The 71186-nt window shown below is 45.0% G+C and overlaps 2 protein-coding genes across 4 annotated transcripts; both read right to left on the bottom strand.

The window, feature by feature from the left end:
- Positions 1-21156: 21156 nt before the first annotated feature.
- FOXRED2 (FAD dependent oxidoreductase domain containing 2) lies at positions 21157-39797 on the bottom strand. Of its 3 annotated transcripts, XM_066259374.1 has the most exons (8): positions 38585-39797; positions 36156-36407; positions 35743-36006; positions 34688-34854; positions 33154-33319; positions 30972-31213; positions 29592-29762; positions 21157-25275 (listed from the first exon to the last, which is right to left on the bottom strand). In XM_066259374.1, exons 1-8 carry the CDS (start codon positions 39130-39132, stop codon positions 25028-25030), a joined length of 2058 nt encoding a protein of 685 aa, XP_066115471.1. In that variant the 5' UTR covers positions 39133-39797; the 3' UTR covers positions 21157-25027. The 3 variants fall into 3 exon arrangements, with proteins under 3 accessions (XP_066115471.1, XP_066115481.1, XP_066115490.1); XM_066259384.1 differs by lacking the exon at positions 30972-31213; XM_066259393.1 differs by lacking the exons at positions 21157-25275; positions 29592-29762 and adding an exon at positions 30363-30501.
- A 3883-nt stretch (positions 39798-43680) lies between these two features.
- On the bottom strand, positions 43681-60181 carry EIF3D (eukaryotic translation initiation factor 3 subunit D). The gene is made up of 15 exons (XM_066259276.1): positions 60036-60181; positions 55727-55859; positions 55384-55429; positions 54240-54376; positions 53546-53631; positions 52970-53042; positions 51142-51254; positions 50270-50402; positions 49603-49750; positions 48725-48855; positions 47963-48048; positions 47732-47861; positions 44837-44979; positions 44353-44636; positions 43681-43832 (listed from the first exon to the last, which is right to left on the bottom strand). Exons 2-15 carry the CDS (start codon positions 55847-55849, stop codon positions 43819-43821), a joined length of 1647 nt encoding a protein of 548 aa, XP_066115373.1. The 5' UTR covers positions 55850-55859; positions 60036-60181; the 3' UTR covers positions 43681-43818.
- Between the last annotated feature and the right edge of the window lie 11005 nt (positions 60182-71186).

Genomic DNA, 71186 nt, shown 5'->3' with positions numbered 1-71186 from the left:
GAAACAAATAAAAACGAGCATACAACAACTCAAAATCTATGGGACACAGCAAAAGCAGTCCTGAGAAGGAAGTTCATAGCATTACAGGTATACCTTAAGAAGCTAGAAAAAGCTCAAATAAACAACCCTGCAACTAAAAGAAGTAGAAAAAGAATAAAAGGAAGTAAAGCCCAAAGGAAGTAAATGGAAAGAAATAATAAAGATCAGAGCGGAAATAAATGACATAGAGACTTAAAAAACAATACAGAGGATCAATGAAACCAAAAGCTGGTTCTTTGAAAAGGTAAACAAGATTGATGAACCCTTAGCCAGACTCAGCAAGAAAAAAAGAGAGAGGACTCAAATAAATAAAATTAGAAATGAGAGTGGAGAAGTAACAACTGACACAGCAGAAATGCAAAGGATTGTAAGAAAATACTATGAAGAACTGTATGCCAAAAAATTAGACAACCTAGGTGAAATGGACAAATTCCTTGAAAAATATAATCTTTCAAAAACCAATCTGGAAGAATCAGAAAACCTAAATAGACCGATTATAACAAATGAGATCAGAACAGTTATCAAAAAACTCCCAACAAACAAAAGCCCTGGGCCAGATGGCTTCACAGGCGAATTCTACCAAACATTCAAAGAAGAACTAACTCCTATCCTTCTCAAGCTATTTCAAAAAATTCAAGAGGAGGGAAAACTTCCAAGCTTCTTTTATGAGATGAGCATAATTCTGATTCCAAAACCAGGCAAAGACAACACAAAGAAAGAAAACTATAGGCTAATATCCCGGATAAATTTAGATGCTAAAATTCTCAACAAAACTGGCACATAAACAAAAGGAAGGAGAGAGAGAAGATGGCAGCAGAGTAGGCGGATGCACAGACACCCAGCTCTCAACACCAAACTGGAATACAAATCAATTTAGAAAAAATCAGCATGAAAAACCAACACTGAACTGCAAGAACAGCTCTCAAAAACCAAGGAGCAAAGAGGAAGCCACAATAATCCTGGTAAGGAGTGCCTGAATCTCCTCTGCTTACAGGAAGGGAAGGAAGGGGGTGAGGCTGAGAGCCCAGAGAGGATTTCACAGAGGAAAAAGAGCAGAAACTACTGCTCACAGCCACTTACCTGGTGACCAGGGAGCAAGGTGGGTTGAAAAGACCAGCTTATCTCCCAAGTGGAAAAGACAGGGAGAGGGACAGACTGTGAGGGGCTAAGGTATTCAAGAAACAAAATTAAAAAGCTGACTCATTCGTGCTGGAGGCGGCCATAGCTGGGGGAGGGACTGAACCTTTCACAAAACAGAGCTGAAGTGCTTCCAGATCAGAGATCTCCGGACATCTATCCAGCTCCAATCAGCACAATAAGACACAGCTGAAAACAAGAAGTGGGGAGGAGGGGCAGTAACTCAGGTCTCCATGGAGATCTGAGATACACCTCCCCCTACTGAAGCTGAGAGAAAAAACCCTGCCCCCAGTGAGATTAGTTGGAGGAAGAGACCTTCAGCGTCTCAGATTACACCCACAGCATTCCTGGATACAGTTTCAAGGAAGCCCCCTGCTGAGATCAGTTAACAAGACTATCACCTGTTAAGAAATCAAACAAATCAAGACTTCAAAGCTGCCCAAATCCGAAAGTGGATTACAAATAATAGCTGATACCAACCCACGAAGACCTAAAAATAACACAACTGAAAACTGGAGGCAGACAACACCAAGCCTAGACTCAATCAACTCTACAAATAAAAAAAAAAAAAGAAGAAGAAGATGAGAAAACAAAGGAGTGCAATCCAAATGAAACCACAAGAGACACTTTCGAGAGATGAACTGAGTGATATGGAAATAATCAAACTTCCAGATGCGGAGTTCAAAATAATGATTGTAAGGATGCTTAGGGATCTTAGAACAACAATGGAGGGGGAGTTTGAAAACCTAAATAAAGAAATAGCAAGTATAAAAAAGAATCAGTTGGAGACGACAAATACAATATCAGAAATAAAGACCACAATGGAAGGAATTAAAAACAGGATAGACAGAGCAGAGGATCGAATCAGCGAGTTAGAAGACAACTGGAATGAAGGCATGAAAGCAGAGAAGAAAAGAGAAAAAAGACTCAAAAAGTCAGAGGAAACTCTTAGAGAGCTCTGTGACAACATGAAGAGAAATAACATCCGCATCATAGGGGTTCCTGAAGAAGAAGAAAAAGAACAAGGGATAGAGACTTTGTTCAATCATATCATAGCTGAAAACTTCCCTAAATTAATGCAAGAGAAACTCTCACAAATCCAAGAAGCACAGAGGACTCCATTAAAGAGAAACCCAAAGAAACCTACACCAAGACACATCATAATTAAAATACCAAAGCTAAGCGATAAAGAGAAAATATTAAAAGCTGCAAGAGAAAAAAAAGTTATCACCTACAAAGGAGCCCCCATAAGGATGACATCTGACTTCTCAACAGAAACACTTGAGGCCAGAAGGGAATGGCAAGAAATATTCAAAGTAATGCAGAACAAGAACCTACAACCAAGACTACTTTATCCAGCAAGGCTATCGTTTAAAATTGAAGGAGAAATAAAAAGCTTCCCAGACAAAAAACAACTCAAGGAATTCATTACAACCAAACCAATGCTGCAGGAAATATTAAGGGGCCTGGTGTAAACAGATAAAGTGGGAAAAGAATACAGAAAAAAAAAGAAAGAAAAAGGAATACACCTTTAAAGAAGAAAATGGCAATAAACAACTACATATCAATAATAACCTTAAATGTAAATGGATTAAATTATCCAATCAAAAGACATAGGGTAGCTGCGTGGATAAGAAAACAGGACCCATACATATGTTGTCTACAAGAGACACACCTTAGAACAAAAGACACACACAGATTGAAGGTAAAAGGATGGAAAAAAATGTTTCATGCAAACGGAAATGAAAAAAAAGCTGGGGTAGCAATACTTATATCAGACAAATTGGACTTTAAAACAAAGGATATAGTAAGAGATAAAGAAGGCCACTACATAATGATAAAGGGAGTAATCCAACAGGAAGATATAACTATTATAAATATCTATGCACCTAATATAGGAGCACCCAAATATATAAAACAGATTTTGATGGATTTAAAGGGCGAGATCAACAGCAATACTATAATAGTAGGGGATTTCAATACCCCACTAACATCACTAGATAGATCCTCAAGAAAGAAAATTAACAAAGAAACAGCAGACTTATTGGAAACACTAGATCAACTCGATTTAATAGATATCTTCAGAACCTTTCACCCTAAAGCAGCAGAATATACATTCTTTTCAAGTGCTCATGGTACATTCTCTAGGATAGACCACATGTTAGGGCACAAAAGTGCTCTCAACAAATTTAAGAAGACTGAAATCATATCAAGCACTTTCTCCGATCACAACGGCATGAAACTAGAAATGAATCACAGCAGAAAAGCTCAAAAATTCTCAAACACATGGAAACTAAATAGCAGGGTGTTAAATAATGAATGGATTAAGAATGAGATCAAAGAAGAAATAAAGAAATTCCTAGAAACGAATGACAATGAGCATACAACAACTCAAAATTTATGGGACACAGCGAAAGCAGTGCTGAGAGGGAAGTTCATAGCACTACAGGCACACTTTCAGAAGCTAGAAAAAGCTCAAATAAACAACTTAACCCTGCATCTAAAAGAATTAGAAAAAGAACAGCAAGTAAAGCCCAAATGTAGTAGAAGGAAGGAAATAATAAAGATCAGAGCAGAAATAAATGACATAGAGGCTAAAGAAACAATACAGAGGATCAATGAAACTAGGAGCTGGTTCTTTGAAAAGGTAAACAAGATTGATGCACCTTTAAGTAGACTCACCAAGAAAAAGAGAGAGAGGACTCAAATAAATAAAATTAGAAATGAGAGAGGAGAAATAACAACTGACACAACAGAAATACAAAATATTGTAAGAAAATACTATGAAGAACTGTATGCCAAAAAACTAGACAACCTAGATGAAATGGACAAATTCCTTGAAACGTACAATCTTCCAAAAATCAATCTGGAAGAATCAGAAAACTTAAACAGACCAATTACACCAAATGAGATCGAAACAGTTATCAAAAAACTCCCAACAAAGAAAAGTCCGGGGCCCGATGGCTTCACAACAGAATTCTACCAAATATTCAAAGAAGAACTAACTCCTATCCTTCTCAAACTATTTCAAAAAATTCAAGAGGAAGGAAGACTTCCAAACTCCTTTTATGAGGCGAGCATAATTCTGATTCCAAAACCAGGCAAAGACCACACAAAGAAAGAAAATTATAGGCCAATATCTCTGATGAATATAGATGCTAAAATCCTCAACAAAATATTAGCAAACCAGATCCAACAATATATGGAAAATATCATACACCATGATCAAGTGGGATTTATTCTGGGGAGGCAAGGCTGGTACAATATTCGTAAATCAATCAATGTGATTCATCACATAAACAAAAAGAAGGAGAAAAACCATATGATAATTTCAATAGATGCAGAAAAAGCATTTGATAAAATCCAGCACCCATTCATGATCAAAACTCTCAGCAAAGTGGGAATACAGGGAACATACCTCAACATGATAAAAGCCATCTATGAGAAACCCACAGCCAACATCATACTCAATGGGCAAAAATTAAAAGCAATACCCTTAAGATCAGGAACAAGGCAGGGGTGCCCCCTTTCACCACTCTTATTTAACATAGTCCTGGAAGTCCTAGCCACAGCAATCAGACAAGAAGAAGAAATAAAAGGCATTCAAGTTGGAAAAGAAGAAGTAAAACTATCATTATTTGCAGATGATATGATATTGTATATAGAAAACCCTAAAGTCTCAGTCAAAAAACTACTGGACCTGATAAATAAATTCAGCAAAGTGGCAGGATATAAAATCAATACTCAGAAATCAGAAGCATTTTTATACACCAACAATGAACAGTCAGAAAGAGAAATTAAGGAAACAATCCCCTTCACAATTACAACCAAAAAAATAAAGTACCTAGGAGTAAACTTAACCAAGGAGACTAAAGACTTGTACTCGGAAAATTACAAAACATTGATAAAAGAAATCAAGGAAGATACTAACAAGTGGAAGCATATACCGTGCTCATGGTTAGGAAGAATAAACATCATTAAAATGTGTATATTACCCAAAGCAATTTATAAATTCAATGCAATACCAATTAAAATACCAATGACATACTTCAAAGATATAGATCACATATTCCAAAAATTTATATGGAACCAAAAAAGGACACGAATAGCCTCAGCAATCTTAAAAAAGAAGAATAAAGTGGGAGGTATCACACTTCCTGATATCAAGTTATACTACAAGGCCATTGTACTCAAAACAGCCTGGTACTGGCATAAGAACAGGCATATAGATCAATGGAATAGAACAGAGAACCCAGAAATAAACCCACAGTTCTATGGACAACTGATATTTGACAAAGGAGGTAAGGAAATACAATGGAGTAAAGACAGCCTCTTTAACAAATGGTGTTGGGAAAATTGGACAGCTACCTGCAAAAAAATGAAACTAGATCACCAGCTTACACCACTCACAAAAATAAACTCAAAATGGATAAAAGACTTGAATGTAGGCCGTGAAACCATAAGCATCTTAGAAGAAAACATAGGCAGTAAGCTCTCCGACATCTCTCGGAGCAATATATTTGCTGATTTATCTCCACGGGGAAGTGAAATAAAAGACAGGATAAACAAATGGGACTATATCAAACTAAAAAGCTTTTGCACAGCTAAAGACAACAAGAACAGAATAAAAAGACAAACTACACAATGGGAGAACATATTTGACAATACGTCTGATAAGGGGTTAATAACCAAAATTTATAAAGAACTTGTAAAACTCAACACCAGGAAGACAAACAACCCAATCCAAAAATGGGCAAAAGAGATGAATAGACACTTCTCCAAAGAGGACATACAGATGGCCAATAGGCATATGAAAAAATGCTCAACATCACTAATCATTAGAGAAATGCAAATTAAAACCACAATGAGATATCACCTTACACCAGTCAGAATGGCGCTTATCAACAAAACAACACAGAATAAGTGCTGGCGAGGATGTGGAGAAAAGGGGACCCTCCTGCACTGCTGGTGGGGATGCAGACTGGTGCAGCCACTGTGGAAAACAGTATGGAGATTCCTCAAAAAACTGAAAATCGAACCGCCTTTTGACCCAGCTATCCCACTTTTAGGAATATACCCCAAGGACACCATAGAACGGCTCGAAAAGGAGAAATGCACCCGCATGTTTGTGGCAGCATTGTTCACAATAGCGAAGATCTGGAAACAGCCCAAGTGTCCGTCAGAGGACGAGTGGATTAAAAAACTTTGGTACATATATACTATGGAATACTACTCAGCCATAAGAAATGATGACATCGGATCATTTACAATAACATGGATAGACCTTGATAACATTATATGGAGTGAAATAAGTAAATCAGAAAAAAAAACTGAGATGAATCCATACATAGAAGGGACATAAAAATGAGACTCAGAGACATGAACAAGAATGTGATGGCAACAGGGGCGGGGGGGTTGGGGGAGGGGGGAGGCGGTGAAGAAGGAGAGAGGGGTTAGGGGAGGGGAGGGGCACAAAGAAAACCAGATAGAAGGTGACAGAAGACAATTTAACTTTGCGGGAGGGGTATACAGCACAATCAAATGTCAAAATAATCTAGAGATATTTTCTCTCAACATATGGACCCTGATTTATCAATGTCACTGCATTAAATTTAATAAAAAAATATTAATATTAAAAAAAAAACAAAAAAAAAACAAAAGGAAGGAGAAAAATCACATGATAATATCATAATAGATGCAGAAAATGCGTTTGATAAAATCCAGCACCCATTCATTATCAAACTCTCAGCAAAGTGGGAATACAGGGAACATACCTTAACATGATAAAGGCTATCTATGACAGACCCACAGCCAACATCATACTCAATGGGCAAAAATTAAAAGCAATCCCCTTAAGATTAGGAACAAGGCAGGGGTGTCCCCTTTCACCACTCTTATTCAACATAGTTATGAAATTTCTAGCCACAGTAATCAGACAAGAAGAAATAAAAAGCATCCAAATTGGAAAAGGAGAAGTAAAACTAGCATTATTTGCTGATGATATGATACTGTATATAGAAAACCCTAAAGTCTCAGTCAAAAAACTACTGGACCTGATAAATGAATTCAGCAAGGTGGCAGGATATAAAATTAATACTCAGAAATCAGAGACATTTTTATACACCAACAATGATCTGTCTGAAAGAGATATTAAGAAAACAGTTCCCTTCACTATTGCAACAAAAAAAATAAAGTACCTAGGAGTAAATTTAACCAAGAAGGTTAAAGACTTGTACTCAGAAAATTATAAAACATTGATAAATCAAGGAAGACACAAACAAGTGGAAGTATATACCATGTTCATGGTTAGGAAGAATAAACATCATTAAAATGTCTATATTACCCAAAGCAATTTATAAATTCAATGCAATTCCTATTAAAATACCAATGACATACTTCAAAGATATAGAACAAATATTCCAAAAATTCATATGGAACCAAATAAGAACACAAATAGCCTCAGCAGTCTTGAAAAAGAAGAATAAATTGTGTGGTATCACACTTCCTGATATCAAGTTATACTACAAGGCCATTGTACTCAAAATAACTTGGTACTGGCACAAGAACAGGCATATAGATCAATGGAACAGAACAGAGAACCCAGAAATAAACCCACCCCTTTATGGACAATTGATATTTGATAGAGGTGATAATAGCATACAATGGAGTAAAGACAGTCCTTTTAACAAATGGTGTTGGCCTGCAATAAAATGAAACTAGACCACCAACTGATACCATTCACAAAAGTAAACTCAAAATGGATAAAAGACTTAAATGTAAGTTGTGAAACCATAAGCATCTTAGAGGAAAACATAGGCAATAAGCTCTCTGACATCACTCGCAGCAATATATCAATATAATATTTACTGATTTATCTACATGGGCAAGGGAAATAAAGGACAGGATAAACAAATGGGACTATATCAAACTAAAAGCTTTGCACAGCTAAAGACAATATAAACAAAATAAAAAGGCAAACCACACAATAGGAGAACATATTTGACAATACGTCTGATAAGGGGTTAATAACCAAAATTTATAAAGAACTTGTAAAACTCAACATCGGGAAGATAAACAATCCAATCAAAAAATGCGCAAAAGAAATGAGTGGACACTTCTCCAAAGAGGACATACAGATGGCCAATAAGCATATGAAAAAATGTTCAACATCACTAATCATTAGAGAAATGCAAAATAAAACCACAATGAGATATCACCTCACACCAGTCAGAATGGTGTTCATCAACAAAACAACGCATAATAAGTGCTGGCGAGGATGTGGAGAAAAGGGAACCCTCCTGCACTGCTGGTGGGAGTGCAGACTGGTGCAACCACTGTGAAAAACAGTATGGAGATTCCTCAAAAAATTAAAAGTGGAACTGCCTTTTAACCCAGCCATCCCACTTTTAGGAATATATCCCGAGAACACCACATCACTGATTCAAAAGGAGAAATGCACCCCCATGTTTATGGCAGCATTGTTTACAATAGCGAAGATCTGGAAACTGCCCAAGTGTCCGCCAGTGGACGAGTGGATTAAAAGCTGTGTTATATATACACAATGGAATACTACGCGGCCACGAAAAAGAAGGAAATCTTACTTTTTGCTACAAAATGGATTGATCTGGAAACTATTATGTTAAGTGAAGTAAGCCAGGCAGAGAAAGAAAAATACCATATGACTTCACTTATTTGAGGAATCCAATGAACAATATGAACTAAGGAATGGAATAGAGACAGAGGCAGGATCAAAGTGTCCAGAGGGAAAGTGGACAGAAGGAAAGGGGATGATAGGATGGGAGGAGAGCAGAAAAGCAAAAGAGGGGGGAGGGCATTGCGGGGAGGAGGGCAAGGGGGATGTGGTGGGGAACATGCGGGAGGGAGTAGGTATTCAGGGGGGACACTAGAATCTATGTACACCCAATAAATTAAAATAAAATAAAAAGAAACACAACTAAGTATGATTGTGAACTTACCTGTTTCTTCCCCTAAGTCTGTCAACTTCTGCTTCACCTCTTTCAAAGTTTTGTTATTAGGCTTCTACACATTTGTGATTATTATGTCTTCCTGATGTATTGACCATTTCGTCATTATGAAATGTCTCTCTTTAACTCTGGCAATGCTTATTATTTTGAAGTTTATTTTATCTGCTATTTATATTTTTTCTATGTTTTTTTAAAAATTTTTATTTATTTATTTACTCTTTTAGATTTCATTTATTCATTTTTTACTAGAGAGAGAGGGGAGAGAGAGAGAGGGAGAGATAGAGAGAGAACAGGGGGAGGAGCAGGAAGCATCAACTCCCATATGTGCCTTGACCAGGCAAGCCCAGGGTTTCGAACCGGCGACCTCAGCATTCCAGGTCGATGCTTTATCCACTGCGCCACCACAGGTCAGGCCTTTATCTGCTATTTATAGAACCATTCCAGCCTTCCTATGCTTATTGTTTGTCTGATATATCTTTTTCAATCCTCTTATTGTCAGACTATCTGGGACTTTATATAAGTGCATCTTTCATAGGCAGCATATAATCAGGTCTTGCTTTAAAAAAATTACTGAATTTACAGAGGTGACATTACAATCAAATCATACAGGTTTCATGTGTACAACTCCATAACACATTATCTGTACACTGCACAGTGTGTTCAGCACAACCAAGTCAAGCCTCCCTCTGTTATCATCTATCCCCCTACCTCCTCTACCTCCTCCACCCCTCTTTACTCCTGCAACCCCCTTTTGTCTATGTCTATATGTTTTTTTCTTTGCTTAATCTCTTCACTTTTTTCACTCAGCCCTCACTCCATCCCCTCTGAAGGCTGTCACAGTCTGGTCCCTGTATCTATGAGTCTGTTTCTATTTTGTTTTTTAGCTTATTTTGTTCATTATATTCCACATATAAGTGAAATCATATGGTACATGTCTTTCTCTGACTGGTTTATTTCATTTAGCATAATGCTCTCCAGGTCCATCCATGCTGTCATAAGAGGCAAGATTCCCTTCTTTTTTACAGCTGAGTAGTATTTCATTGTGTAAATGTACCACAGTTCTTTTATCCACTCAGCTACTGATGGGCACTTGGGCTGCTTCCAAATCTTGGCTACTGTAAATAACGCCGCAGTGATCATAGGAGACATATATTCTTTCAAATTAGTGTTTCAGGCTTCTTTGGATATATTCTCAGAAGTGGAATTGCTGGGTCATAAGGCAGGCAGTTCCATTTAAAATTTTTTGAGGTAACTTTATACTGCTTTCCACAATGGCAGCACCATTCTGCATTTCCAGCAACAGTGCACGAGAATTCCCTTTTCTCCATACCCTCCACAACATTTGTTGTTTGCAGATTTATTGATGATAGCCATTCTGACAGGTGTGAGGCAATATCTCATTGTGGTTTTAATATGCATTTCTCTGATGATTAGTGACATTAAATATCTTTTCATATGTCTGTTGGAAATCTGGTTATTATTATTTTTTTATTCATTTTAGAGAGGAGAGAGAGAGAGTCAGAGAGAGAGAGAGGAGAGAGAGACAGGGGGGAGGAGATGGAAGCATCAACTCCCATATGTGCCTTGACCAGGTAAGCCCAGGGTTTCGAACCGGCGACCTCAGCATTTCCAGGTCGACGCTTTATCCACTGCGCCACCACAGGTCAGGCTAATCTGTTGGAAATCTGTATGTTTTCTTTGAAGAAGTGTGTATTCAGATCCTTTGCCCATTTCTTGATTGGATTTTTTTTGGTATTGAGTTTTATAAGTTCCTTATAAATTTTGGATGTATCAAATGTATCCGTGATTGTTTTCCTTGCAGTGCAAAAACTTTTTAGTGTGATGTAGTCCTCTTTGTTTACTTTTTTCTTTTATTTACCTTTCCTGAGGTGATATATCAGAAAAAAATATTGCTACATTTCTGAGATTTTACTGCCTATGTTTTTTTCTAAGATTTTTATGGTTTTAAGTTTTTTGTTTTTTTTTTAAATTTTTATTTATTTATTTATTCATTTTAGAGAGGAGAGAGAGAGAGAGAGAGAGAGACAGGGGGGAGGAGCTGGAAGCATCAACTCCCATATGTGCCTTGACCAGGCAAGCCCAGGGTTTTGAACCGGCGACCTCAGCATTTCCAGGTCGATGCTTTATCCACTGCGCCACCACAGGTCAGGCCGGTTTTAAGTTTTTAATCCAGTTTGAGTTTATTCTTGTGCATAGTGTAAGAAGGTGGTCCAGTTTCATTTTTTTGCACGTCTCTGTCCAGTTTTCCCAACACCATTTATTGAATAGACTGTTTTTACCCCATTGAATGTATTTGTCTCCTTGTCAAATATTTAGTATATTTCTGGGCTCTCTATTCTGGGTTTATTTCTGGGCTTTCTATTCTATCTATATATCTGTTTTTATGCCAGCTCTGCTGTTTTGATTGGGGACTTGCTTTTCTATACATTTTGACAATCTCTACCTTTATATTGAAGTGTTTAGTTTGTTTACAATAACAATTATTGACATGGTTTTATTTAGATCTGCTATTTTACTATTTGTTCTATATATCTTTTGTTCTGTTTTTTTCTTTCCAGATTTATTTTGGGTTAATTGAATATGTATTTTTAGTATTCAATTTTAATTTAACTATTGGGTCCTTAGCTATACATCTTTGTGTTACTGTTTTAGTGACCACTCTGGGGATTACAATATGCATGCTTAGTGTTCCCGAGTCAACTTAGAGTAGCTATTGTGCACATAAAGTAATGTAAGAATCTTGCATCTCAACAGGTTAATTTACACCCCCCCAGTCTTTTAGTTCATGTTGTCATATGTGCTACATCTACAGACTAAGAACCCTATATTATAATGTTGATATTTTTGCTTTAAACTGTCATGTATGTATTTAAAAGAATTTTTTTTTCTTTACAGAGACAGAGAGAGAGAGTCAGAGAGAGGGATAGATAGGGACAGACAGATAGGAACAGAGAGAGAGATGAGAAGCATCAATCATCAGTTTTTCGTTGTGGCACTTTAGTTGTTCATTGATTGCTTTCTCATATGTGCCTTGACCGCGGGCCTTCAGCAGACCGTGTGACCCCTTGCTCAAGCCAGCAACCTTGGGTCCAAGCTGGCGAGCTTTGCTCAAACCAGATGAGCCCGCGCTCAAGCTGGCGACCTTGGGGTCTCAAACCTGGGTCCTCCGCATCCCAGTCTGATGCTCTATGCACTACGCCACCGCATGGTCAGGCTCATGTATGTATTTTAAATAAATTAAGAGAAAAATACAACTTTTAATAATTACCCACATACTTGCCCTTTCCAGAGTTCTTCAATTCTTGAAGAGATCCAACTTTTCATCTGAGATTATTTTCTTTCCATCTAAAGAACTTACTTTTGCATTTCTTATAGTTCAGGTCTGCTAGAAATGTTATCTTCACTTTAGTTTATCTAAAAATTATTTGTCTTGATTAAAATAATATTTTTTCATTGATTGATCTTAGAGAGATAGGAGAAAAAGGAAGAGAGAGAGAAAGAGAGAAGCATTCATTTGTTATTCCATTTAGTTGTGCATTCATTGGTTACTTCTCATATGTGCCCTGACCAGGGATCAAACCTACAACCTTGGTATTTTGGGATGATGCTTTAACCAAGTGTACTAACCGGCCGGGGCTAGTTGTCTTGAATTTTGAAGAATATTTTTATTAGCTGTGAAAGTCTGGGTTGACAGTGTTTTTTCATTTTCCTATTAGGACTTTAAAGATTTCATTTCACTGTTTTCTATTTTCTGGTTTCCTTTGCTTCCAGTAAGATGTTTGTTTTTGTCATTCCATATGAGTAATATGTTATTTTTCTCTAATAGCTTTCAAGATTTTTCCTTTATCTTTGATTTCCAACATTTTATATAATGTGTTTGGGTGTAGTTCTTTTTGTATTTATCTTGCTTGGGGTTCACTGAGATTCTGGTGTTTAAATTTATGTCTTTAACCAAATTTGGGGAAATTCAGGACATTATTTTCTGAAAAAAAAATTTTGTTTCTGTATGCAGAATTTGGGGCTCCTTCTCTGTGCTTCTCTTTTTGAGGATTTCCCCCTCTCACTTCCACCTCTGTGGTATCCCTCTGTGCTTTCTTCTGGTTCTCCTGGCTAGCAAGATGGAGGCTTTGTGTACAGATTTTAGCTGCCCCGCGTGGTGTTCTCTCAGGTCCATCCTCAGGTAAAAGCCTTGGGAAATGAAAAATTCACCTACTGCAACTTCCTTCTTCAAGGTGTCCGCTCTTCTCTGGTTTCTGCCTGCTCTGGTTGCTTCCCAGTATCTTCATGTAATTTAAAAAATATACATATCTTATCTATAGTTGTTATTTGTGAGAGGATTTGGTCTGGGCATAGTCAACCATTACCACAAGTGGAAGTAAGAGTGCTTAGAAATGCTTGCCATTATTATGATTGCAGATTTTAAATATTTGCTGAATACCCTGAGAATCCACCATGTGGTGGGTACACTCAGTTGTTCTAAGATAGTAACTCCCCAGCTCAATGCCACAGGAAGCAGAAGTTGGGAACAGATCTCATATCCCTTATTTTTACTTTTTGTTCACTTGTGTGCATATGATTTTTGTCACCTCTGCTTTATGTTTCCTGAAATTCACAACTCTTTTTAAAATATTTATTTTATTGATTTTAGAGAGAGGAAGGGAGAAGGCAGAAGAGAGACAGGAACATCAAGCTGTTCCTGTATGTGCCCTGACCAGGGATTGAACCAGCAACCTCTGTGCTTTAGGACGATGCTCTAACCAACCAAGCCATCCGGCCAGGGCATGAAACTCACAACTCTTAGAGCACAAAGTTGTTTCTTTCTTGTAACTCAGTGAAATGTTGTTATGTTGGAAAAATAGTATTCTTTGTTTATAGCTTCCTTCAGGCTCCCCAACTGTATCTATGTTAAAGCCATCCTCTCTGTTGGGCCCTTGGCATGCTGAGTCCAAGCCTAGGGGTGGTAGGGTAGGAAGGAACAGCTGCTTTGGGGAGTTAAAGGGCTACACACAGTTTTTCTCAAGGAACCAGTTACCTGTCTGTAAAGATCACTCAGATTATCCTCAATGGAATCAGTGATCAGGCTTTAAGGCAGGGGTCTCAAACTCAACTCAGCATGTGGGCTGCAGAGCAAGATCACAGCCGTTTGGTGGGCCGCACTAGGTCTACAAAAGGCAACTGTTACGCAACACTTTTCTCACTGCAGTTGAAAACAAAAAAAATCAGTACAACAAGCACAATCGTACATGCAGTTTACTCAGTGTCACAAAACGACCAGAAACTGTAGTTCGCATCACAACTGCTGTTAACTAAGCTAATATCTAGCTAGGATGCTAGAGAAATGAAAAATACAAGTAGGCCCCTAGGCTTACTTAATTTTATCCAAAATATTTTGAACTTCGTGGATTAGTCTGCGGGCCGCACAAAATTGTTCGGCGGGCCGCATGCGGCCCACGGGCCGCGAGTTTGAGACCCCTGCTTTAAGGAGATCATTTTGCTTCTATTCTAGGATACAGGGCTTGGTCAAATTGTTCTCATCTACCATGAAGATTTATTGATGGCTTACAATCTATAAGGCAGAATATGTTAAAGAATTGCCAAGGCTGAGTAGCTTAGTCTGTTAGAGCATGATCCTGAAACATCAAGGTTGCGGGTTCCATTCTCAGTCAGGGCACCTACAAGAATCAACCAGTGAATGCATAAATAGGTGGACCAACAGATTGATGTTTCTCTCTCTCTCCTTTCCTCTCTCTTTTTAAGATTAATTTAAAAAAAGATATAAGGGCTGTATGGGCTGAATGTTTGTATCCTCCTAAAATTCATATGTTGAAGCCCTAATTTCCAATGTAATGGCATTTAAGGTGTTTTTTTGTTTTTGTTTTTTGTTTGTTTGTTTGTTTTTTGAGAGGAGAGGAAGAGACAGAGAGAGAGAGAAGGGGAGAGGAGCTGAAAGCATCAACTCCCATAATATGTGCCTTGACCAGGCAAGCCCAGGGTTTCGAACCGCCGACCTCAGCATTTCCAGGTCGACGCTTTATCCACTGCGCCACCACAGGTCAGGCTGGGGTGGGGGGGGGACTTTGAGTGGTAATTAGGTTTAGGTGAGGTCATGAGAGTGAGGTCCTATGATGTGACAGGGAGACAAAGAAACAGGGAAAAAGCCAAATATATATTTCTTTTTATAAATCACAATGTCACAGGTGGGAATCAAGGGGAGTAGATCAGGACATGCCATTCATATGATCCCTCATCACCCTTTTCTGTCTTTACCCTGAAGACTTATTGCTTGTCTAATGTCTGTTTTCTCTATTGGACTATAAACTCCATGAGGACAGGGATTCTGATTCTCCATGTTAGCCTCCAGATACCCAGCACAGACCATTTACCATTACCTTTAGTGTATTATGATGCTTCATCATCCATTGATGTAGGACCAAACCCTGCGGCTGAACATCACGGGCATTCCGCAGATGTTTGCTGAATGAGTGGAGAAGAAAAAAAAACAAAACAGAAGTGAGAGGTCGCTTCAGTTTTAGTGGTCTGTGAATGGAAATTCCTTAACCTTGTCCCCAAGGAGATTCCTCCTTGAGGCTTGTATAAGTTAGGACTCTTTTGTGGGAAGTGTCAGGAACCAACTCAAACCAGCTCATTAAAAAGGACTTATTAGGTCCTATGACTGGCATGTTCAAGGGGGCAGCCATCTTAGGCACTGACAGGATCAGGATCAGGGCCCAAATAATGTTACTGAGCTCTGTGTGACTTTCTATCCCTTGTTTAGTTTCCTCAGCATGTTGGTTATTCTCTATGCAGTGGGACAGATGGCTATTATCAGTCACAAGAAGACAAGCTTTGGTTTTACAGTAGAAAAATAGGAGCCCAACCTGTGGTGGCGCAGTGGATAGAGTGTTGACCTGGAGTGCAGAGGTCACTGTTTCGAGGCCCGAGTATTGCGCAATCAAGGCGCATATGAGAGGTAGCTCCCACTCCTCCACCCACCCCTGCCTTTCTTCCTAAAAACCAATAAATAAAATCTTTAAAAAAATCAATAAATAAAAATAGGAAAGACCTCCTCCCTCTGCAGATTTATGTAGCCAATCTCAGGCAAGGCTCTGATTAGCCCTTTTTGGGTCACATGTCCAACTCTGGCTCAGTCACTGATTGGTTGCCTGTGTGTGTCCACCCCTATGGTGGGTGGCCCTCATAGAGTTGGGTGGAGGTTGAGTAGGTTCTCCAAAGGAAGGCATGCATGCTAATCATAAACATGCATGTAGTAAGGGCTCTTTCATTCAAGTCCGAAAATATCATATTTCCCTCTGCCACATAACTTCTTGATCAACTGATGTCTGACAAAATTGGGAAGTCTTTGATGCTGGTGGAGGGTCCTTTGATCAATGATAGTTGTGCCGGGCCAGTTTAGTTTTGCACAGGTGAAAATCCCTTCTGAGTGCAGAATGTTTGATCTCAGTGAGATACCTGTTTGTCCTGCTGACTGCACATGCATCTGATAGTTGGCAGGCTACCTGTAACAGGCTACCTAAAGGAAAGACAGACATCAGACTCCCAAATTTTCACCAGTTAATTTCAGGCAACCATATACTGTGTACCAACTGCATCTCCAGGCACTGTTTTTCTTTATTTAACTTGCTCATATATTTTTTCCTTTTATTTTTAAAAAATTTAATTCTTTAATTTATTGATTTTTAGAGAGAGAGAGGAAGGAGGAGAATGAGAAAGAGGAATATTGATTTGCTGTTCCACCCATCCATGCACTTATTGGATGATTGCTGCATGTGCCTTGACCAGGGATCGAATTCACAACCTTGGCATATCAGGATAATGCTCTAATCAACTGAGCTACCCAGCCAGGGGTCCTTTTCTTTGTCATTAGTCCTTCAGTGTAGGTATACCAGATGGTGCAATCCATAGCTAAAGTTTACGTAGAGTGACTTGATGGGTGTGTTCTGCAATTATCTTTGCAATATGCTTATCAATAATTGCTAGTACAGATGTTATACCTGTTCTTACAAGTTTACCTTCACCTTTATATTTTGCTCTGCGATGCCTATCCCACTCACCTACTGCTGTGCAACAAATCACCCCAAAATTTATTTTGCTCATAAATATGAAATATTGGGACCTGGCAGTGACAGCTCATCTCTGCTCCATGTTGGGAGGTCACATGGGGCTAGACAATCCATTTCCAAGATGGTGTATCCACGTGACTGCAAGTTGGTGCTGGCTGTCACATGGACCTCTAGCTGGGGCTTCCCCACAGGATGTTGGGGGGGGGGTCCTGGAGAGGTGGTGGCAGTGCCAGTCTCTTAGGGCCTGTGCCCAGAAATGGTCATGGCATCACTTTCATGTTTTTGGTCTAAACAGTCCCAAAGGGCACTCTCATTCAAGGGGAAGGGATATAAAGCTCACATCTTGATAAGAGTTGTCATAGAATTTTTACCATTTATCTACCACAATGCTTCACAACAAAGGCTTCTGGGCACTTTTCTTTTCCTGATAGACTGACATGTAAAAGCTAAACATGGTTGGTATTAAGGAGCTCATCTCATATTATTTTTGTAGTTGCTTTGTTTCTAAACTATAATGGCAGATTATAACACACTGAAAATTCTGAGATGATTTTTTTCTTTTGGTAGGATTTTTCTGCATCTAATTAATTTATAATGATTTGGAATGACGAGAAACTGGTCTGAGATGGTAACATCTCAAAGAAAATGAAAAAGCAGATGACACACTTTTGAAAGATTTTGTAGTTTGCTCTAAGCTTGGGGCTTTCCCTAGAAAGGCAGACAAATCGGTCTTATTTAATGCAGAATGGGGAAATGAGTGAGCCATTATGTTGGTCGTTTCTTCCTTGCTTAAATACATCTGTTGCATGCTATGTTTTTCTTTCAGGCTTGATGGATTGGTCGTGTGATGTACTTGGATTAAATGCTTGGGCTAAAGCATCTCATATATTTGCCCATCAACTTCACTTTGTAGCAGATTTACATTCCGTCTGGGATGCCAGATTGAATTAAATGCTTTTTTAAAGCCTGCAGTTTGACAAAAACCTCTCCCCAGTCAGCATTTTTACCATACTTAAAAAAATAAGCATCTGCAGTGGAATGATGCAGCCTCGGATTTCTTTTCTTGGGAAGAATCTCATTTGGCTTTTGGGGACAGTGTTGTGATTGTTTGGTCAGAGAGCTGAGGGTCCTGAGGTTGAAGACTGTTGAGGGCTGATGCTTCCAACTCCAGAGCTTTCCTCTTCTGTTCCACCCTGCCTGGGTCACAGGACATCTGGTTGGATGCAATGGGTTAATACTCTTTTTGAGGGTACCTTTGAGTAACCAGCCTTTCAACACATTCTGCCCTCCCATGGGAACCACACAGTTTTCTAGGTTAGAGAATTGTTTGGTCTCAATTTCTTGTCACCCAGTGTTCACATGAAGGAAACTCATAGGGATGGTGATAAGGAGATGGTTTATTTAATTATTTAATATTTAGAGGATAGCTCAGAGGTGGATTTTTGAAGCACCACCCCACTGATTTGCTGTGTAATCATTCTCAGCCTCGGGTTCTTCATCTGTAAAATGAGGATGGTAATATCTACCTCTTAGGATTGTGGTGAGAATTAATGTAGGTAAGCTATTTAGTGCATGTATTAGTAATCTATCGCTGTGTAACAAATAGCCCCCCCCCAAATTTAGCAGCTTAAAACAACAAACATCTCAAAGTTTCTCTGGCTCAGGTATCAGGGAGCTGCTTAGCTGGTTGGTCCTGGCTCAGAGACTTTCCTGAGGCTGTGTTCAAGGTGGTGGCTAGAGCTGTAGTCTTTCAAAGGCTGGACTGAAGTAGGATCCATGCACATGGCTGTTGGCAGCTCTTACGTCTTTGCCATGTGGGCCTCTACATACTGAATGTCCTTTTGACATGACAGGTGGCCTCCCCCAGGGAGGGACTCTAGAGAGAGGGAGGGACAGGGGAACCATAGTCTCTCTGTGGATGAATGTCCTTTTAATAACTTAATCTTGAAAATAACATCCTGTCATTTCTGATGTTGTTTTTTAATTTTTATTTATTTATTTATTTTTTACAGAGACAGAGAGTGAGTCAGAGAGAGGGATAGAAAGGGACAGACAGGGACGGAGAGAGATGAGAAGCATCAATCATTAGGTTTTCATTGCGCGTTGCAACACCTTAGTTGTACATTGATTGCTTTCTCATACGTGCCTTGACCACGGGCCTTCAGCAGACTGAGTAACCCCTTGCTGGAGCCAGCGACCTTGGGTTCAAGCTGGTGGGCTTTTGCTCAAACCAGATGAGCCCGCACTCAAGCTGGCGACCTCGAGGTCTTGAACCTGGGTTCTCTGCATCCCAGTCCGACGCTTTATCCACTGTGCCACCGCCTGGTCAGGTTGATGTTGTTTTTTAAAATTTAAAATTTTATTGATTGGTTTTAGAGATAGGAGAGAGAGAGAAACATCAATTTCTTGTTCCCCTTATTTATACATTCATCGATTGATTCTTGTATGTATTCTGACTGGGGATAGAACCTGCAACCTTGGCGTATCAGGGTAATCCTAACCAAATGAGCTACCTGGCTAGGGCTCTGATGTATTTTATTTGCTAGAAGTGAATAACTAAGTCAAGCCCATAGCCAACAGGAAAGAACTAAGCTTCACCTCTTGGGGGAAGAAATATGGAAGAATTTGTGGAGATATCTTTAAAACTACCATAGCACAGTTCTGGGCACATAGTAGGTACTCAATAAATTATTAGATGTTATGATTAGCTTAGCAGACAAATCCAGTTCTTGGTGAGTCAATTTCTAGGCAGCTTTTAGGCACACCCAAATTTGATCAGGTGAAAGGAATTTTGGGCTCTACAAAGGAATGGAGATGACACCCAGGAAACCACCACAAAATAAGGATTATTTTGGTATACTTTTTTTTTTTTATTCCTTTTTAGAGAGAAGGAGAGAACAACATCGATTTGTTGTTCTACTTATTTATGCATTTATTGGTTGATTTTTGTATGTGCCCTGACTGGGGATCGAACCTGCAACACTGGCATACAGGGACGACACTCTAACCAACTGAGCTATCCAGCCAGGGCAATAATAAGGATTATTTTGTATTTTTTTCTGAAGCGAGAAGTGGGGAGGCAGAGAGATAAGACTCCCGCATGCACCCAACCAGAATCCACCCAGCAAGCCCACTGTGGGGCGATGCTCTGCCCATCTGGGGCGTTGCTCTGTTGCAACTGGAGCCATTCTAGTGCCTGAGGCAGAGGCCATGGAGCCATCCTCAGTGCCTGGGCCAACGTTGCTCCAATGGAACCTTGGCTGCAGCAGGGGAAGAGAAAGATAGAGAGAAAAGAGAGGGGGAAGGGTGGAGAAGCAGATGGGTGCCTCTCCTGTGTGCCCTTGCTGGGAATTGAACTTGGGACATCCACACACAAGGCCGATGCTCTACCACTGAGCCAACTGGCCAGGGCACAAAGTAAGGATTTTAATCTTTCATTCACTATCACATTGGAGGGAAGATTCTTCCACAGATCTCTGTTGTGCTGGGTCAGTCAGTCCAAAGACTCTAGGAGAGTAACACACCCTACTTAAGACTCACTTCTCTAGACGGAGAAACATTTTCTCCCCTGGCACTTGGTGCAGCTAGGGAGATGGGATGACACCATGGGCACCACCTGGACCAGGGGGACAGAGCATATTCTCTGTGAAGGGCTCCAGCTCCACTTGCTCCAGAAATTTTACATGTTTATTTTATTAATTTTGGAGAGAGGGAGAGAGTAGAGAGATAGGAACATCTGTTCCTGTATGTGCCAACCAGGGATTGAACAGGGCACCTCTGTGCTTCAGGATGATGCTATAACCAACCGACCTATCCGGCCAGGGCTTGCCCCAGAAATTTTACATTCCCCAAACAAGAGATGCTTAAAAAAAATTATATATATATTTCACTGTAGAGTATAACCACAAATTTTGACAAGAAGAAAAAAAAACCCCTCCAAGAAACAAAAACCAAATAAACCCAAAACAACCTTTGCAAGTTGAATACAACCACAGATGACATTTTGTGATGCTTCCTTTCTGTAGGTTCCCTTGTATGAGGGCTTCTATTTTTATAGTTAGAAGTTACAACCATAATTTCATATTCTGCTTTTTGCTTAACTTTATTACACGTGTATTTGTATTAAGCCATCTTTCACCACATTTAGTTTTTGAGAGCTGTAAAATATTCCATTGGGTGAATGTACCATAGTTTTCTTTTCTTTCTTTCTTTTTTGTATTTTTCTGAAGTGAGAAGCGGGGAGGTAGAGAGACAGACTCCTACACGTGCCTGACTGGGATCCAATGGCAAGCCCATTAGGGGGCAATGCTCTGCCCATCTGGGGCAATTGCTCCATTGCAACCAGAGCCATTTTAGCTCCTGAGGAGAGGCCATGGAGCCATCCTCAGCTCCTGGGGCAACTTTGCTCCAGTGGATCCTTAGCTACGGGAGGAGAAGAGATGGCGAGAAGGTAAAGGGGGAAGGGGGAAGAAGCAGATGGATGCTTCACCTGTGTGCCCTGACCAGGAATTGAACCTGGGACTTCCACACACTGGGCTGACACTCTACCACTAAGCCAACTGGCCAGGGCCCATAGTTTTAACTTCTTCATTTTTCTCATTTGTTTCAATCAGTTCTATATATTTACTTATTATTGTTGTATTCTGCTGTCATTTCTTTTGCCCATTAAATACCATTTTCTTTAAACTAGTCCCATTAGTCCCATTAATTAGGTACAAGCAAGATGGGTGTACCTGGAAATGTTAAATCTTTTTGCCTGGGGAACTACTCTGTTGCTTCTAAACTTGGAAAGGCCTTTCTTTTATTAAAGTACCCCCTCTTCATCTCCAGTTTCTATATGGCTTTTAAAAAATTCATCTGGAAGTATCGTATGGAATAGGGTCTAAAATGAGATGTATTTTCATTTCCAAATTACTAACCAGTTGGTCCAATATGACTTATTGCATGGTCCTACACAATTTTTTCCATTGGTTTGTGATTTCTTTTTAAAATCACCTCCTTCTTACTTAGAATACGGTCTGCCCTTGGCCTCTTATTTCACTGATTTGTCTATTTTGCACCAGTAATTTCATATTAAAAAAGGAATTAATGAAGTCAGGCCTTGGCTAGAAGAGGAACTTGTTCCAGGTGAAGACAATGAGCTCTGCAAGGAGGGAAGAGGGAGACAGGACTGCCAGCAAATGCTGCAATGATCTTCATAGGAACAAAAGTATTTCTCTGTTTGAAGCCAACTATTAATTTGCAAGAATGGCAGGGACATTGCTCTGACATCTCTAATCAGTTGAGCAAGAATGGAACCATGTTTTATTAACAAATAAGGCTGGCTGATATTTTGATGGAATTAACAATTTGGCAGATGATGGGAAGAGCAGCAGATGTCACATATGCAAGCGTCAGTAAACTATTTGTTTCAGCACTTTGAATGTTTATTGGATAAAGGGCTCAGCCAGGCTTCAGTAATCAGGCATGCAAGATGTGTATGAACAGAATTTGATATTATGGGTACAGTCCTAATTAAAACAGTCCTATTTACTTATTTATTTATTTAAAGTGAGAGAGACAGACATATAGGAAGGGAGAGAAATGAGAAGCATCAACTTATACTTGAGGCACTTTAGTTGTTCACTGATTGCTTCTAATATGTGCCTTGACCGAGAGGCTCCAAGCCAGTGACCTCTGGGGTTAAGCCAGTGATCGGAGGATCATGTCTATGGTCCCATGTTCAAGCTGGTGATCCTGCACTCAAGCCAGTGACCTTGGGGTTTCGAACCTGGGTCCCCAGCATCTCAGGTTGATGCTCTATCCACTGCACCACCACCTTGTCAGGCAGTCCTATTTATTTATTTATTTTAAAAAAGAGGGTTGGGGAGGAGCAGGAAGCATCAACTCCCGTATGTGCCTTGACTGGGCAAGCCCAGGGTTTTTTTTTTTTTTTTTTTTTGCATTTTTCTGAAGCTGGAAATAGGGAGAGACAGTCAGACAGACTCCCGCATGCGCCCGACCGGGATCCACCCGGCACGCCCACCAGGGGGCGACGCTCTGCCCACCAGGGGGCGATGCTCTGCCCATCCTGGGCGTCGCCATGTTGCGACCCTCCTGGGCGTCGCCATGTTGCGACCAGAGCCACTCTAGCGCCTGGGGCAGAGGCCACAGAGCCATCCCCAGCGCCCGGGCCATCTTTGCTCCAATGGAGCCTTGGCTGCGGGAGGGGAAGAGAGAGACAGAGAGGAAGGCGCGGCGGAGGGGTGGAGAAGCAAATGGGCGCTTCTCCTATGTGCCCTGGCCGGGAATCGAACCCGGGTCCTCCGCACGCTAGGCCGACGCTCTACCGCTGAGCCAACCGGCCAGGGCAAGCCCAGGGTTTTGAACTGGCAACTTCAGCATTTCAGGTGGATGCTTTATTCATTGCATCACTATAAGTCAGGCAGTCCTATTTATTTTTAAAATGGTTTTGGAAATGAAGGGTGGGCTGGTGGATCCAATTCTGGTTAACCTGTAATCTGTAGGAGACACAATGAACCCAACACCCTGGCCTGGGATTATGGAGACCCTTAATTTAGAAATTTTAGCTGGCACAAAATGTGCTAGGTATTGTCACAGGGTCAACACTTCCTGCCGCAGGCTAAGGTGTCTGGAGTTTCATTGTTCTAACTCTGCAAATGACTGGAGGGAGAGGCATCTGCAGACAGGAGTGCAGAGGCATGTAGGAAAGGGAATTTGGACCTAGCCAAGATAATGGTCCCAGAAAATGCTGTGGAGGCTGAAAGCTTGGGTTCCTCAAATTCCGAGTGATACATGAAGAGCTAGTAAGAACCAGCGGGAAAGCAATCACCTATGATCCTGGGCCTTGAAAACACCACCATTTTACGCACAATGCTTTCTTAGGACTTACTCACAAATACGACTAAAATGCCTGATGGGAGAGCAGATTCCTGGTGAGAAGGGACAACGAAGAGCCAGAAGAGCTAAGGGAGCTGGACACTAAATCCATCGTCGTTATTGTGCAAGTGCATTTATAAATGTTTCTGCACAAGCTGAGGGGGCTCTGTTCAAACAGTGGGGTACATCACCTCCAAAAGAATCCTCATTGAAAGACAGTATGGTGCTGGTTTGACAAAACTTGATTGGCTTTGGGAGGCAAGGCATGGTTCAGATGTCAGAGGGCGGCACGCAAGGAAACACAGATTGAGGAAAAGTCAGGGAGTGCAGTCCTGGGGAGTAAGCAGCCCTGAGCCTCTGCTCAGGGAGACCAGGCTTGGATAAGACAGAACTCCCAGCTGGACCCTGGGGGTCACCTAACCTCTCTGAACTGATGTCTACAGCAGGGGTAATGGTCCTACCTGCCCTATGTGGTTGAGGACAGTAGTTTCCATAAACCCTTATGAAGATGAGGATGGGTTTCACCTGTGAAATAGTTCACGAACAGGCAGGATTTGGGCCCATCTGAAGAGACCAGAAGAAAAAGTGCCACTGGGCATTTGATGGGGACAGAACTGAGGCCAACCTGGTGTTCAGCAACAATTCACTTGCAGATAGGTCTGGCTGTGGAAGGCGGCTCCTACCTGGCAGAGGACGCTCCTCTTTGGACCCCACCTCCCGGGCACCTGTGGACCCAATGAGAGGGGAGAGGATTGCCGCATGGCCGCCCTTAGCCCTTTGGTGCGGTCACTGCAATGATCTCAGTGGTCTTTGGCATTCACACATAGGTGGGAGCAGGGGGCTGTGGGAAGACTGACTGTGGGCCTGGGTGGGAGAAACCTGCCATCACAGCTCCTCCTTGTTGCTGTTGAGAGGCTGGACCAGAGGCCCTGGAGCCTGCGGCTCACGGTTGCCAGGCTGTTGCCCACTGTCCCCCCTGCGTCTGCCTGCAGTGGCATAGTCCTGGAGGAGCCCACTCTCCACTCTGTGCTGCCGGAGGCTTCCGGCTTCCACCAGTCCCTGCCTTCTCAGGTACCACTGCTGGCAAAAGGGCGGCAGCTTCTGGTGTGTTAGGGCGAACAGGAAACAGGACTCTGCAGAAAAGCAAAAGGGGATGAATGAGTCAGGCTGAGAGGTGTGGGAAGAGGTGCAGGAAGAAGCTGCCGGTGCCCCAGGGGCCTCCCCAATGACCACCATCACTGAGCCTGGGAGCTGACTTTTCTGGGTGTCTCTCGTCCGAAGTGAGTGGCCACAGAACTCAGCCCCTTCAGAGGTTCCAAGAATAGGCTGCCCTGACATTTGGGAAGAACAAGGTTCCAAAATGAAAGCAAACCACAGGAATGACTCCACCTTCCAGAAGTCAGGCCCAGCAGGGTGCTCTACGTGGAGCCAGCCCGGGGTGGGGACTCAGCGGCTTGGTGGTGACTCCCAGTTGCATTCTGAGCTCAGAACTGCCTGCCAAGATTCATTCCTACCACATCGGAGTTGCGAGAGCTGTGTAAGCCCTGTCCTCAGCACTGTGGGGGCTGGGCTATAAAGACAGAACGGGTCAGCCTGTGTCTATGATTTATCCTCGTCTGTGCCACGTGCGCAGGTCAAATCTGACTAACCAGGACATCATGCAGATACTTATTATTTAGAAATAGGAAGAATCCACCAGAGAGCCAGGAGTAGTTCCTTCTGGAGAATGTGAACAGAGGTGGGAGAAAAGACTTTTAGCCAACTATTACATAACTTTGATTTAAAAAAACAGAAAAGATGAAACAGATATGGGCTCAGCCTTCTGAGGGACTGAGAGACAGGATGGAAAGGTAGAGTGTCAGAAAACCAGCTTGAGTTTTTCAGGCACACAGAGGTGGGCAAAAGTAGGTTTACTGTTATTGGTATGGAAAGATATGTAGGTTATAATGATTACAACAGCTTTATTAACTCAAAACATTATCACAATACAGCAAACCTACTTTTGCCCATCCCTGTATTGCAAAGAATGTTGCCAGGCTTATATGGGTGAACAGGCTGCTACACAAATATTTCCCATTTTATTTCTGACTCACACCCCAGAGGGTCCCTGGCAGAAGGCTCTGACAATCCTCTCCGAGCAGGGAAGACTAGCAGAGGTGGGGGGAGAACACGGTGGGGCAGCAAGATGTCCTTTGGCAAGCACCATCTTCTGGTGCTGTGCATCACCCCTCCTGCAGGGGCCGGGGGCAGAACGGCCCAGCAGAATCTGGGGCCAGAACTGGCAGCTGCACATCAGCTAAGGGGGTGGAGAGAAAGCCCACCCTCTGCCAGCTGGCCCTTCGCCAGGCAGGATTCTTCCATGTACAAGGCAGTGACACATGTGGCTTGTACTGTTGAGCAGTATCTAGGGAGTGAGAGCCAGGAGGCTTAAAGGGCCTGTTATGATGCAGTGGTAGGAGCCAAAATTCAGGGTGGGAATGTATTCTCTAACAGGCACTGGCATCTTTGTGCACACCTGAAACCCCGAGAAACAGGCAGGGCTGTGGTAGCTGAGGCTCTAGACCTATCACATGTGATTTCATGGCTAAGCTGTAGACCTATCACATGTGATTTCATGGGTAAGCTGTAGACCTATCACATGTGATTTCATGGCTAAGCTGATAATTTGCAGAATGCTAGCACTGCTAGCGCTCAGCTCCATGCATTTCCTCTGTTGGAGCATCTACATATATTTAAACCAGGGGTTGGGAACCCTTTTGGCTGAGAGAGCCATGAACGCCACATACTTTAAAATGAAATTCTGTGAGAGCCATACAACGACTCGTGTACATTATGCATTATCCAATAAAAATTAGGAGTTGTTATGCCTGACCAGGTGGTGGCGCAGTGGATAGAGCATTGGACTGGGATGCAGAGGACCCAGGTTTGAGACCCCGAGGTCTCCAGTTTGAGCATGAGCTCATCTGTTTTTTTTGTTTTGTTTTGTTTTTTTGTTTTTTTCTGAAGCTGGAAACGGGAGAAACAGTCAGACAGACTCCCGCATGCGCCCGACAGGGATCCACCCGGCACGCCCACCAGGGGCGACGCTCTGTCCCTCCAGGGCGTCACTCTGCCGCGACCAGAGCCACTCCAGCGCCTGGGGCAGAGGCCAAGGAGCCATCCCCAGCACCCGGGCCATCTCTGCTCCAATGGAGCCTCGGCTGCGGGAGGGGAAGAGAGAGACAGAGAGGAAGGGGGGGGGGTGGAGAAGCAAATGGGCGCTTCTCCTGTGTGCCCTGGCCGGGAATCGAACCCGGGTCCCCCACACGCCAGGCCGACGCTCTACCACTGAGCCAGCCGGCCAGGACCGAGCTCATCTGGTTTTAGCAAAGCTCACCAGCTTGGACCCAAGGTCGCTGGCTTGAGCAAGGGGTTACTTGGTCTGCTGTAGCCCCACAGTCAAGGCACATATGAGAAAGCAATCAATAAACAACTAAAGTGCCACAATGAAAAACTGATGATTGATGCTTCTCATCTCTCTCTGTTCCTGTCTATCTGTCCCTGTCTATCCCTCTCTCTGACCCTCTCTGTCTCTGTAAAAAAAAAAAAAAAAATTTGGTGTTGTCCTGGAGGACAGCTGTGATTGGCTCCAGCCACCCACAACTATGAACATGAGCAGTAGGAAATTAATGGATTGTAATACATGAGAATGTTTTATTTTATTTTTTAAATTTTTTTATTTTTTACAGAGACAGAGAGTGAGTCAGAGAGCGGGATAGACAGGGACAGACAGACAGGAACGGAGAGAGATGAGAAGCATCAATTATCAATTTTTCGTTGCAACACCTCAGTTGTTCATTGATTGCTTTCTCATATGTGCCTTGACCGCAGGCCTTCAGCAGACCAAGTAACCCCTTGCTGGAGCCAGCGACCTTGGGTTCAAGCTGCTGGGCTTTTCCTCAAACCCAATGAGCCCGCACTCAAGCTGGCGACCTTGGGGTCTCGAACCCAGGTCCTCTGCATCCCAGTCCGAAGTTCTATCCACTGCGCCACCGCCTGGTCAGGCAATGTTTTATATTTTTAACATTATTACTTTTTTAATTAAAGAGTTGTTTGCAAGCCAGATGCAGCCATCAAAAAAGCCACATCTGGCTCGCGAACTATAGGTTCTCGACCCCTGATTTAAACTATTGTTTTAAGCCATCTCCCTTAATATATACATTATTATTATTAACTGGACTGAGGATATCGGCTGGGGATGAAAGAACACTTGCTCTCTGACCTGCTGGCTAGGGACTGACTGTCTCTAACTTGATTTGATAGGAAAAGTACCTTATATACAATTGGTGTTTAACAGATGTTTGCTGAACAGAAAAGTGAATATTCTAGGCATTCAGGGGTTATAAAACAAACAAACAAACAAAAAAATTGTACCTGTTTCAATCAGTGCTCCCTCTGGATTATTAGGCTTCTCTCCCCAAGTCCTTCTTTGGGTTTGGCTGTCAGAGCTATCCTCCAGTTCACCAATTCTCTCGTCATCTCTGTCTTTGTTACTATATCTTTATGTTGAGTTTCTAATTACTAACTTCTTTTTTCATTCCCAGAAGTTTTATGTGGCCCTTTCTGAAAACTGTCCAGTCAACTGTATTTTCAACAATCTTGTCTTCATCTCATTCTGTATTTCAGACAGACTTTATATTCCCTGTCTGACCATTCCAATTCCCACAGTCTTTTTGGTTTGATCCTACAGTTTGTGTTTCTGCTGACACCCCTCATGGTGATTTGTGTTCTTATGTGCTAAGTGGTTTTTGCTTGGGAGTTCATGTTCCTTGAAACTTTATCTTGGGAATTTTTGAGGCCTAGTGTTAAAGTGTTTCTTCACAGAAGACTTTCAATTATATCTGTGATTTCTGTACCACAATGATAGTGTACAGTGTGGTCTCAAACTCATTCGAGTGAGGTCTAGGGGCTGGAAATTCTCAGGGGACAATTTCCCCCTACTCTACCCTGAGCCAAAGAGCATGTGTCTCCACCATTTCCTCTTGGGAGATTCTGTTCTTCCTACTTAACCCACTGAGCTCCAAGCTTATTTGCAGGTCTCTAAACAGACCTCTCTCCCTGCTCCAGCCTCGCCTTCCTATCTGCAGTGCGCTCCGTTAGCCCAGCTGCAGCCTACTGATGACAGCAGATGACCCACGTCCAGCTTGGGTTTATGCTTTTCTTAATATCTGGCGTCTGGGAAGTCCCCTTATTTCACTGCCAGTTCTTTAAAAAGGACATTTTATTCATTGTTGTCAGGTGTGCTATACTGGGAGTGGTGTCTGTGACCCTAGTCCACCATGTTGTGGGAAATGGAAGTTTTGGTTTTGGGTTCCTAGATGTGCATCCAGAATCATCACAGGGCATGGGCTATTTGGTTTCTTTTTTAACCTCTAGCTCAGTCCTTTTGTCCTCTGGGAACTTAAGTTACCTGCATAGAAGCTTCGCAAGTCGGTGTCCAGACAGTTCTCCAGGAAGCGCCTCAGAGGTAAAATGTGGCTCACTGGGGCAGTCCAATCTGTCAGGAAATCTTCTACGATGTGGTGGATGGCCGTGGGCCGTGGCAGGGGCCAGTCGGCAGGGCGGAACCGCACGTCCTGCTCTGTGGGGAAGAGGCAGGGCCCGCGTCACAGCCCAGGGGCTGGGCTTCCATCCCGGAGCCGACTGTGGTTCCTGCATGTCCCTAATGCCTACCTCACGCGTGCTCGGCTTTCCTGGTACATCTCTGTACTGGCTGTGGTCGGCTTGTTCAACAGCCATCTCCACATGTTTGGAAGGTTAGCATGAGGAAGCAGGACAAAACTAGACTTGTCCCTTGTGGTAACTGAGGGCAAAACTTAGACCAGTCACTTGAACTTGATGATTTTTAAGGCTCACATAGGCTGAGGTCTACTATGGCTGCTTCAAAACTGGTCTTCGAGGAGGCTCAGCTCTCTCATCCAAAAGGGTCTTAGGACTCATCTAGTCCCCCTCCACCTGTTGCAGACTCCCTTCTATGGTGTCCCTGTCAGATGGCTCAAGCCATGACCCAAACGTCCATGTACTAGGAAATTCAAGTCTAGGAGGCAACCCATTCTACTGTGGGACAGCTCTCTAGTTATCCTTATATTGGATATAAACCTGTGTTCCTGTCACTTCCACCTGTTGATACTACCTCTGTCCTTTTTTAGATCATCCTCTTCCAAGTAACAGCCCTTCAAGTTCTGAAGCAGGAGTCGGGTTCCCTGGGTGGTTCACCTCTTGGTAGCTACTCTACGCCAGGCACCATGCTGGCATTTATCCTCATACAAGGAAGGAAGGTACTGTTCTTATCCCCATTTGACAGATAAGGAAGCTGAGGCCTAGGAGGTTAAGAAATGGCCCACAGTTATATAGCAAGAAAAGGACAGACCCAGACGTACTTCCCAACTGTTCTGCACTCCATCGCTCCAGTCCTGCATCAACCCTTTCTGGTTCCTTTCTTTGTTCCTTCTAATAGTCTCCAACTCACCCTCCCCACCAACTCTACAGGCAGTCTCCTTTGGCGACACACAGCTAGACAGTGTCCCTCTTACTATGGGGAGCCTGGAGATCATGCCAATCCACATGTGGCCAGCCCAGGTCATGGTACAGACCAGAACTTGGGAATATCACTTATCATTCTTGAACCTTCTGTCCCATTTGCTCTGTGGGCAGAGTCCCCAGTGGTCCTCCTCTGTTAGCTGAGAATGTTGTGTGAGGGAGTAATGGTCACAGCTCGATACACAGTGGGGCCGAGGAGTGCCCACCTCAGGAAAGTGCACGTGGGAGGGAGAGCAGAGAGCAAGCTCACCAGTGGGGAGGTGCCTGTAATAGTAGATGACAGGGTGGAGAAAGTTTGATTGCCAGGCGTCTTCCGTGTGCGCCACAGACCGTTCATAAAAGAAGACATCCTTGCCGGGCCCAGAGAAATTTCTGCCATACTCCATGTTGATGACAAACAGCCCATGCCTGGCCTGCCTCCCGGTGACTGTCTCCAGCTGGGCCAGCATCTGCACGGGGAACTCCTCCAGGTACTCAAATGCTTCGGCCTTCCTGGGGATCATGGCAAAGGGGGAGCGCAAGGCTTCAGTGCTGCGGCCGAGGTGAGAGGAGTGAGTGTGTGGGCCGGAGTGTGCGCCTGTCTCTCCCTCCAGGAAGTGACAGTCAAGCAGCACACAGGCTCTGATCAGCCCTGCACATCTCATGGTGATAGTACTTACAGCTGAGCACTGAACTGCATGTGGGATGGAATCCAGAGAACCGAGTAACCTGACAAGGCTAGTGGAGAAAGGGCTGAGGGAAGAGGAAAGGAAAAGCCCTGGGACTGGGTGGATGCCTAGGTGTGTTGGGGGACAGGAAGAGGGCCAGGAGAGGGGGTTGGGGAGATCTGTGAGGGCAGGTCAAGGAGGGCTTGTGTGTGCCATCATGGGAACTTTTGGTTTCATCTGGACTTGGGGAGCCCCTGGCCCCAGGAGAATATTGAGCAGAGATGAATTCATGAGCCTTTTTTTTATTATTATTTGTGAACTTCCATGACATTTCTCCTCTCACCATATTACTACCATCTATTCATTCACTTATTCATGCAGTCACAAACATTAAACAACTGTGCAAGAGGCTTTGCTGGGGACTGTGTGGGATACAGAGATCACAGGAAGGAGCAGACCAGAGCAGCTAAAAGCTTGAATTTAGGGCTCAAAACACTTGTCACCTTTGCCTCTTCTGGGCTATGTGATCTTGGACAAGTCACTTAACCTCTCTCAATCTCAGATTTCACATCCTGAGCTCCAATAATTTCATGTCTTCTTCCCTCCCTCCCTCCCTCCCTCCCTCCCTCCCTCCCTCCCTCCCTCCCTCCCTCCTTTCTCTCCCTCCTTCCCTTCTTTCCTTTCTTCTTTCTTCCTTTCCTCTCTTTCTTTCTCTCTTTCCCTTCATTTTCCCTCCCTCCCTCCTTGCCTTTCTTTAAAATTGATTTTAAGAGAGAGGAAGGGAGGGAGAGAGAGAAGCATTGATTTCTTGTTCTACTTATTTATGCATTCATTGGTTGATTCTTGTATGTGCCCCGACTGGTATTGAACCTGCGACCTTGGTGTATTAGGACAACGTTCTAACCAACTGAGCTACCTGGCCAGGGCTCATGTGATTCATGTATTTAAAAAAGGACCACCTGGCCACTGTGTTGAAAGCAGACTGCTGCTGTCCCAGTGCCAGTAAGAGATGCTGGTGGTCTGGACCAAGGTGGTGGTGGCAGAGCTGGTAAGAGGAGGTCAGATTCTAGATAACTTGAAAGTAGAACTGATAGGATTTATAAAATTTATAGATAGATTGAATGTGATGAATGAATGTGAAAGAGAGAGGGGTGAAGGACGACTGGAGATTTTTGCACTGAGCACTGCTGAATTTCCTGCCCATCCTGAACGTGGTATGCAGCTGCACTCCCTGGCTTTGGACCAGGCTGTTCCATCTGAGGGTTCTTCCTGTGCTTCTCACCTGCCACCTGTCCTTTAACGTCCACTCCTCCAGCACTTCTACAGTTTCCTGCTCGAGAAGTGTCCCTACCACTTGACTGATAAAGAGCCCACTTGGTCCTGGCCGTAGGGAACTCTAAAATCACAATGGTGTTGCTGTTTACTGCTCATCTTCTTGGTGCCAAATGCTTAGTTTACTCCTTCTTACAGTCCTACAAGGTAAGCGTTACTATCTCCATTTTGCAGATAAGAGAAAGGCTCAGAGCAGCTAACTAACTTGCCCAAGGGCACACAAGCAGAACAAAGCATAGCCCGGATTCACACTTAGAACTGTCTGTCTGCAATGCTTGTGGTGCTGATTTCACTGATTTTTCTCCAGAACGAATCCATCTCCCCTACCCCAACCCTGTGTCTCCTCAGGCTTTACCTTAGGAGGGACCCTCTGGGCTATTCCACACCTGGAACAGGGAGAGAGGAGGTAAGATGAGTGTCAGGGATAGTGGGCTGGGGGGAGGGGTGACTCACTCCTTCAACAGGACGACATCAGCCAGCACACTGAACATCTGGTAGAGCCCAGAAGCCTCATTCACGCGCCGGAGGATGGAGCTGGTCAGCTGTGTGATAGGGTGCTCAGTGGAGGGCCAGGCGATGCCGTGGTGGCGACGCTCCAGTAGTCGGTGAACAGCACGCACTGAAATGGGCAGAGGGAGAAATGGCATGCTGCACTTAAAAACTTCTCTTTTGCCATCAGGCAGGACATAATGTCCCCATCAACTTCTCTGAATCAAGACACATTGTATGCATGGTGCCAAGGAAATGCCTTTAGAGCAGGGTCAGCAAATGGCTTCTTGAGAGAGCCAGATGGAAGCATTTCTGGCTTTGCAGAGCCTGTCACTCTACTCAATTCTGCCTCTGGTGTGAAAGCAGCCACAGAGGATAGCTAAGTGAAGGGGCCTGGCTGTGTCTGGTCCCCAGGCCAGCGTTTGCTGCTCCCCCACACCCCTGCCTCAGACTATCATGCCACATGTGGTGTGTCAAAACTAGACCCAGAGCCTCCTTCTGCAGCCTCTCCCCTTCACACAGTCTCCATTTCTAGTGGAGACTCCCAAATGGAAAACCTTTGATTGCCCCCTCTCCGCAGCCTAAATCCAACCTGTCACTAAGTTCTATTTTGAGGTGCTTTGAATGTTTGTGTAAGGATGGAAACGCAACAGCTGTCTAAAACAACAGGAATGTTTTCCTTTATACCTGAGGCTGCTCTATACAGCTGTGAACCCCAGAAACTGCACACAGGTGCCTGCTCCCCCAGAATGAATCAACACAATACCCAAATCCAACAAAGGACACAGACAATTCACATGACAGGGGACTCAGCTGGCCAACAGTCACAGGAAGGTGTGCAGCCTCACTAGACATCTGGCTCTCTGGAGGAAACCATGGTTAAGCTGAGTGTTGCAAAAGGTTGAGGAATTGCACAGCTAGAGAAGTTTGGGAACGGTGCCCTGACAAAAGGAGCACATATGTGAATACATTCTTGAGAGAGCTTGGCACCTTCTGAAAAGCAGGCAAGGGACCAGGCTGGAAAGGCCAGCTGGTGTTGGCCTGCGCAAAGCTCTGAATGCCGTGTCCAGGAGCGGGAACCCTCCCTAAATGAAGTGTGGCCTATTGAATCCTTACAACACCCCCTTGAGGATGGGGAGTTCCCTTCATTCACCCCTCACACCAGGGTATCCCACAGAAGCTTAGAGAGGTTATGAAGCCTAGCCTCTGAGCTACCCTGCTGGGGAGGAATCCAGGTTAACGTTCCTCAAGTCAGTGTCCTCGCCAATACATGATGCTTCACCCACACAGAGCATAAGTGTTTAACATGCCACCCCAGATGTAAATACTTTATACTTACCTGATACTTTTCTAGACATATCCTCAGACCACAAAAACCCACTGCCATTTACTGTACCAGGGGATTTATGACAATCAACTACTAATGAGCAATCCCTTTCAGGCTACTGGAAATCAGAGTGTGTTTACTGACCCTGGGAATGGTTCTGTATGGGCTCACCTGTGTATCGGAATCCATGGATGAAGCCGCCAGCAGATTTCCGGTAATCCACAGAGTGGCTGGCCGTACCTAGGACAAAGAGACCACGACTTCCTTTGGACTCATAGCTAGGTCTGACCAGTGGGTACTTCTTGCTGAAATCACCCCCTGAAGACAGTCTGAGGGACCTGTGAGTAGAAGGCAATGTTAATAACAATTGCTGCTGTGTATGAAACACTAATTACAGGCCTGACTCTGAGCTAAGTGCTTTATGTTCCTTATTGCATACCATGAGCCAGGGGGTGGGTATAATCATCTCCATTTAACAGACAGAGTAACTGAGGCTCGGGATAAAGATGTGGTGTGGGTCAGGGTCAGGGTCAGGATTCAAGCCTGAGTCAAGGCTGGATGGACTCTGTGATAAGACTGGGCCCTGTGTGACCAGATGGGACACGAGGGTCTGGCTCAGGCCGTCCAGGTTCTTGTCCGCCTGTGCCTTGGCCAGAAGTGAAATGAGATCCTGGATGGATTCTTTGATACTAAGCCTTGCCAACGTACAGGGACAGCACTGTCTAAAGACGAGGATCCACCAGGCAGTTCCTGAGCATGTGGTATATGCCAAGTAGTTTCCTACAGTTATCCTCATAACAGCCCTGTGAAAAATAAACCATGATCCCCATTTTAGTGATAAGAAACTGAGTCCAAGCATGGTTAAGTAACTCTCCCAGAGCTCACAGTTTCAGTAAGAAAGACTCAAATTGACCCCAGAGCCTGCGCTTTTACTGCCTTTCAGCAAATTCACCTCCTGGTTCTAGCCTCCCATCTCACAGGTAGAGGATCACAGCACAGACAAAGGCTTTCTGCCGCTCCTGTGCCAGGAGGGAGGGTCTCAGGGCCACTTGGGACCCTTCTTAGTGGACAGAGAGCTCATACCTGGGCACGAAACCAGGCAGCATCCACAGCCAGGCTGAGGGTGGAGCCCCTGGAGCTAGCCCTGCTGGACTGGGAAGCTGTTCCCTAGGGAGGTAGCAGATGGTTTGTTAGGAGGTCCCAGCCACTCCCCTACTTGCACTCACTTGTTGAAAATGGAGAAGTCGAAGTTCCAGCCTAGGCAGCGGATGACTCGGTCATAGGCCACACGCATGGCGAAGTTGTCACTATCGTCCTGGGGGAGGGTGATGGCATCGGCACTCTGGTTGCTCTCCTCCAAGTAGAACTTTAGGGTGATGTGGAACTTGTTCTCGTGGTCCTTCACAATGGCCAGGTCCATTAGGTCGGACTCCAGCAACCCATCCAAGGACTTCAGCTGGTAGGTGTCCAGCAGGCCGTTGTTGACGGCCCTAGGTCCCAAAGGACATGCCAGGAGAGAGAAAGTAGTCTGTATTGGGTACAGGAGACTTGGAGGAAGGGTGGCTAGTCCAGCTGAGGTCAGGAATGGCTTTAGAGGGACCAGAGTACATAACACACTAGCGGCAGCTGTGTGGCATACCTGAGGTCTCCTACGTAGTGGGTAGCCCAGGAGAGCCGGACCCGGGAGCGGCTCAGCATGTGGATAAAGTTGGTGACACCCAAGATGTTCTCTGATGTCTCAAAGGCTGAGTTCCCTCGGCCCAGGATCAGCACATTCTGACCCACAAAGTCCTTGGGGTCCACGGACACAGACTCATAACCCTCTGCATATTCGGAGCCAGGGAAGTCCACCAGATTGGGGACTGACAAACCGGTGGCGACAAGAAGGACGCTGCAGGTGGTAGACAAAGGGAGGCTAGCTTAGTCTCTCAGCCATAAGACAGGAAGTGAAAATCACTCTTTGGACCAGCCACCTGATTTGCCTGCCTGACCCAGACTGCTGGCTCCTAAAAGAAAACAGGTCATCCATCCATCCATTTACTGATCCCTCCCAGTGTATGTGAAACTTTACCCCTGCCCCTCACTGAGCTCACTCCCGAGGATCCAGTTTGCTTTACCCCCCACTAAGATTATACCAAATCTGAAAATTAATTTGACTGACACGAGAAGGTGAGATTGTAAGAAATTGAGTAATTTACCCAATTCTGAACACAGCTGTCAGACCAAGTATCACCTTCAGTGATGAAAATGAGACTTGGTGTTCCACTGTCCCCTTTCTGTCTTGCTTGGCAGAGGCAGACATCTGTTGAGGAGTAATTCTCCACCTGGCTCTGTACTGTTCTATGCATCACCTTACTGAACAAAGCAACCCTGACTGGGGTTATCTGGCTTGCTTTACAGGTGAGGAGACACAGGCCATGGCTGGCATCCAAAGTTCCTAAGACAGTAGAGCCAGTCTCTGACCACAGAACAGATCAGCCTGGATCCAAAGTCCTGTTCTTTTTTTTTTTTTTAAGTGAGAGAGACAGAGAGAGGGACAGACAAGCAGGAAGAGACAGAGAGATGAGAAGCATCAATTTCTCGTTGGGTACCTTCGTTGTTCATTGATTGCTTTCTCATATGTGCCTTGACTGTGGGGCTACAGCAGAGTGAGTGACCCCTTTCTCAAGCCAGCGACCTTGGGCTCAAGCCAATGACCTCGGGCTTCAAGCCAGCGACCTTGGGGCTCAAGCCAGCGACCCTGTGCTCAAGTTGGTGAGCCCCTGCTCAAGCCGGATAAACCCGTGCTCAAGCCAGTGACCTTGGGGTTTCGAACCTGGGTCCTCTGCATCCCAGTCCGACGCTCTATCCACTGTGCAACCACCTAGTCAGGAGAAAGTCCTGCTTTTTATATTGGTGGGTTTCTGGTGCTGTGGTGGGCGGCTGGCGGGTTGGATTCTGCCAGCCTGCAGAAGAATTATTTGATCACAGGGTGGTTTCAAACACTGAACTGGAGAAATCAAACTGGATGGCCTGTAAAAGGGGCATGTGCAGACCCTATCACTTTGTGTCTTCTGACTCTTGTCCATTCTGCTTATATCTGAGTTCCCTACACTGTAGCACAGCTGTTTAAATGCAAGAGTCCAAATTGGCTCAACCCTTCTTTCCCTGGGCTGTAACAAGCAAGGAGCAAGGCTGGGCTTCTGGCAAAAGACATAGGAAGACGAACTCTGAGCACCTGCAAGGAGCCAGGTGCTCAGCTAAATGGCAAAGAAGTGAGAGGCAGTCTGGTGCAGTGGAAAACACGGCTTCTGGTTCCAGGGTCAGGAAGATATGAGCTCAAATTCCAGCTATACCACTTAAAAGCTGTGTGAAATAGTACCAGTTACTCAACTTCTCTGAGCCTTAGTTCTTCATCTGTAAATGGGGATCAGTGAACCTCTTTTGTAGGGTCCTGGTGAGGATGCAACAAGTGCAGTATAGTTTGTGACTCTGAACTTGAGTTGTCTACATCAGTGGTTTTCAACCGCTGGTCTGCGAAAGAGTTAACCACTCTGATGTATGAAGATGATCTCTCTGTGTGAAACCACAGGTCTATGGGACATTCGCTTTCTTGTAAGCTAAAACTGAATGCTGGTGGCACTGCCTGTAGGGCCTTCTCACTCTTGTTCAGTTCTGAAATCCCACTGAGCCCCTCTAACACTCGCTAGACCCACCATTTCTCAGGATGTATTTTGGAGAACGCATTCTGGCAGATGTTCTACAAAAAGGGTTTTGTGGGTACATAAACTTAGACGATGCTGAATACCCTATGCTGCTGGAGTGTAGCAGTGAATATGAAGCTGTTGAAGACTGACAAATCCTGGAGGAAATTATTGAGAGTATTTCCCAAACATATTTGATCACAATATTTTTAGGATACATGTGGGGAATGAACGCTGAGCTAAACCTCTTAGCACTGAATTTCAGCGGGAGCAAGGGGTGGCAGATCTCTCCCATTCTTCCCACACCAACTGCCAACCAGAAAGGGTCAGTTCCTCCAGGAAAGGCCCCAGCTTCAGCAGGTGAGCTTTGGGACCCATTTCTTACCTGCACCGGTATGCCTGGCCCTTCTGGTCAGTCAGGATGAAGTAATGGCCATTCCAGGCCTGCCGATCCTTGTCTAGAGTGACGTGGGCAATGGTTGTGTTGTACATCACGTGGAGCCCCAATCTGACTGCGAAGTCGCCCAGGTAGCGCACCATGTCACTGGCATCGGGGTAGTAGGCATGGGAGTAGTGTCTGAAGAGTAGCTGGGGGTCGTGGCTGAGCAGAGAGTTCCAGTCGTGGCGGAGGTTGAACTCTGCGTTGGCTCGGCCGGTGTACCTCTTGTTGATGCTGATGAGCTTGCGGTGCCGGGGGTAGCGCGTGAAGAAGCTGCCCGGCCCTGCGGCGCGTTCGAACACCAGGTAGTCCCTGCCGGCCTGCTGCAGGAAGTAGGCCATTTGCAGGCCTGCGGGCCCAGCGCCCAGGACACAGTAGTCCCGGTGTGAGGGCGCCAGGGCCTTAGCGGTGTACAGGGTGAGAGCTGGGTAGAGGGCGATGGTTAGGAGCAGCCCTGGGGGGCCTGGCACCTGTGCCACGATGGAGAGGCCCATCCTGTGGCAGACCAGAAGGGTGCTGCAGACCACGGATGGCCTGAGGCCCTGGAAATGCGTGAGGAACGGGCCTGGAAAGGCCTGCCTGACACTCACTGCTACGTGGGGTGGAGCCAGGACCAGAACCCAAGGGCTTCTGAGTTCATTTGCTACGAATCATCTCAAGCTCCGATCTCAAGCTCGGATCTGCAGCTCGCTCCAGGAATCCCCAGCCCCTCCACCTCCTCTGGGCCTCGGTTTCCAGGGGCGTCAGCCCTCTTTTTACTGCCACGGTAGTAAGAAGGTGGGTGCTCCCCCATTTTCTCCCTAATTGTAAGGATGTTCAAAACCCCGTCAGGCCCTTCCCAGAGACTAGAGCCTAGGGACTGAAGTGTCTTTGGCCACGTTCCCGCCCTCCGGCTGGAGCCTGAAGGAGGTGTGGCCTGTACGGACCCCCACACTCAGCCAGGTGCCCAGGCCTCTTCAGTCACGTGACAGAGATGCCCAGCACACCGGCCGCCACGCGGGAGTAAGGGTCCCCTCCTGCTGGCGCGCACTCCCTAGGAGCCGCTCCCTGCGCGTGCGCGGTACCCACGCCCGCAGCTCCGACCCCCACATACCCAGCACTCGCACTTCGCAACCGCTCCGCAGAAAGCGCGGAGAGTGAGGCCAGGGTGGGCCGAGCCCGCTCGCTCCGCGGAGGCCGCCCCGCCCCTCCCAGCTGGCCAATGGCGGGGGGCGGGGTCACGTGCGCGGCGCGCGGCACGCCGGGCGGTGGGCGTGCGGTGGTCTTTCGGTCCCGGGGAGAGGCATGCACATGCTTCCCAGGGGCCTGGGGTTGGGGCTCCGAGGCCGGGGATCCAACGAAGCGCTGGGGCGGGGTCTTGTTTTAAAGCTGTGCCTTTTCACTTTCAAGTGAGGCGCGGGAGCCATTATTTTTTGGAGGTAATTCCAGCTCTACAATGCACCGTTAATGTATCCCAAGACTAGTTGGCTAGCCAGGTTTTGGGGACTGGAAACCAGGTTGGTGAAGCCAGGACAGAAAAAAATTCAATTAGTATTTGCTCTTTTGGACTAAAAAAGGAGTTCTACAGAAAGTAACGTACAGATTGATCAGATCACAAACTCCTGACTGGGCAGGTCAAGGTGAGTAGTCATGCCCCAGGCATGTAATTTAGGTGAAAGTTTTATCTTTGCCTTAAGCAAGCATAGTTCATTTTTTTTTGTGCATCTAGGTTAACACACCTTTGAAATGCCTCCTGTACCTTTAACTATACTGTAATTCTCCCTACCTTGCTTTCTCCCACCTTCATATAATCTTACCTTCCCTCCCCTCCTTAATTCAAAATGCATAAAAGCTGCAAACTGTCATTATGAGAAGCATTTTTCTTAGTCTGTTGAGATCTTGCTTCCAGGTATATCCTCTGTTTGGCTCAAGTAAAATTTTATAAGAATTCTTAGCAGGTTTGGAAATTACCTGGAGGCTACAATGATTCAGCCATTTAAAAAAAAATTTTTTTTTAATTAAGAAGCAAACATTCATGACTGATTTGATCTTCCACCAGCCGGTAAGGCGGTCAATAATTCTATTTCCAACATCTTGTAGCCATTGGCCAAAACCTCCATAGGGTTAGGGGTGACTTGCTTAAGATCACACAGGTAAGTGGAGCTTGGAATTAAAATGCGCCCCCCCTTTTTAGTCAATTATGAATTCTTTCCAAAGTGTGTTTTACTACATTCACAAATCATATTTTATGAGCCTGGTAATGTAAAAGTGGCCTATGATAGGCCAGTGTAAAGACATTTAAACGTAAACCCACTGCTAAACAGCAAGTGTGTGGCTAAAGTGGAGGCAACCACAGGGTGATCCTGAACTGTCGTGCAAGTGAACCAGCTGATTGTAGCTGGCTTCCCAGTGTTGGAATGTGGGTCCTGCGTGAGACTGGCAACTTGAAAACAGAATCAGGTAAGTAATTCCTTAATCAAAAGGATTTAAGAAAAATATGGTGAGCCCTCATGCACACAAGGAACCAGACAAAAATGGAGAAGCTACTTAAAGGAGTTAGTTAAGGGGAAGTAGTTACCACTGAAGAGCTCTTCCTGTAGGGTTCTTGCAGTGGCACAGGTTGTAAGAATGCCTCCAAAACCTAGATCCTACACAGACCCCAACCAACTGTTTTAAAATGTATCTCTTTTTTAAAATAATATTTGATTTTAAAGAGAGGGAGAGACAGGAACATCAATCTGTTCCTTTCTGTGCCCTGACTGGGGATCCAGCCAACTATCACTGCGCTTCGGGATGATGCTCTAACCAACTGAGCTATCTGGTCAGGGCTCTGACCAATTTAAAGAAATCTATCATAATTTCTATCAAGATTTATATGGGCAGAACATAGTGCATTTAGGAGGGAACTACAGGAACCTTCAATAGGCATTAAGTAGGCCAATGAGATGGAGCTGAGAGTTCTCATGGGAAAGTAGCTGGGTCTAGCATGGAAAGAACCTGTCTTCTAGTGTTGCCTGGCTGGAGCTTCTTTTCATTAATAGTACTGAAACCTCTCATCTTCCCTGACCTCAGACCAAAAAAACCACTAACAAAGACCACTTATCTAAAATTTTCATATCCTGAATCAGCATCAGAGAAAAGCTCCATTAGAACAGAAATAACCTTTACTATGATCTCAGTGCTTGAGTACCTGAGGGCACACATACATGTTGCCCTCAGTGAGCATTTCTTGAACATTGAAACCAGCCAGACTAGGCAAAATGCCTAACCAAAAATAAAGGAGGGGGAATCTACTTCTTTGTGGTTGTGAAGATCTGAGAATGGGAGCTGGCAAGTAATTTAAGAACCTAAAATATAGTAGCTGCTGGCCTTATTTGGTGGGTAGCAGGAAATTAGGAATAAATGTGGCAGGACTGAGGCTGGGCTGAGCCTAGGTCCTAGGCAGCAGAATGCTATCAGATGTTTTTGAGTTAGGGCTGTTTTTGGCAATCAAGGTGGTGCCAAACAGGACAGATGAAAAGCAGGGGATGGATCATAGAAATGAAGTATGTGGAATATGATATAGTGTTTTGAACATTAGCATGAGCCTAACTTCCACTAGCCCACTTGTCCCAGCAAATCCTGCTGGACTGCTTTACGAGTCTGCAAGAGGCAGTTCGGCAAGTTATTAGTCTAATTTTGAATGCCCTTGGCACTTGTCACACCACTTTAATCCAGTTTTACCTCTACCTACATTGAAGGCTCACTAAGAGGCACCTTTTATGTTCTTTCTAGTAACAATAACAAAGTTCAATAAATACTTTTTGGTTTTTGAGGCACAATTATTTTGATTAAGATAATTACTTTAGGGCCCTGGCCGGATGGCTCAGTGGATAATATCAGCCTGGTGTGTGGATGTCCCAGGTTTGATCCTGGTCAAGCACACCAGCTGCTTCTCTTCCCCACTTGCAGCCAGTGGCTCAACTGGTCCTGGTGTCAGCTCTGGGCACTAAGGATAGCACAACTGATCCAAGTATCAGCCCCAAAAGGGGATTGCTGGGTGGATCCCAGTTGGGGCACATGCGGGAGTCTATGTCCCCTCCTCACTTAAAAAAAATTAGGACTGTTTCCTCATCTGTACAATGGTGTCACTTCCACCAATATTGTAAGTTCTGTGTCAGGCTAAGATATCTCTAGAAAGCTTAGTATAACACCTGGCAGGGCCTGACCAGGCAGTGGCGCAGTAGATAGTGTTGGACTGGGATGCAGAAGACCTAGGTTCGAGACCCCAAGGTCGCCAGCTTGAGCGCAGGCTCATCTGGTTTGAGCAAAGCTCACCAGCTTGGACACAAGGTCGCTGGCTCGAGCAAGGGGTTACTCGGTCTGCTAAAGGCCCACAGTCAAGGCACATATGAGAAAGCAATCAATGAACTAAGGTGTCACAACAAAAAACTGATGATGCTTCTGATCTCTCTCCATTCCTGTCTGTCTGTCCCCATCTATCCCTCTCTCCGACTCTCTGTCTCTGTAAAAAAAAACAAAAAACAAACAAAAAAACACCTGGCAGGGCAACTGCTTCAGTGTCAAGAATAAAAGTCTATGTAGCCTAAACATCTGTAGCTCTGATTTATAACACACTGCTTTGAGGGTGCCAGCTTGAGACTGCCACCAGCACAGGCTTTAAAACAATTTATAGGCCATTATGACCATCACCCAGTGGAACTTGACACAATCTTTTGAGGCAGTTTCCATGATCAGTGACCCCAAAGACTGTACCTTGCTCCACCTTTTACTAGTGACTTGTGTCTTTAAGGGCAGCAGCTAGGTATGGCACATGATCCACAGGCACTCATGCTTGTGGAAATGGGACCTCACAACTGACAACATTCTCTAGGAAAGGATCCTTTCAGAGTTCCAAGAACAGAAAAACCTAGAGCATTCACCTCTAACAGGACAGTAAAACTAAAAGTATTCAGGGACAAATGATGGAACCCAGACAGAAACTTCTGTTTCTCAGCCTCTGCCAAAGGGCTACTTGGAGAAGGAAGAAGGCTGGAAGTCATACTGCAGGCATGCGATGAGGGTAAGAGACTAAAGAGACTTATACTTTATTCCATATGTCAAACTCCAGAGAGCAAGTATCAGGCACACTTTCTTCCAGGCATCAAAGGTCCTCTTGACTTGGTGGATTTATAGACTCCAGCTCCACGTTTCCATGTGGCTTATGCTTCTTCTTCTGAAAGACACAAAACATTAGAGATATGAGTCATATTGAATTGGTGAACTGCTTATTTCAACACCTCCACTCAGAAGTCAAGTCTTTCACGTCCTCATGGGGCTAACAGGTATGTCCTCAGTCCCCAGCTGGTGAAGCGAGACAGAGCTGTAAGCCTGCGCGACTAACCTGGAGCACCTTCTCTTTCAGCCCACTGGCTAACATCAGGGACTCCCATCATTTTTCTCCAAACGCTTCCTCCTCAGCCCAGTCTCTGAAAGACCACTTTCTTTCTCCTCATCCCCTTCATGTGACCTCACATAGTGTTTTTCAACTGCCAGACGGAGGACCGGCAGTTGAAAAACAGTGACCTCAAGGCTTGTGATCAGCTCCTGGCACCAGAGTGAATGTCACTCCAAGTTCAGTCAGGTCCCAGGTAAAACCCTCAAAAAGTTTTACATCAAGGTTCAAGAGCACTGTGGCCACAGAGCTTGGTTGCCAGGCAGCCTACTGCTCACTTCAGAAAGAGACTTGTACAAACCTTCTTCTTCCTCCTCCTCCTCTTCTTCCTCCTCCTCGTCCTCATCGGAGCTGAAGGTACCATCGGGCAGGCTGTAGACGCGGATGACCTGCTTGTTGGGGTCCTTGAGGATGAGGTACTTGCCCTCCTCCAGCTTCATGCAGATGTCGATGACACAGCGCAGGATGCCCCAAGCGTTCTCCACGCTCAGGTTGATCTGGCTGGCAAACTCATTGGGCTTGAACTGCTGGGTGCCCAGAATGACGTGCCGTGAGGAGTCTTTCACGTGGTACCGGGACACGTAACTAGAGGGAAGGATGGATGGGGTGTCAGTGGTGGGGGCAGGCTGGCCCGGATATCTGGGAGCAAATATCAGTTACACGGGGGCACCTGGCCTGAGGCTTTTCCCAAGGGAAAGGGAAGAAGGCAAGCCCTCATCTCGCTCCCTGCCCACAAACACTTCCTTCCAGAAGATGAGTTCACAGCTCCTGGACAAGAATCTCACCCAAGCTTGAGGTACTCAGATCCAGCCAGCAAAGCACAGCAGGTCCATCGGGCTAACTTGTAGCTGTTATTCTTCAGCTCAGTGGCAATGACAGCCCCGCGCTGAGAGTCCAGCTTCTGACGCCAGTCCACACCATTGCAGTGCTGCAGAGGGAATGCCCCATTACAGGAGTGAGGATGAGCCCTGGTTCTTCTCTGGCAGAGAACTCCCCACTGGCCTGACTGGCAGTTGGGCGCAGCCACAGGTAAACCAGAGTTAAGACTGTTACCATGTAAGAGACACAGACATGGTCACTCCCTTGCACAGCCTACCACACTGCAGGCACTCAACAAATTGCAATTCCTCTTTAAAAAAGCTCATCTAGACAAGGATACAAATGCACATAAGTTAAAACAAGTGCCATATAAAAGGCAGAGGTGAGTGTTTACTTGTGCTGTGTGTTAAGGGAGGAGCTGCAGCTAACTAGGTGAACAAGGGCAGGGGCTGAAGGTGGAGGCCCATGGAGAGCAAGGAGGTCCGAGTCTGGAGCTGTACATACTTACGTATCCAGACAAAGCAGAGAGCCCCCTGAGGTCATCTCCTCCAACTACCTCTCCTATAGATGAGGGAACTTAGAGTGATGCAACTAGTTGAAGGTCACATGGCAGGGATCTCCAAACTTTCTTGATTCATGGCAACCCAAGGCCAAAAGAAACACCGAAGAGTCCCTGCTATTGAGTAGTGAGGTCCACACCACTTCAAGTAGTATTCTGACAGATGTCTTTGTTTCCCTCAAAAATTAAAAATATTCTGCAAGTCCTGGCCAGGGAGCTCAGTTGGTTAAAGTGTTGTCCTGATACACCAAGGTTGAGGGTTCGATCTCTGTTCAGGGCACACACAAGATCAACCAATGGATACATAAGTAAGTAGAAAAATATCCTGCAAATAAATACTCCTGTGAGTTTACTGTGGCATTTTAAGAACTCACAAATCTGTGCAGCACAATGGAAGCAGTGTTTTGGACAATTAATTGGCAGAGATAAAGTAAACGGGGTGGAGTAGGGAAGGAGAGTTAGGGCCAGCAGGCATGCTGAGAAGGTTCCTAAACTGGGCTGATGTCAGCAAGATCCAGAACTGAATGAGAAGACAGATCACACCCGAGCAAAACAAGAACGAAGAGCTGTCCAAGGCTCTGAGCCAAGTGAGCAGGAGAAAAACAAAGCGGTTATCAGCCAGGCTGGCAGTCATGACAGAAATTAGGACACTGGAAGGGCAAGGTATTTTAGCAGGAAAACAATGGAATGGGGAGTCAGAGTAGATCAGAGTTCAAAGTTAAGGCTTGGGGTAGGCAGAATTCTAAGACGACTCCAGTGACGCTTGCCCTTGAGTAATTCCTACTCTTGAGTGTGGGGGGAATCTGTGTCAATAATGAAACATCATTCCTGTTATTGCGCTCCCCTCTATGTCAAAAGGGATCTTCAGGTATAATTTAGGTCCCTTAAGACCATCTGGGTGGGCCTCACCCAACCATGTGAGACTCTTAAATCTGGATGTAGAGATCAGAGGTGGAGCAAGTCAGGGATTCAAAGCACTCGAAGGATTTGATGTGCTGGTGCTGGTGTGAAGATGGAGGGGACTACGTGGCAAGAGAACGGGGGACCTTAGTCCTACAACGGCAAGAAAGGGAATTCAGCCAACTAGACTCTTCTCAGAAGTGGGTTTTCTTCCAGAACCTCCAGATGAGAATTTGGTTGTGCTGATACTTCTGACTTTAGCTTTCTGATCTTTTGAGCAGAGAACCAAACCACATGATGCTGAACTCGCCTACCAAACTGTGAACTAGTGGGTGTTCTTGTAAGTCTCCAAGTTTCTTTCCATTTGTTATAGAGCAAAAGAAAACTAACATAAGGCTGTATAAAGAAGTAATTATGGCAAAAAGAGTTGTGCAGGTGACTGACTGTAAGAGAAGGGTCTATGAGGGATCAAAAGGAGGGGACTGAGCAAAGAAAATATATGAAGGACACTGAGAAATGTTTAAGACCAGAGTAATGCATACAGTGACACAGGGAAAAGCCACATAGACACAAGAATGCCAAATGCCACAGGGAGGCCATGGTGGAAAGTCTAAGAGAAGGTCTTTGGCCCAGAGCTCAGGTCACAGCCAACCTTACAGCGGGGGCTGGAGACTAAGGAAGACCTGGGGGTGATAATCAGTGGCATTAATTGCTAATCCCTTGGCTCTAATGAAGACAGAGGTCAATGGCCCTGTGTGCTCTACATCACTGGCCACTCCTTCAACACAGGCCTGGTCCTGGAGCTGTTCTTCCCACTGAGGACTCTATTCTGTACAGCAGCATCCAGAAGCATTGCCACCCAATTCAAACAGGCACATAAGCCTAGGCAGCTTCAGAAAGGATAAGAGCCCAACAATCACGGCACACCAGCATGAGCGAGCAGAAAGAGGAGGAAGAAAGAAGGAAGCTTGCGTCACCTGAGATGTCTCCTGAAGAGCCAAGAGCTAATCTTGAAATCTCTGAGTTCAGCAGGTGAAGGAGTTAGAAGACTGGAGAGAAGGAAGTAGCTACAGTAAGTGAAAGAAGAGCTCAAAAACAAGAGCTGCTAAGCTTACAGGAAACCTGCCAACCTAGATCACAGAGAGAGACCTAAGTCAGATGATGCACTGAGCAGACATCAACAGGAGGTTAGAATGGAACAGAGCAAGAAAGTCCTGGAAGAAGGCAGTTCTCTCTCACACACTGTCTCTTTCTCAGTGAGGAATTAAGGAAAATTGAAAAGACAAAAATCTCAGTAGCTCTCTAAGTAATGCAAGGGGAAAACAAACATTAGCCGGTGACAACACGCCCTGTAGGAAATACAGAGGTGGAGCCCTGTGAAGGAGACAGAGGTGTGCCTCACCCTGGAGTCCCACTCGTTGAGGGTCTTGATGTTGATAAAAGACACTTCCCCATTGGCTCCGGTCATGACACCGTCATGCTCACAACGGACAATCAGGTCAATGTCGTCTCCAAGCTTCCACCTGCGATACCTGCAATGAGGAAGGAACCTAGTTGGTCACCTGAGATCCTGAATTTCAGGTAGTTCACCCATATAGGGTCAGTCTGTGCACACTCCACCAAGGTGACATACCGGTATGCAACAGAGGCAATTTCATTCTTATCCATGTCGTCCTCCACAAACGGGTTTGGGTTGGGGAAGTTGTATCTTTCTTTCCCCTGCAAAGATGACAAAGGTACTATAAAGACAGTGCCAACTTTTTGCCAAGCTAATTGGCCTGACTCTGCAATTCTGCTTAGTTATAGGCCAGGCAAGGTCCCTGGAGCCCTTGAGGGGGCTGAGCTCACTGTGTGTTGTCTGTCTATCTACCCCTTCCAAGCACAAGCACCCCATGAATTAAAACAAATGCAACAGCTGGTACTTGCTGGTTGTGTGCCTGTGCATCTCATTTAATTAGCAACCACACACATCCCGTTTCATGTTTCTCTATAGCACACATCGTACGTGTATGTGGGATTTACTGTTTCCTCTTCCATTATAATGAAGCTTCCAGGGGCAGGAACTGTACACCTGTACAGTAGATTTGTACACAACAGTGCAGCTGTCAAAAAAATCGAAGGCCTCTTTACAATGTGCCTACATGAGACAGTGTCATTAGTGTCCTAGTTTTATAAAGGAACATGCGCAACACCACAAAACTATGAGGTCAGAGATGCAGGGTTCAGAGCCAGGCAGTGTGACCTCAAAGCCCAAGCTCAAAACTCCTTGGTGACAGGTAGACCCCATCTGTTCCGCTTAATCCCACAGTCCCAGAGCCTACTACAAAGCAGATGCACAACAAAAGTAGCTGTAGTTGGCAAAGGAAGCACACGCCCAGACGCAACCTTTCCTCACCATCCTCAGGCACTGCTGGGAGAAGTTGTGGTTGATGTAGGTTGCTTCCATGGCCAGGTTGCGGGGTGAGTTGAAGGAATTACCTTCATCTTGAGGGGGCTCATTGGCTGTCTCACTCACTGTCAGGAGGTCTGCAAAAGTGGCAGCATGGTCACTCACCCACAAAACAATCGTTGGTGATGTGCATACCACCACTGGGAGATGTGGCGATCTAAACGACACACACCCTTCCTTCAAAGGGTTACCATCTTATTAGTGTGGGTCTCCCAAATGGGACATGCTGGGGACAAAGTCGGGGAACCCTCTGAATAACTTTAGACACTAACATTAAATTCAATCATGGTGTAAAAAAGCTATACCTTTCAACCTTTATGGATTCCTTAAGAGAATGTCTGACATTATTAGCTTTCAAACAATGACAAGACCCGAGGTATGGAATATAATGACATTGTTTTGATTCACTGCAGTTACTGTAAGTGAGCTGGTTTTCAATCATGGCACATACATATATACACCTGAATGGCATAAAATATATGCATGTGTTTTTCCTTTATAAATACACTGAACTAAAAATAACCCATCAATTTCAAGAAAAACATTAGGTAAATAGTAAAGATGGTATAGAGAGATGGCAGAAGTCACAAAAGGATTATTCAGACCAGAACACTTGGAGCACAAATTGGGGGCAGGCACTGTGAGCAGTCAAAGCTGACACCCCAAGGAGGGACTGCAGTGACAGCCCCTTTCCATGCTTTTGAGGCAGTGGGGAGGGTTCTGACATGGCTGTCAGGGCCTGCAGGGGATGCCATCTGCCTCCCATTCTCTAGTGCCAACGGTAACACTCAATGCCTTGTGCTGTTCGCAGACAGACTTCTCACCGAAGTCAGAGTTATCCCTCTTGTCAAAAAAGAGCTTGGACCCGACTCTCTGGACAACGATGTCCCAGGAATACACAGAGCGAGTGCAGCTCATCAGTGTGGCCAGAATGGCATCGGTAGCAAACACGTTCCCCTGGGTTTTTGCCAGCTGTAGAGAGAACAAAAGAGAGGAATGAGGACCCTACTCACCTTGAGGGAGGACTCCAGTAAGAAGCTTCCACAGCCACACCACAGTCACATATGTGCGTCACTGGCTGAGGGAGGCTGCAGTGACTCCGCCAGCAGTCACCGTGCCGGCTCACGGGGCCTGCAGCTCACTGAGCGTGGGCCATGGTCCAGGAGAGCACTTCACAGTGCTTCCATCCTCACCCCAGCAGCATGCAGTAAGTGCGCTGACCCCCATTGTACAGGGGAGAAAATGAAGGCCCCCCAGGTGAAGCTAGGGAGCACGTCCAGCCGGGACCGGAGTCCAGCTCTGCCTGATACCCATACTCCCAGTCCGACCGGCAGAGTGCCTGTATTTTCATCTGATCCTAAGTCCAAATCAGAAGGCTCTTATCTAGAGAAGTTTCCAAGGGCCAACCCTCAGGTCCTCTGTTCTTTCTTGGCCTCAGCTGTAGAAGCCGGCAGCCTTCCTAACAGGTGGGCAAGTGACGGGGGCACTCACCTTTCGGATGACAGGGTCATCTGTGGTGGTGACGGTGTGGAAGATGCGCTTGATGCTCCGCAGGGGCTTCTCGCTCCTTGTGGTGATGCGGTCGAAGGCTTTGTCATAGTACTCTAGGGCTCCACAACACTCTCTGTGGGAGAGGGGGCAAGGCATGCAAAGTCAGGGGGAGATGATCACCTACTTTTCCTTTCATGCCCTGGAATCTGGAGTCTCATCAGAAGTCTAATACATAAGGCAGATGAAAACAGTCTCTGACTAGAACAGGATATGAACTCAGTGCTCACTCAGGTCCCTGTTCGCTTAGCTCCCAATATGGCTCCACAGAATAATGTGAACCCAACTGATTCAGCTCAACCTCCCCATTTTAAAGATGGGAGACAAGGAGTGACAGGCACCCAGGCACGGTGACTTCTAGTCTGGCACACCAGCTGCCCATTTAGTTGTTCCCATGACTTGCCCTGAGGTAAGGAGTCCTCTGAAATGTCAGGAAAAGCTCTGCCTCTCAACAACTTTCTCCTTCTGCCAAAAGAGAGATATAACTTAATTTTATTTCTTTTGCTAAGGATTCCAGGAAGCTGAAAGAAATCTGGAATTTAACACCAGCAAATCTCTTTCTGCTTTTGCTTTGTTCCTGTTCTCCTTCTGCCAAAGAGAGCTACATAATTTAATTTTTCCTTTTGTTGTGATGCTAGGAACTTCAAAGAGATCTGACGTTTGTTAGTAAACTTTAAATTCACCTGTTAACCTTATGAGTATCTTTTGCATAAGCGGCTAAAATCCTTTTTGGAAATAACGAGGGGTAGGAAACATTCACCAGCACCTGGTCCACCCACACGAACAGGTGGAAGGTGGTAAAACATGCTACTTACATGTCCTGTGGCTCTGACACTTCCAAGTAGCGCATCTTCATTAGCTGAGGAAAGTCCATTTCCTCCTTCACCTCCCAGTCACTACGGACTTCAACGGAAGAGTCTCGGGGTTTCTATAGTGGAAAACCATCAGAGGGAAAAAAAATTACACCAGTGTAAAACATAAGCAAAGGCAGGTTAATAGTATGAAGGGCTTTCATTCAATAAATATGTCTGCAACATTTACTGTTTGCTGGCTGTTCTCTAACACAGAATCCCCTGACTCTCAGGAGCTTATGATCTAGAACAGCGGTTCTCAACCTGTGGGTCGCGACTGATCTAGAAGATGACTGAAGTGCTCAAGAGTCCAAAAACCACATGGGAATTCTATCCCTAGTTAAGGATGTCATCAGGGAATATCAACTCTTTATGGACAGTAATGGTATTTCATAAAGAAGCTACTGCAGCCCCTTAAGATTTCTCTCAGGGTATTAGTTATCTATTCTTGACACAGCTAGCATCATATCCAGCAAAATGTAACTTCTACAACTATAACTTCATTCTTGCTTACATGCATTTTCTATTCTCATAATGTCCACACAAATACCTGTAAAGGAATGTTCACAGCAGCATTATTCATAATAGCCAAAAGTGGAAACTAAAATGTCCACCAGGTGGTGAATGGATAAACAGAATGTGGTCTATCCATACAATGGAATTTGGTAATACAAAAAAATGAGGAACTGATACATGCCACAACATGGATGAACCTTAAACATCACATACTGCATGCTTCCGGTAATATGAATAAATGAACACAATAGGCATACCCAGAGAAAGAGATGAGACGTAGCCTAGGGCTGGGAGAATAGTGGTGGACTGCTAGAAGGTACAGGGTTTCTTTTCAAGTGGTGAAAATATTCTGAAACTATACTAATAAGTGTACAATTCTGTGAAGATGCTATAAACCACAGAACAGTATACTTCATTTAAAAAAATATATTTTTAAAATATGTTCCAGCTCTTATTGTCACCACTACAATAAAATTACAGTGATGGACCTATAACTTAATTTCAATATAGCCACGTTAATGTCTGGACACGATGTGCAATATTTTGTAAATGTTTTAAAATTTATTTTTATTGTTAATTTTTGTTTTTTTACTGAATTGAGAGAGAGGGAGGAAGGGGAGAGTGAGGGGGGAAGGAGGGAGGGAAAGGAGGGAAGGAAAGGAGAGAGGGAGAGTGGGAGAGAAACATCGATTTGTTGTTTAATTTATTTAGATAGAGCAAAAGTCAAGAGAGAGGGACAGATAGGGACAGAGAGATAGTAAGGGAGAGAGATAAGAAGCATCTATTCTTTGTTGCAACTCCTTAGTTGTTCAGTGATGGCTTTCTCATATGTGCCTTGATGGGGGGTGAGGGGGGCATGCTAAGCAGAGCGAGTGACCCCTTTCTCAAGCCAGCGACCCCTCGCTCACGCCGGTGAGCTTCTGCTCAAGCTGGTTGATCCCGTGCTCAAGCCAGTGACCTTGGGCTTTAGAACCTAGGTCCTCCGCATCCCAGTCTGATGCGCTATCCACTGTCCCTCTGCCTGCCTGGTCAGGCTGTTCCATTTATTTATGTATTCATTTGTTGACTCTTTTATGTGCCCTGACCAGGGACTGAACCTGCAACCTTGGTGCATTGGGACAATGCTCTAACCAACTGAGCTACCTAGCCGGGGCTCAACTATGCATTTTAAATGGGTGAATTGTACAATATGTGAATTATATCTCAAAACTGTTACAAGACCAAACAAATAAACAAAATCAAATGCCTAGACAGGATTCTGGTACGAATACCCTACCTGTGATTTTTGGTCCCATTTCTGCCTCACTCCAAACTGTTTCTGAAATTTTTTCTGTAGTCGTATACGTTCTCTGGAAAGACAAAGAAATGTGCTTTCAGTGAAGATTTTTAAGAAAAATAAGGGCTTAATAAAAAAGAAACAGAAGAGGCAAATTGTATTCAACTAGCGACCAGCTACATTTTACTCCATCTGTAGAGACTGTCTCCTGGCGGCCCCAATCTGGACCAGGCTGCCACCCATGCAGCTCCAGGGGGCTCAACGACTCAGTGCCAATGGGGCCCCTAGAGTTGTGTCCTAGCATAACTGAGCCTACGTAAGCTCCAAGTCTCCTATATGCCTTTGGTTGCCTTCAGTGTGTATGTCCACTGTGAGCTGTTTCTTGCCCATGCTATCTGCCTTGAACTGAAACTGGCCCTTAGAGAATGACATCAGGGTTGAAACAGTGGCTTAACAGGCTTTAAGGTCTTTTGTTTTTGCAGTAGTGGGGAAGACAACCATACTCCTGCTTTGACTAGTGACTGCTGAACAGTCAGTCCTGACAGATTACCCTGCTCCGGCAGGGTGGAAACTCACCTCTCTTTCTGCTTGGCGCTCTTAGGCAGGGTCTGCAGGTTAAACTGCAACATGTTCCGTCGATCTTTGTCTCTGCGGAGGTTCCGCTGGGAATTAGGAAAAAACATCCACGTTAAAATCTTGGATATTCGGTTTATAAGAGGCAGGGCTTAATAGGAGGACATCAGCCTAAGTTCAGAATGCAAAATCCAAGGTGCACATTTACTCTTACTCTACATAATCAACAGTCTAGGGGTTTAGTTGGGTAAGTACTTGGAGTTGGCTTAGACTTAAATTCACAAACAAATTTTATTGAAGTAGGATTACTGGCTCTTATTAGACTTGCTGAGTGTACCTCTTTACATAATAAGATGTGGTCAAACTGGACCATCTGCTTAATAAAGCCTTCAACCTAGCAATTGAGCCAGGCAATAGGCCAAATGCACTCTTTTATTGGGTACAAATGTCATTCTTAGCACAGTGGTATGATGTCCTACGTATCGGTCAACAGAAATCTTAACTATTTAAATGCGTCCTGGACCTAGTAAAGTTTACTTGAGTATAGCCTGTCACTGAACAGCTAGTTGGGGTTCACCAGATGATCTGTAACATGCTTTCCTCTCATCAGTACTCACAAGGTTGCCTTTTTAGCAGCAGGTGACAGCCCTAAGTTCTAATAGCCCCAAGATGGTCAGACTGCTGGCTCTTGGCCTACCTGTGCAAATCGCATCCGATTACGCTGGTAGGCGGTCTTCTGTGTGCGTGCTGTATCCACCAGCTGGAAACTAGTTTCATCCTCCTCGTGGAAATAAGCATACTGACTTCCACCACCAAACTGAGAGGAGTACTTATCTGGAGGCAAAGGTGATAGTGTATAACAACCAATACTTATAGTCTTTACAAATATACACTAGCTTAGAGCCTTGCAATTTAAATGCAGTCTTGGGAACCTTAGCATTGGCTGTGAGCATCTCAGATGCAGACTCACGGCCTCACTTCAGACCCACTGAATCAGAACCAGCATTTAAAAAGATTCCCAGGTGATTCACATGCACATTCAAGTTTGAAGAGCTCTGGTCTAGACAACTTTCTAATAAGACAGAATCTGAGGAACTCAAGCTCATTCCCATTTCTGCCTTATTCTGTAAGAATATGAGTTAAAACTTTATCTTGCAAGGCAATATGGAGTATAAGTACCATCACTGTCACTGTCTGGTACCAAAGGCAGACAGGAAATCATAAGTTATGATTTTCTCTTTTGCTGACTACAAACTCAGATAATCTTAACTTACTAGTCCAGATTGCCACTTCCAACAAGAGGCATCAATTCTTCATTGCAGCTCCTTAGTTGTTCATTGATTGCTTTCTCATATGTGCCTTGACCCGGGGTGGGGGTAGGGCTACAGCAGAGCGAGTGACCCCTTGCTCAAGCCAGGGACCTCGGGGATTTGAACCTGGGTCCTCTGCGTCCCAGGCCGACGCTCTATTTACTGCACTGTGTCACTACCTAGTCAGGCTATTTCAGGATCTTAAAACCAGAAATTTAAAACTAGGATCCACTGCTTGGCTTCACAGTTTAGTAAATCCCAACAATGAAATGCAAAATGAGAATATGTTCAACAGATTTATAAGAGTTCATGGCTCCTCAAAAGTGGGGGGGAAATATAGCACTAGAATAGGTCAAACTCCTTTAATGAACAGCCTAACTATGGAGGTTATTCCCCAAAGTATGCTCCTAAAAACTATGAATTATTATCAGCATTTCATCCCCATTCTAGAACACTTTCATGTGGAGGTGACCAGAAAAAGTAATTATTTCCCCAAGGCCCTGATGGGGCAGTCAGTCAAAGAACACTTACTTGTGTACCTCTTATCTTGGTATGTGGTACCCGTCCAGTCTGCAACCTAGTAAGAACAAGGGAAGACACAGCACAGGTCAATAGGCAATTTTCTGTTGACCCATAAACCCCCAAAAGTGAGGACACAGTGTGGGAAAGTAGCAGAAAGACTGGCTCACAATGCCTTTATAAGTACCCGCTCTCCTACAACTACTGGAAGTATCCAGAGGTTATAACCTTTCTCAGCTGGTGTCCCTATAAGGAACACAGGAGTTATGCTTTTGAGAGAATAAAATGGAAATGAACTCAGAGAGCACAGCAGCCACAGCTTAAAAGATTCAGACTCCCGCTGACAGGCAAGTACCTTTCCTAGCCGATCTCCTTTGCTGAATGGCTGGTAGGGCATATCCCGAAACTGCTCGGGGACCGCACAGGGGCCCCAGCCCGAGGGGTTGTCCTGGATCACGGGTGTCATGAACTTTGCCATCTTCTAAAACCTTAAATATACAAAAAATGAAAGTAGTTGCATGAAGAAAGGTCTCAAGGTAAAAGAAAAAGCCTATCTGAGGTAAGACATAAACGATTAAGTTAAAAAAGCAGCACGCAAAACGAAACCCTCAACCGTTAACCACTCTTTTGTTTTCTTGTAACTAACGTTGTGAATATTATAAGAGGACTGCTAACAAAACTAATTTACCACATTTCACTGACTTTTTTCCCACTGTAACATCTTTGAAATGATGGTGCACCTCATGCTTGATGGGGTACATCTTAATTGACAGTTTGTCTTAGTATTATATAAAAATAGCACCTTTTTTGACAGAGAGGCAGAAAGAGGGACAGATGGGGACAGTCAGACAGGAATGGAGAGAGATGAGAAGCATCAATTCTTCGCTGCAGCACCTTAGTTGTTCATTGATTGTGTTCTCACATGTGCCTTGATTGAGGAGCTACATACAGCACAGTGAACCCTTGCTCAAGCCAGCGACCTTGGGGTCATGTCTATAATCTCACGCACAAGCTGGTGACCCTGCACTCAAGCCAGATGAGCCTGCACTCAGGCCCATGACCTTGAGGGTTTTGGGTCCTCTGCGTCCCAGTCTGATGCTCTATCCCCTGTGTCACCACCTGATCAGGCTAAAAATAGTGCTTCTTAAATTTGGTGGTTTCATAGATTTGATAAAATGTAGAAACTTTTTTTCCCCAAGTGTAATAACCAGGCCCTTAGAATCACCTTCACCACAGCATAAAATACTTAGCTTCCCTAAGTCTATTTCTTCATCTGTAAAATAAATTCCTTGTTTTATTGGTTAACACACACAGAAATGCTTTTGCTGTAAAATGCTACACAATTACTAGTCAGACTTGCAAAAATATACTTAGAGTGCTGAGAAAAATAAGACTCTGTAAGTATATCATGAAATTCAACTTTCCTTTCTTATTCTTCCAATTCTCTGTTGTCAATGTAAATCCTTATGTAGAGCAAGAGGACACACAGCCAAGCAAAAGGCCTACGGAAGGCTGAGGAGGTCACCAGAAACCTTCAGCCATAAAAGTGGCCATATGTCAAATATTCATAAGAATTTGAGTACCAGACATTGTTTTTAGTGTTTACCATGCATAGTCATTATATCCCCCCAATAATCTGAGGTAAGGGCCAGTATCATTCCCTATTCAGATTAGAAAAGTGAAGCACAGAGAAGGTAAGAAATTGCCCAAAGTCACAATACTTGTTGATGAAAAATTAAACGCTGGTATCCTGCCTGGAGTCCATACTCTGCCTAATGCCGTAGCTTCTCTTAGGAGAGTAAAAACCAGGGCCTCCCAACAGATGTTTGGCAGATGCCTGACAGTTCCTATCAAAACCCCATGCACTTATCCATTATAATCCTCTGCACAGACTCGGACGGTGAGTTCCCAGAGGAAAACATTAAAGATATTTCTGGAGGTTGGAGAGCAATCAAAGAGCACTGGGTACCAAACTTAGTAAATGCTTCTCACTGGCCCATGATTGGGAGACTAAGGCCTACTACAGAGGTGACAGCAACAGGAAATTGGTGACTGACAGAAAATGAAGCTCCACCGACCAAACCTAAACTTAGGTTACACTACAGCAGTGGTTCTCAAACTTTTTGAAGTCGGGGCACATTTAAAATCCTACAAATAATTGTAGGTGCACTATATATAAATTTCTGAGAAATATGTTATAATAATTAAGTTAAGTATTAAAGAAAAAATATAAAATCCAAGTGTGCTTTTATGGTAATTAAATGAAATAAATATGACAAAATTAAATTTATTCTGAAATTAAAAACCATATTTGTTACATTTTTTGTTTTGCTTTTTAGAATTCGTAAAAAAGGGGTTAAAAAATAAAACAACAAAAAAGTTATCTTTTTATATATATAGATACATTCTTAATAAGATTTAGTAAATTTGGCAGGTCCTGGAGCAAATGTGTTAAGTTTTTTCATTCTTGTGTTTATGAGAAACATGAGCCTGATATGTCCTAGCGATTTCTTCAATGTTGGGCATATATTTGAAAGGCAAACTCTCATTTCTTTGTCAATAAATTGAAGAATTCCTCTCTTTATACTCTTAATTGTGTTGAGGGTAGACAATCCTAATTCATGTAAATAGGATGTTGAAAACTGTAGTAAAATGTTCAAAGCTTTTTTCAGATTATTGCCACATATTTTTCTTTTATAGAAATCCAAAAGGCTTCAAGAGACAATTCCTTATGTTTAATCATTAATCCAAAACCCCTACCTTACATATCATCTTAACTTGACACCAAACAAAGGATAGAAGAAACTTGCCTCCAGTCTTTCTGGGGAACATGGGGGGTAAACAATCCAGCACCACAGCTTAACAGCCTTTGGCAACCTAATCAGGCAAGTGAGGTGGGGGGTTGGGCAGATTGTCTGCTTACAGCAAATAACCCACACCTCTGTCTCCCCCAAATCTAAACTCCAAAAAACTTGTTGGTTTTTTGGTTCCCAACAGGCACATATTTCTCTGGAATACCACAGAGCGCACACTTTAAAAACCACTGTACTACAGGAACAGAACCATCATGTCAGACATTTATTGAGCTTCTACTAAGGGTCAGGCACCATGCTAGATACTTAATGCCACTAACTTCTCCACACCTCTACTTTAGAGAAAAATTGAGGCTCAGCCAAATCCAGGAGTTAATCTTCCCATCATTTTATTTATTTATTTTGTATTTTTCTGAAGCTGGAAATGGGGAGAGACAGTCAGACAGACTCCCGCATGCGCCCTACTGGGATCCACCCGGCACGCCCACCAGGGGCGATGCTCTGCCCCTCCGGGGCGTTGCGCTGCCGCGACCAGAGCCACCCTAGCGCCTGGGGCAGAGGCCAAGGAGCCATCCCCAGCGCCCAGGCCATCTTTGCTCCAATGGAGCGTTGGCTGCGGGAGGGGAAGAGAGAGACAGAGAGGAAGGGGGGGGGGTGGAGAAGCAGATGGGCGCTTTTCCTATGTGCCCTGGCCGGGAATCGAACCTGGGTCCCCCGCACGCCAGGCCGATGCTCTACCGCTGAGCCAACCAGCCAGGGCCCTTCCCATCATTTTAAAGCAGATTTTATTTCCTGGGCTGTCTGCTGCGAGTCCAACATTCTTCCCATTATATTCTGGACAGCAGCCTGAAAAGATCTAGGGTTCAGGCTGTACTTAATAACACAATAATGCCTGACCTGTGGTGGCGCAGTGGGATAAAGCGTCAACCTGGAACACTGAGGTTGCCGATTCGAAACCTTGGGCTAGTCTGGTCAAGGCACATATGGGAGTTGATGCTTCCTGCTCCTCCCCCTTCTCTCTCTCTCTCTCTCACTCCTCTCTTTCTAAAAATCAGTAAATAAAATTAAAAAAAAATAACACAATAATGATGTCTCAAAACACTTTTAAAAATCAACTTGTCCTGTCGAACCTCAAGAAGGAAACAGGCCTAAGGCTTGACAGGCATTCTTCCTTAGGGTGGAAGTTCCGTTTTCCACACATGTAAAATAAGTGAGAAGAATGGAATCAGTAAGAGAAACTGAGCCCTTCAGTTAAAACGGCGTCACAGCTGTCCTGGCTACGGGGGCAGGATGGGGAGACAACAGGGCAGCTGGAAGGGGCCTTGCTCCTGGCAGGCCACGGTATTGTGTAAATTACTGCTGCCACTATAGATCTTACGCCCCCAACCGCTGGCGGGGTGGGGTGGGAGGGTGTATCAGACCAAAAGTCAATCTATTCCATTCTCGTCTCCACTTCACATTGAAGGGAAGGAAACCTTTGGGCCGTGATCTCCTTAGCGCAGGGTGAACACCGCTAAACTTGGCACTCCCAATACCTCACTGGTAGAAACTCAAACTTTGGCCACTTAACAAAGACCCTGAGACCCAGCTGGGTTAGGTGACATTACTAAATTCGCTCAGCCCTTGGTCGGTAAGCGGAGTCTAGAGGCCAGGGACCTCACCCACAGGTCCGCCACGCACTCCGCAGTACGCTGGACCTGGGGCCGGGAGGCAGCTTCCTGCCACTTCCATTGCAGGGAGAGCGGCTGCAGTAGGGAACTCCAGCAGGCTCTTCCAGGGGACCTCGGAGGGCCGGGCTCCGCTCAAGCCGGCTCCGGAGACCGCCGGAACCCTACGGAACACGCCGCTCACCTTCAAAGGCCTCAGCCAGCCAGGATGGCGAAAGATGTCCCGAACCAGACAGCTATCAGGTACACTGCGAGGAACCGGGAAAAATGAGAAGAGGTGCGTGCGCAGCCACCGGTGCCGTAAACCTGTCCGGCGCTGTCGTAAACTGCCCTCCCGCTTCCTGTGGGTTCGGCGGCAGAACGTGAGTCGTAAAGCGAAGGCACACCGGAAATTTGTCACTGCTATTGGTGAGGTGGTCTTATTAGCCTTTTAGGTGCCAAGGCGCAAGAAGGGTGTTTACAGTTACTTCATGGGGTGACTGGCGATACCCCAAGAGGGCGTTCAGGTTTATTGAAACATGGCGGTCGTTCAGTCAAAGCTGGCGGCTGGATCGACTGACGGCCCTATGTGTCCCACAATGCTTCACGGGACACTTCAGCCTCTCTACCCCACAATGATCTGAGGCTCCTGCCCTTACGTGGTTTGAGTCTCACAGGTAGGGGAAGTCGAGCGTCTTAGGCAGATTTAATTGTTAACCCCGCCTCTGTCCCTATCATTTACAGTTTCCAAAACTCAGGTCCGGAGGTGTAAAGTGTTCAGCCTGCTAGTTTAGGGGGGTGGCTGCCAGAGTTCAAATTATATGTATACTTCCACGGTTCTCAAACTGTTGCACATGGAGGATTTCTGGAGCCCTAACTTGAAAAATGCAGATTCCGGCTTTGGCTAGGTGCCTCTGAATAAAGCGTCCTCCTGTGCACCGAGCACTGCCCTGCGGTCCCTTTTTCGATCCTCAGGGCACCTGCCAGAAGCAGTGAGCGCACAACTAAGTGGAACGAGTTGATGCATCTCTCTCAAATCAATGGAAAAATTAAAAGAAAATTTATTTAAAATGCAGATTCTAGGGCTCACTTCTGTAGATTGTCATTCAAGTACGTCCAAGCCAGAGCCCAGGAATCCATTTTTAAGCAACAATGCTGTCCTTTCCACAGCTCCTAGCCTACCGAGTTTGTCCTGGAATTTTTTTGGAGGTTTCAAAACATTGAAAGTGAATCAGAGGGCTTGATTTTATTCAAATCTTAGATCCTTTTCTATCCTGTTTCTTAGATTTCCCTTATCAGTCTCCCAACCTGTCTCCTTTATTGGAAAATATATCAACTATAGGCAGCTCTGATGTCTACTCTTGATCGCCACTTTCTAGCTGGGCCTCAGTTTCCTCGGTTATTTGTAAATTGGAGATACCACGAAGGGAATGCTGTGAGGGTAAAAATAAAAGTATATGAAAATACTTAGGCCCTGGCAGGGCAGCTCAGTTGGTTAAAACATTCTCCCAACATGCTAAGGTTGCTGGTTCAATACTGGGTCAAGGCACATATGAGAATCAACCAATGATGGCATGAATGAGTGGAACAACAGATGAATGTTTCTCTCTCTCTCTTTTCTTGCCTCCCTCCCCCAACTTCCTTTTCTCTCTAAAAATAAAAAAAATACTTAGTAATTTCATTTACCATTTGGTGAACTTGGGCAAGTTATTTGATCTCTAAAGCGACTTACTTATCTGTAAAATGAAAATATTAATAGCGTATCTGAAAGCGTCGACCTGGAAATGCTGAGGTCGCCAGTTCAAAACCCTGGGCTTGCCTAGTCAAGGCACATATGGGAGTTGATGCTTCCAGCTCCTCCCCCCCTTCTCTCTCTCTCTGTCTCTCCTCTCTCTCTCTCTCTCTCTCTCTCTCTCTCTCTGTCTCTCCCTCTCCTCTCTAAAAAATGAATAAATAAATAAAAAATAAAAAATTAAATTAAAAAAAAAAAAGATCTACTAAAAAATAATAAAAAAAAAAATAGCGTATCTGTTTCTATAAATTCTCTCCCAATCTGCTAATCTTTCAGTTTTCCTAATTTTTATTAATGGTATGCAGTGAATGGTGCTCCGTGTAAAATCTTGCAGTCATCATTACTAGTTCCTTTTCCCTTTCCCACCACATTTAGTCCTTTACTAAGTCCTCTTGATTCTTCTTTCAAAATACATCTTGAATGCCAATTTTCCCCACCATCTCCAGCCTTGTGTTTGCACTCCTAGGGTCCACTCTCACTCCTCTAGGGTTCCTTTTCACCTGGGGTCAAAGCAGTCTGTTCACAGTTTTCTAGCCGTTTCCCATTATGTGCTTAGAGTGAATTATGAATGACTTCCTGTGGCCAGTCTGGTCCCTGGCTAGCTTTCAGCTTCATATCCTGCCATGTTCTACTCACTCTGCTCTAGCGACCATGATCCTCTTTTTATGCCTCAGATATACCAATCTCAGTAGGGCCTCTGCACTTGCTCTTCCTTCTGCATGGCATACTCTTTCCTAGATTTACCTGTGGCTGGCTTGGATTCATTATGTCTCCGCTCAAGAGTTACCTCTTTAATGAGATCTCTGATCACCATTCCTAAAACATTCCTTCCTCCATTCCTCTTCACTCCCTTACTCTTCTTTGTTTTCTTCATAGTTCTCATCACATTCTGAAATATTTTTGCTTCCTTGTTTGGGCTCTGTCTTTGCCTTTAGAGTGTAAGCTCTGTGAGGGTAGAGGCTTTTTCTGGCTTACTTAGAACAGTGCCTAGTCATACACATTTGTTGAATTGTTGAATAGATAGAGATTTTGTGAGAATTAAATAAGAAAATGAATTTAACACATTACCCTGGGCACATAAATAAGCATTCAATTAATGTTAGTGTAATGAATATCAACAGTAAGTTGTAGTATGTTGTAAAATATAAGGGTAGATGTATTTTTACTAAATTGTTTGAATCATGTCTTTTGTCTTTTTCTCCCCCCTCTGGGCCCAGAGGTCATCTGCTGTTGTCTCTTTCTCATGTCAGAGTTTAATGATCGTTCCCATATTTTGGCTCAGATGTCCTTGCCCACCCCAGATGGAGGAGGAATTGAAGGGGCCTTTCTCATTCTCAGTAGTGGGTCCCTGGGCTTGGGTGGGAGATCTGCCTCCATTCCTCCTCCCAGCTGACACATGTGCTGCCCCTTTCTGCCTATCTCACTGTCCTTTCTCCACATGATGTGAAGCTGGAATGACCATCCTGCACATGATATCAGAGGATGATGCTCGACTTCCCTCCCCCACTGAAAATCTTTCAGTGGCTTACCTTGATCCTGAGGATAAAAGCCCATTCTGTTCCATGGCCTGCAAGTTTCTGAATGGCAGTTCCCCACTGGCTGCTGCTTCTTTCTGGGTCATACCCAGGTTTGTTCCTGTCTTGAGACCTTTTCACCTGCTGTTCTCTGCTGCCTGGAGTGCATCTCCCTTAGATCTTCACTGCATCCTCAACAGACGGGCATGTCCTGACCACCCCTCTGAGTAGCCTTGCCCTGTCCTCATTCACTCTGTCACTCACCATGTACCTGGGACTGTTCCAAGAACTTACATGAACTCATTTAATTCTCGCCACAGCCCTGTGAGGTAAGGCCTCTTATTCTATTTCACAGATGAAGACATGGAGGCACAGAGAAGTGTTCTAGGCTGAGCAGTGTGGAGTGAAGCCGGGGTTTCAAACTTAAGGCTCCTGCTGCTTCTGCACATCTCATTGGAGTTGCTGTATGACTAACATCTCTATTAGTCATCTTGTTTGTTTATTTGTTTACTTATTTATTGTCTCCTCATTAGAATGTAAGCCTTATGAGAGGTGGGGTCTTACATGTCTTCTTCATTATATGCTCGGCACCTAGAATGGCACCACTTAGTTGGTGCTTGGAAAATGTTTGCTGGATGACCTTTGAAGACAGGGTCTCTCCTCCAGGGGTCCACTTGGCGGAGCCCTCCACGCTGACCACGCACCTGGTTCTGTTACCAGTGTCTGCCACCTCTCCTAACCCAGATCTGGGTTGCTCCAGCATGGGGCTGCATTATTCCTGGAAGAAGCCTCATGGTGCAGCACAGTGCTTGGAATACAGTGTACCCAGGAAATAAATGCTTAATGAATCCAGGGCCTTCAGATTCTTATATTAGAGACCATGAAATAAAAAACATCATTTTTGCCAGAAAAGTGTAGGTTTGAGGGCAGGTGCTCTTTTCTCAAAAGGAGATGGAGATTTCACAGTGCCTTTTCAGTTAGGAGAGACCCAAACATGGTCTTTGTACAACTGTATGACTAACTTTTCATTATTGCTAATAATGACTAACATTAGCATAGCAGTTTATTTTATTTATTTATTCATTTTTAGAGAGGAGAGGGAGAGACAGAGAGAGAGAGAAGGGGGGGAGGAGCTGGAAGCATCAACTCCCATATGTGCCTTGACCAGGCAAGCCCAGGGTTTCGAACCGGCGACCTCAGCATTTCCAAGTCAACGCTTTATCCACTGCGCCACCACAGGTCAGGCCAGCATAGCAGTTTATAAGTGACAAATTTCTTAATTTCTTTTGAGCCTCACGACTACAACACTTTAATACCTTTTTTTTTTCCCTGTATTTTTCTGAAGCCGGAAACGGGGAGAGACAGTCAGACAGACTCCCGCATGTGCCCAACCAGGATCCACCCGGCACGCCCACCAGGGGGCGATGCTCTGCCCCTCGGGGGCATCGCTCTGTTGTGACCAGAGCCACTCTAGCGCCTGGGGCAGAGGCCGAGGAGCCATCCCCAGCGCCCGGGCCATCTTTGCTCCAATGGAACCTCGGCTGCGGGAGGGGAAGAGAGAGACAGAGAGGAAGGAGAGGGGGAGGGGTGGAGAAGCAGATGGGTGCTTCTCCTGTGTGCCCTGGCTGGGAATCGAACCCGGGACTTCTGCACGCCAGGCCGACGCTCTACCACTGAGCCAACCGGCCAGGGCCTAATACCAGTTTTACAGATGGTAAAATGAAGCTGAGAGAGGTGAAGTCACTAATACAAGATCTGCTAGTGAGAGGCAGAGCTGGGATTTTATTTGTTTACTCATTCAACAAACATTGATGGAGTATCTTCTGTGTGCCCAATATGGACTCAGGTGTGGAGGATGCAGAAGTGAGCACAGCAGGTGTGGGTCTTGCTCTTCAGGAAGGTGCCTTCTAAGTGAACCATGGGCAAGTGTACAAACGGATGTGAGAAGTGGATGCTGCAGCTGCAGCAGGGCATGTGTTAGAGGATGATTTGGGGTGCAGTACTTTGAAGGTGGGGGTTCAGGGAGGCATCTGTGAAGCGGTGAGATTTGAGCAGAGACTGCAGGGTGAGAGGGAGCAGGCCAGGGGAGATCTGGGGGAAGAATGTTTCAGTAGAGGGAACAGGCTCTCTGTTCCTGTATGTGGCCTGCCAAGGAGGGAAGGGTGAGGTTTTGGGTGCTGGGACAATGAGGGACCCTCTTAGTCATTCATCTGGTCCAATCTGTACTCTGGATAGGCATTTTCTTGTCACCTGTCTGGCGGGTGTCACCTCTGTTTGGATGTGCCTAATGCTGGGGAGATCGTTCCTCTAATGATGCTCCTTTGCCCTCTATGATTTCTCTTTGGTAAACTTTACCAGTTCCTTTGTTTATTTCTTGGTGTCGCCACAGGTCCCACTTGGTCCCCATTTACCCATGCTTTCCAGTTTGTCAAAATTCTAGCAAAATGGCCACCTCCAGAATCAATCCTCCCTTCCAGGGACTCTATGTTTCCTGCTTGGTTTCTACCTCCTTTTTTGGGCCTTTCTTAACCTCCTGCATACTTTCTCTTCATGTGAACAGATTCTCTCTTCTTTACACTCCCTGGCCTTATGGCACTCTTGTTCTCTCAGATCCTCTCTCTGCCAAGCAGTGAGCTACCTCTGAGTGGTTGGCTTGGACAGCTTCGTAGAGCTGACTTACCCACATTCTTTCTGGTGCCTGCATTTTGCCTTTCCTCCCAACGTGCTGTTGTCTGTGCTTGGAAGGCACCTCTGTTCTTTGACTAGTTTTCAGTTCTTGTCTAATATTACTACTTAGGGAATGCCTTTCCTCCCACCCCATACCAGGCTCCTTGTGCTTCCCCTTCCTAACACTCAGCACTGATAATAAATGATAATAAAGTGCTTACTTGTGCACTTATTTGAGCCATATATGTCTCTTCCACCACATGGAGCACCCAATGGTGGTGGGGCTAGGCCTGTATTCCCAGTTGCTGGAACAGTGTCTGACATAGAGTACATGCCTAATAAGTATTTATTGACTTAACTAGTCAATGAATTAAATGGATCAAAATTGGTATGATATCATTCATTCAACTGTCATTATCCAAAGCCACCCCTTTGCAACCAGACCCCACATATATAATAATATATGAGATTCTTGTCTTCTAAGATCTTCCCGTCTAGCTGAAGGAGTGACTGCAAAAGCATTTTCTAAACCAGAAAAGGGAGACCCATAGGTGCCTGCCAGGCCCTTCATATATGTCCCCTCATGTTGTATCTAGAAGTGAGAGGCACCAGTGTCACTAATTTCTGATCAGCCTTTTATGCTATTCTGTCCTGTCCCTTCCAGATAAGGCAAATGCACTTTCTAATAGGAACCTCCAATGCCTTAAAAAGGGAAGTAGCATTTATTGCGTGTTTACTCTATGCCAGGCACTGTGCTAGTGCTTTACATAAATAACCATCTCTTTAATTCTTTCTAAGAGTTCTCTGGGAGAGGCATCAGCCCTCCCATTGATGCAGGTGGAGAGAAGCAGGCTCAGGGAAGTTGGTACTTGGCTCAGTAAGTAAGCTGCTGAGCCAGGAACTGAGAGCAGTTTTGTGTCTGTTCTCAGAAGTTCCCACCCTTACATGGCAGTGATAGCCTTACCCAAAGTTTGAAGAGTTCCCTGCCCCCTGGATTTCCCCATTAACTTTCCTCATGGGAAGAGGAAATCCAGAATTTCCTCATGGGAGGAGCTTAGTGACAGCAGTATGGTGGGAAGGGGGAGCCCTGGGCTTGTTTTGAAGCTGTACTTATGTAGCAGACATCCTGTTTTTACTCAGGATGTATATTTATTGGGGGAAGTGATTCTGTAGACTGTGAGGGGACTGAGCCTGACCATCTCTTGGAAAAACTAATGAGCATCCAGACGACAGAATTGGGGGAAAGGGAAGGGACAGAGAACAAGTGTTAATTTCTCAAATGCTTTTTATATACAAGGCATCTCATGTATATCAATCATTCTAGAGGTGAAGGGTTGTTGCCAGGATCTATAGAGTGCCCTAAGAACTTGGCCAAATGTCGGGTTAGCATATAATTTACTAACTAAATTGGGGCACTTCTGGGAGAGAAAAGGGTTGCTATAGATAATTATGCCAGACAAAAGGTATAAACGGAGACTATTCCATGCAAACCAGGAGGTGTAGCCAACCTAGGGAGAAGGGAAATAAAATTGCCCCTTGTTCTGTTATCTATTGTGTAACACATTCCTCCAAAATTTGGCAACTTAAAACAGCAACAATCCTTTTATTATTATCTCTCTTGGCTCTGTGGGTCAGGAATTTGGGAAGGGCTTGGCTGGGTGGTTCTGGCCTGGGGCCTCTCATGCCATCATGGTTGGATGTGGATGGAGCTGGAGCAGCTGGGGCTGACTAGACCTTTTTCTTTCTCTCTTTCTCCATTTCCTCTTAGGGCCTCTCTTGTGGAGTGTTTGGGCTTCCTCACAACATGGCTACCACAAGGCAGTTAGACTACTCACATGGGAGTGGAAGAGTTCCAGGGCTAGTATTCTGGCTAAGAAGCTGGAAGCTGGGTGGCATCCTACAGTTTGGCCTCAGAAGGTACGCACATCATTTCTCCTTCTGTTGGTTATCAGCACGCCTCGAATATGCCCAGAGTTAAGGCTCGAGGCTCCAGAAAGGCATGTGAAGGGGGAGATGTGGTCATTGCCACTGTAGGAGTATCAAATCTGCCACAGATGTAAACTGGCCTTTTCTAGGAGTCACCAGTTGATTGTCTGCATATGTGTGGCTGAAGAGTGGGGCAATCAAATGGCAGACAGTTTCTGAGGAAGTCAGGTTGGGTTTGTGGTTTATTGAGGGAAACCTGATTAGAGAGAATAGAGGTGTGACTGGAAATAAGGACAGGGGAGGATCACAGAGCTAGAGCCTGGCCTTGTCCAGCAGTTCTTGGCTGAGCATTGTTCCCATTTCCTAGGCAAGCCAGCCCCTTCAGCTGCCTCCCCTGAGAAATGCTTCCTCAGATGAAGGCTATCCCTTGTTCTGACTCCCTCCAGCCAATGTGCCCTGTGAGACCATGAATCTTCACGGAGCTTTTGCTGCAGGGAATTACGTGCTGGTCAGGCCAATGGAAGTGCTCCATCCTGCTGGCAGCTGTATTTCTTCTGCTCACCTTTAATAAATGGGTCTTCTGTTTATGCGTCAGCCTTACAAGCTTGGTTAAAGGGAGTCTGCCTCTGCCTGTGTGCAGTTATACTTCAAACTGTGATGGGCTCACTGAGGTCTCATCCTGAGGACCTGTTCTTGTCGACAGCACTCCTTCCTGTACAGCCTCTGGCATCTCCTCATGTGCCTTCTAAGAGCCACCTAAGGGCAAACTAAGGTGCAGTGAAGAAGAATGTCTTGTTCAAGGTTAGCCAGCTGGTAGAGGTGCAGTTGGAATGGAAGCCCAGTTCTGGGAGCCAATGCGGGTACTCATTCACAATTCTCAGATCTCCAAACACTCTGAAAACCAAAAGCTTTCTCACGAGGGCAGGGCCAGCATTTAATGGAAAACTTGATGTGAATTGAAAGTGAGGTTATTTATAGTCTTTACCCCACTTAGTGTGACTATTTATACATTTTGTTGTGGAAAAATTAACGGGTTTATACAGCACTGCCCCAAACACGCTGGGTGTATTCCATACTATATGGTGGACCTACCCTAAAACCTTCTGAAATCCAGTTATTGAACATATTGAGTCCCTCAAGATTTTGGGTAAGGAATTGTGGGTTTGCACCAAACTTTTTCTCCTCAGCAAGGAAGGGACCACTACTCGCATCGTACAGATGAGAAAGACTGAGGGTGGGGCAGTGCGCCCTGGGTAGACTCTCCGGGACCGCAGTACTTTTATCACCCTGTTGGAAGTATGCCGGTAGGAAGGGAAGCCTTTGAGTCACCAGCCCACCCTGGCTTCCCACGAGCCTTGTCGCCTTAGTAAATTTTTAAAAATAGAAAACCTTTAAGGATTAAAGCCCCAAAGGATGCTTCAAGTGCCCCGGAAGAAAGGGAGGCTTGCTGTATATCCCAATGGGCAGCATTCAGATTTATTATTATTTTTTTAATCTCAGCTGGATGTACACTCACCCATCACAGGATCAGTTCTCAGAATAGAGAGGTACCTGTTGAATCATCTACCCCATTTCCTGCCTCATGCAGGCATCTCTCCAAGTGCTGAGCCATCCGCTTCTCTCTGTGGCCAGAGATATATCGGGATTTGCAGCCCTGGTGACGAAGACAAAATAGACTCCCATTTCCTTTGGAGCCTTTTAGCTAGTTTAGAGCGCTTGGCTTTTCAATGGGCTGAGCAATAGCCAGGCCTGTCCTTGGCCTTTTCTTTCTGCTCTGTACATTTACATTTCCTTGTGTTGGAAGCTGGGGTTTGGTGTCCTGGGCACAAAGGTAAACACTGATTTTGCTTCATCTGGCAGTGTAGTCATGGGCTGGCAAGTGTCCCTCCCTGAACCTGGGGCCACTTCCTGCAGCACAGGTATTGTCCTGCTCTCTGTGCCAGGAGCCTTGGCTCCCACTGTCCTCAGGACCGAAACCATGCCGGAAGGTGCCTGGAGATCCTTGTGGGGGCCAAGGGACTGCAGGCAATATTTATGGGGGTCTCATGGAGGAGTATGGCATCACAGCAATGCAAGCAGTTATCTGTGGGGACAGACTGCCTGAATTTGAACCCTAGGTTACTACTTGGGCAAATCTTGCGACTGTCTAAGCCTTAGCCTCCATACCTGTAAAATGGGTGGGATCATAGCATGTATGTAGTGAGAATTAAGTCAGGTGGTATGTAAAGTGCTTACAGCAGTAAACCCTTAATTCATGCCAGTTGGATGAGCATGGTCACCAGAAGCCTGTGGGAGCTTTGCCTGGGACAAGTTCTGCAACATTTCAAAAACAATCACAGGTCACTTATGAGGATGCAGGCCCTGAGCTGGTCACTACGGGTTCAGAGAGGCTCTCAAGTAGCCCTAAATCTAGCGGGAAAGTAGGTAGGTAGGCGTGGCTAATCCAGGGGCTGCAATACCAATGAAGTAATTAATGAAATGTATATTGTCCACATTTAAAAAGCAGATTTCACATAACAATCCAGATTTTTGGCTTGAGATCTAGCAACACTGGGCTTCGTTGCATGATGAAGAGCTGGAGCTGCATAAGGGCTGCCCCTAGGCCAGGGGCTCGCCACTTGCCGTAGTCCCCACTACTCCCAATTGTATCACATCTGACCATCTTTGTGTTCATGTATGTTTGCTGCCTGGCCCTCTGGGAATGTGCAGATAAATTGCAATGCAAGGCTGTAAGTGCTACGGGAGCACAGCGCGGGACAATAACTCAGCCTTGAGCAGTCTGGAGATCCTCCCAAGGGAGGCAGAGTCACAGCTGCTTCTCTATAGAGCCTGCGGATGCTGCTGAACACCCTTGTTTTTATGGCTCAAGGACACGAATAGAGGACAGAGTCAGAGCTGGCAAGGATCTCTTGACATAAAGCAGCCACGGCTCAGTGGCTTGTCTGAGGTCACACAGCCAGCTGCAGCACAACTAGGGCTAGAACCAGGATTGTCAACCAGAAATAGGCATGGGCCTAGGGGGTCAGAGAATCTGTACTCTGGAATACTGAACTTGAGTCCCATCTCTGCCACGTACTGGCACGTGACCTTGGATAAGTTATTTAATGTTTCCAAACCTCAGTTTTCTTATCTGTAAAATAGGGCTAAAGATTCTGATCTCAAAGGAATGTTATGAGGGCCAAATAATGAGAAAACCGGTAAGGGGACACTCACAAGCCTAGGAAGACTCTAGACTTATGAGGGTCATTATGATTGTAGAAAAATAGCCATCTTCTCCCAACAGATTTTGTTACGATCTTTTCAGTGGAGACCTTGATGGGCACTTGTCCCCCTGTCTGTCTTTACCAGTTCCTTGTGGGAACATGCACTGCCCTTTTCAGGTTTGGACCCAGGAAAGGAATGTTTTGGGATTCTCTGACCTTGGCTGTGAGCAAGACCCTGGGTACAGAGTCCAAAA

This window comes from Saccopteryx bilineata, chromosome 1 (genome assembly GCF_036850765.1).
Source record: "Saccopteryx bilineata isolate mSacBil1 chromosome 1, mSacBil1_pri_phased_curated, whole genome shotgun sequence".
Taxonomy (NCBI): Eukaryota; Metazoa; Chordata; class Mammalia; order Chiroptera; family Emballonuridae; genus Saccopteryx; species Saccopteryx bilineata.
Note: the sequence above shows the minus strand (reverse complement) of the source record. Positions and strands in the feature narration are given on the sequence as shown.

Excerpts from the sequence above, each read along its gene's own strand:
- EIF3D (XM_066259276.1), bottom strand. The coding sequence starts at position 55,849 with ATGGCAAAGTTCATGACACCCGTGATCCAGGACAACCCCTCGGGCTGG. Across the intron at positions 47,862-47,962 it reads ATTGCCTCTGTTGCATACCG|GTATCGCAGGTGGAAGCTTG; the intron begins GTATGTCACCTT and ends TCCTCATTGCAG. Across the intron at positions 44,637-44,836 it reads TCTGAGTACCTCAAGCTTGG|TTACGTGTCCCGGTACCACG; the intron begins GTGAGATTCTTG and ends CCTTCCCTCTAG.
- FOXRED2 (XM_066259374.1), bottom strand. The coding sequence starts at position 39,132 with ATGGGCCTCTCCATCGTGGCACAGGTGCCAGGCCCCCCAGGGCTGCTC. Across the intron at positions 36,007-36,155 it reads CACTACGTAGGAGACCTCAG|GGCCGTCAACAACGGCCTGC; the intron begins GTATGCCACACA and ends TTTGGGACCTAG. Across the intron at positions 34,855-35,742 it reads GACTTCTCCATTTTCAACAA|GTCCCTCAGACTGTCTTCAG; the intron begins GTGAGTGCAAGT and ends TTCTACTCACAG.